We start from the raw sequence: 51,883 nt of genomic DNA, 5'->3' as shown, positions 1-51,883 counted from the left end.
AACATTGTTTCCATTAATATTGTCAGCCATGAGCCATAAAATTGACTTCTGACTATATTCACAGGCCTTTATAAAATTCTTTCTGAATCACTAGTTTTTCTCTAAATCATGTAAAACATTTTAGTAACAGAAGTGACAACCGACTTGGGTTCAGCTTTTCACCTTTGTTTCCTGAAGATTAATTTTTATGGTCACCTTGATGGGACTTAGAACCAGCTGGGAGACATCCCTGTGAGGGTGTCGGTGAAGGCGTTTTCAGAGAGGTGTGGAGTGGAAGGAAGGTTCACCCTGCACATGGGTGGCATCATTCCACGGACTGGGGTTCCCGGGTGAATAAGAAGGGGAGAGTGACCGAGCACCAGCACGCGTGTCTCCCCATTTCCTGAGCGCAGGTGAGACCAGCAGCCTCAAGCTGCAGCCCCCAGGCCCTCCCACCCACCGTGGTGGTCCCTCCCCCACCCCCACTCCTCACCCCCCCCCCCACCCCGGGCCTGCCAAGACAAGCCTTTCCTCCCCTAAGCTCAGCTGTCTTGTGTTTCAGCAGAGCAAAGAGAAAAGTAATGCAAACACCCTTCCGGAGTAGAATCGTGGTTGCTCAGAAGCGTGGGCATTCTTAGCCCTTGTCTCTTCTCACTCCCTCTCAGAGTGTTTACAAGAAATGAGTCTTGGGTCCTGGTAAAATTATTACTGCACACCACACTGGAGGTGTCTGCTTTTCAACCAAATTCTAATGATTGGAAATCATTCTTATTTTTTTCCCCTTTGGATTCCCTACAGAATTAGCCTAAACAAGGTGAATACCAAACTTTTCCTACCTCATTCCCATGGGTTTCCTGGGGCCTTTCCTTCTGAGGCTTCATGTTCCCTGTACGTCACTGCGCCTCCTCTGAACACTGCTTCGACCCAATCCCAGTTCCTGTTGGACTGTCCACTGAGACAGACATCCTCTCTTCTGGCTGCCATTTTTACATCTTATTTCTAATGCTCTCAGAAGACAGACAAGTTGTTTGCTGAAGTTCAGACACTGTTTTGCCACTAACTTTTGTCTAGAGAAGACAAACTACAAGAAAAGCAAACAAGATATAAGTCTTTGGTAGAACTGTGTTTTGGGTGGTCTGCCTGAAATTGAGATAGATGTTATGTCTGACAGCAGACATGCCCCACACACGGTGCTATAAAATAAAGATGTGTAAGTGGGACTCCCGGCCATTATTAACAGGGGACGTTAAGTGGGAATCTATAGAAATTCTGGAGCCCATGTGGCTTGTTAATTTTGAAAGCATGTGTGGAAATTACATTATTAAGTATTAGTGAATTAAAAGTGTCATTTTCATGAAATGTTAGTGTTTTCATTGTTGTTGCCAGTCAGGAGCCACATTGAGTATGTCTGAAATTCCTTCTTCAATTAAAAGAATAAAATTATTTGGAATTTGGGGTGTTGAGAGCGCTGTCTGCACAATCTTCAGGTCCTGAGTTTGAATCCTTAGAATCCACATAAAAGCCAGGCACGGTCACATGTGTGCTTGTAACCATGGAGACAAGAGGACTTCTGGGCTGAAAAACCCTGTCTCAAGGGAATAATGCAGAGGGGGAAAGAGCAGGGCACACCCAACATCTTCTTCAGGTCTCTGCGTGTGAATCCACACATATATGTGTGTACACACTGTGCACATTTCACACACACACACACACACCTTTTATAACACTCTTTGTCTAAAAACCCATGTGTCTTATGAAAGGAAGCAAGTGGCTCAAAGAGCCCAACCCTGGATTAGCAAGGCTGGAGTAAAGAGGTACTTACTGCCTTGTAGCATGAGCCTCGCCATATATGACTTCAACAGTGCAAAAGGTAACAAGGAAAAGGAAACAGGGACTCGGTGTTTCAAAAAAATATATTTTCCCTGATTGTGATCTCAGGAACAAGCCAATCCCAAATCGCCTTCTTGTGGAAAGGACACCAACTGTATTGCCACATTTGCGATCATGCACTGTATATAGTGAGGCTCTCACATGACATCAGGCACTGAAGAGCAAGCCAGGACCAGGTTAAATACAGTAGTGTGACAAGTGACAAGAACAGAGCCTAGGACGTGAGGAAGAGCTGGGCCAGAGCAAACACGAGTCCGTGATGCAAAGAAGGTAATTAAGTGGAGAGGGCAGTGTCCTCAGACATGTCAAAGGAATCAAACCGCAGCTACCGACTCCTCCTCGGGTCCCACTCCCGGAGCTCCTGGAGTAGATCCCAGGTGTCTTTCAGAGGTCTCGGCACTGCACGATTTCTAACCTTTTTTGATTTCTGCTCCCCATTTTTCAGCCTTTTTCATAGCAATATTTCAGGAGATGCTCTGGTTATTTTCTAACATCTGGATGCCTTATTCCAATAGCATCTGCCCAAGACAAACTATATATGAAAAAAAAGGAAGCGAGTTTCTCTGGCACTCTCCCTGCCTACAATTTGCAGGACCCTCCTCCTTTGTACTGGAAAAATGCTGACCCTTCTCCTCGCTTTGATCATCTACTCTTTTTCCATTTTCCATGCGCCATCAAAGACTATTACAAGATTTCATTGCCTTCACCCCCAGGTCCCGTTAGTGTCCTTGGATGTAACTGTGGGAGGATAATATTTTGAGATGCTATCTGAGACTCCTTCCCTGAATTTGTCTACTCTTTGTCCTCAATTCATTTAATCAGTCCATCCAAATGCCTTGGAGTGGAAAAGCGAAGAAAATGATTTTTTAAACATCTGAAGCATGTAACTTAGGACATTAAAAAAATATAACTTAGGCCTGGAGGGAAGTCAGGTCGTAAAAATTATAGGAGGAATAAATGGCTCTGAGTAGCATTGTCTGCTCCCTGTTAGCCGGTTGCATCCCCGCCTCCCTTCATCCTTCAACTCTGAGCATGAAAATTGACTCCCATGCTGGAGGGACATGCTCGAAGTCTGTCTGGAAATCCAAGCACAGACAAGGGCGTTGCTGAGAAAGGGTCAGGTCAAGGATTTCCTCGTGCCCAGAAAGAACATGTGTAGCAATGTGTAAGTCCAGCAGTCAGAGACATCCTCGCCCATCCCTGCAGAACCCCTTCCCCAGAACCCCACAGTAGCACAGAAGGGAGGGAGAGAAACCAGGCACACATGGAGGCCCTCGTACATCCCTGCATTCTTCCTCCTAGTCAACACTGTGGTACTTCATCCTTGGCCAATGCAGATAACCCCTGCCTGCTTGGAATGCAACTAAATTTTGTAATTGTCTCCCCATTTATGACCCTCCCAGGGCATGACCTTATTCTGCAACTGACTGCTGCAAGAATACAGTGGACATGCTTCTCACCTTCACACAAAACCACTCTGTGGAGACATGTCAGCTTAGGAACTCTAAAAGTGGCCGAATCCTCAGCCTGGTTGAAGAACTTCCTGCTCTCTCCCAGGCTGCCCTCTTCCAGGCCTTCCATGGATAGCTCTCAGGGATGACTGTGGAGAATGTCCTAGCTCTCACCTGTGACTGTGGATAATGTCCTAGCTCTCACCTGTATCTGTGGAGAATATCCTAGCTCTCACCTGTGTCTGTGGAGAATGTCCTAGCTCTCACCTGTGTCTGTGGAGAATGTCCTAGCTCTCAGCTGTGACTGTGGAGAATGTTCTAGCTCTCACCTGTGTCTGTGGAGAATGTCCTAGCTCTCACCTGTATCTGTGGAGTATGTCCTAGCTCTCAGCTGTGACTGTGGAGAATGTTCTAGCTCTCACCTGTGTCTGTGGAGAATGTTCTAGCTCTCACCTGTGTCTGTGGAGAATGTCCTAGCTCTCACCTGTGTCTGTGGAGAATGTCCTAGCTCTCACCTGTATCTGTGGAGAATGTTCTAGCTCTCACCTGTGACTGTGGAGAATGTCCTAGCTCTCACCTGTGACTGTGGAGAATGTTCTAGCTCTCACCTGTGTCTGTGGAGAATGTTCTAGCTCTCACCTGTGACTGTGGAGAATGTCCTAGCTCTCACCTGTGACTGTGGAGAATGTTCTAGCTCTCACCTGTGTCTGTGGAGAATGTTCTAGCTCTCACCTGTGTCTGTGGAGAATGTCCTAGCTCTCACCTGTGTCTGTGGAGAATGTCCTAGCTCTCACCTGTATCTGTGGAGAATGTTCTAGCTCTCACCTGTGACTGTGGAGAATGTCCTAGCTCTCACCTGTGACTGTGGAGAATGTTCTAGCTCTCACCTGTATCTGTGGAGAATGTCCTAGCTCTCACCTGTATCTGTGGAGAATGTCCTAGCTCTCATACCACCTCCAGTTTTACTCTTGTCTTCTCTGTTGAATGCTGATTACCAAAGAGGGCGCAATAAAAATGGAGTTGGGGGCCTTTCCGTGTTGCCCACTGGCATCCTTTATGCACTTGGCTATCTTCTTCCAAACAACTGAAGAGAATGCTGTCCTTCTTTCGTGGGTTTTTCAAAAGTCCCTTTTAATCTCAGGCTCTGGGTTTTCTTTCTCAGGCTTATGTTTCTCATGATGCTGGGTGATTCTGGGAGCCAATCAGGCTCACGAACACTGCCTAAGTGGTCAGACATTTCACTTAAGAAGGGCTGGGCACTTGGGAAGCACAGTAGTGGAGTTGTTCTTAGCATTTATGGAATCCTGGGTCCCATCCTGAGCCCCTATCCCCCAACACAGGGGCACTTGGCACCTTCTGAGTTGTGTCTCATTGCTGAGACAAAACACATGGCCCAGACAGCTTAAGGAAGGAGGATTTACTTGCAGTGGTTTGGGAAAAAATGGTCCCCACAGCCAGTGGCACTATTAGGAGGTGTGACCTTGTTGAAGGAAGTATGTCCTGTGGAGCAGGTTTTAAGGTCTCTTTTTCTCAACCTTTCCTCAGTGTAACAACCAGTCAACTTCCTGTTGTAAACGCTCTCAGCTCCAGCACCACATCAGCCTGCACGCTGTCTTGTTCCCTGTCATGATGATAATGGACTGAACCTCTGACACTGGAAACAAGCCACCCTCAATTAGATGTTTTCTTTATGAGACTTGCCCTGGTCATGGTGTCTCTTCACAGCAATAGGAACCTAACTTTGACACTTGCGCTCATGTTTTGATGGGACAGTCCCTCTTGAGGGGAAGGCTTGGCAGCAACAGCCTAAGGCAGCTGGTCACATGGCTCTACATCCAGTTAGCAGAGATGGATGAACACAGTACTCAGCTTCTTTTCTCCTTCTCATGAGCCCAGGCCTCAGTCCGTGCGGCTGCCCACATTCAGGGTAGCTCTTCTCATCTTGGTTAGCCTAGGCTAGACCCTCCCTCACAGACACGGTCAGGTGTATATCTTCTAGGTGATTCTAGATGGTTTCAAGTTGACCAACAGAATCAACCATCAGTGGGAAGACCTATGCTAAAAAGTACATAGAGAACAGCACTTAGTGTCCTGTTACACCAACAATAATCTATATAACTGCTTTTAAGTGAATGTATTAATTCAATGACCATAGTTGATACAATGACAAATCATGGGTCCTCTATCAGTGTATTATGGATTCTGACATAAAAATGTTACTGAAAGGAAAATAAGACGTTAAAGCATACTGATAGACAAACAGGCATTATGTTTTAAATATTATTTTGAGAAAGAGTCTTATTGTGTAGTTCTAGCTGGCCTGGAACTCTGTAGATCAGGCTGGCCTCAAACTCACCAAGATCTGCCTACCTCTGCACCCCGAGTGCTGGGATTAAAGCCTATGCTTTTATTTTTTAGAAGACATATGCTTGATAGATATATAGGTTGGTAGAAGGTAGTAGGCTAAGGGGGAGAATAATTTACTTCTCCTTAACACTCAAGAGCTATCTGAATTTTTAAATAACGGAAAAACATTGTTTTTACAAATGGGAAGGAAAGAAATGTAACTGTTACATAATCTATATGTTATTTTCATCTGTTTTTCTGCTTGCTTTAAAGTGTACGCTACATGAACACTAGCACAGGAGACAGAACGTGTGAGTGCCACCGATGTGCTCACTGCTAAGCAATGAATGCAAGTGTGGGCTAGACAAGTGCCTACACTGAGCTGTGCTCACAGCCCTCCACAAGGACGTGCTGCTTTTGAGACCATCTCAATAACGTAAATGTACTTACACACTCAAGAGAACACACACAAACACACAATCAGATTACACGGCATAATGAATGACCCTGATATGCAGCAACAGCCTTTGACCTTAGGAATAAACTTACATTTACTTTGTGCTTTTTCCTATCTGACCCTTGTAACCACTAACCTGAACCTTGCACTTATCATCCTTTTTAAAAATATTTGTTTGTCACTCGGGAGGCAGAGGCAGGAGGATCTCTGTGAGTTTGAGGCCATCCTGGTCTACAGAGGGAGTTCCAGGAGAGCCTCCAAAACAATACAGAGAAACCCTGTCTCAAAACACCAAAATATATATATATTTGTTTATTTGTTTTTGTTTTGTTTTGTCCAAGACAGGGTTTCTCTGTGTAGCTTTGGAGCTTGCCCTGGAATAGACCAAGCTGGCCTGGAACTCATAGAGATCCACCTGCCTCCACCTCCCGAGTGCTGGCACCACCAGCACCAGGTGTGTGTGTGTGTGTGTGTGTGTGTGTGTGTGTGTGTGTGTGTGTGTGTGTGTCCATGAGTATGGGTGCCAGATGAGGTCAGAAGACCCCCTGGAGCAGAACTTAAGACATGTGTGAGTCACTCAACATGGGTGCTGGGCACTGAACTTAGGTCCTCTAGAAGAGCACAAAGACTTCTTTTTTTGTGTGTGAATAAACTAACAGCTTTATTAATGAAGGCAAACATCAGATAATTGTATGAATATTATATATAAAAATGAAATTCATACCAATAGCATTGTATTTCAAAAGTACTGTACTTCTGTTTCTTTTAAAGAGACTTGTCATCTGTTGTAAAAACAAACAAAATGGGTACTCTTCTCCTAAAAAGCTCTGGAAAACAAAATAGTCACTTTCAATCAGATGAAATGAACGCACCTTTCTATAATGCAGACTCTTGCTAAGAAGCAAATGAAGTCAAGCATCAGAGAGATGCATGATAACTTCACAAAAGTCAGAGAAGGGATGTAGTAAGATTACTCAAAGATCATTCAAAACTGGTCTCTCATACAAGTATAAAAAAACTACAAAAAGAGGGAACTATGGAACCATGCCCATCTGAAATCCTTCATGATGCTTCTGGAATAGCTCTGATTCTCTTACAAAAAGGACAAAGTTAAGGTTTGGGAAGCAGGAGGGAATGAAGATGTTTCATTAAGTGTACAAGTAAGGCACAAGATCAAGCCACACCCAAGTCTCTCATGACGGACGTGGAAAGGACAAGAACCTATACAAGGTACAGTACAGCAAGCAACCATACTGACAGAAAAACACACACGACCTTAACAGGAGCAGCCCAGCAGCGTGCTCTCATGTGGGCTCAGACTAAAGAATCCAGTGTATCTGAAACCAGGAAGCAGAAGGTTCATTGTTACTTTTTTACTGTAGTAGTACTGGAGTCAGTTTATGGTTGCTTTTGGAACAATGGGTTTATCTGAGGAGAATTCACAATGCCTTCACTTGGGAAGGTTCTGGACTTCATGAGCTATCTGTATACCATGTATGAACACAGAAAACTTTTAGACAGCTCTCACTCTAATGGCTTCCACCCAAAATACATGCCACGATTTTAAAAAACAGAACATGTACAACTTCTGGGGTTTTTACGAACTTGTGAGAACTGTCTGTGATACACTAGGTATTAGGTACTTTAACAACAATGAAGGAAGCAGATCATTACTGGCATTAAAAAGTACAACCATTTCTAGACGGTTTTAAATGCCACAGAGTCCCCTGGTTAAAATGTAAAGCTGCACAGCTTGCCTATGTCATCTTAAACAGCAAGAGGATTTAACTTGCACTCTACATTTTACTGCCAGGTTTTTTATTTAGATCAAGTATCGCTGCAGCGTTCTGACCAGCCCAGGTTTAGCAGCAAATGGCAGGAATCATATAAAATGCAATTTTATAACAAAGTGCTTTTCTAAGATATACATACGTATATAAATAGGTACAAAATAAAGTGTCAACATTAAAAAGCTCAACTATTTAAAGGCTTTCAACTATTTAACTTAAGTAGTACATATAAAACACTGAAATGCACGGGTATGGAATCTACTAAACAGATTCAAAGTCTTTTGAAATGCAAGACCAAAAAATCAAATTCTGGTTTGCAGACAAGAAAAGAGTATCAAAAAACCAGAATTCCTAACAGGGCAGCTATAAAGGGGCAATTTTATAAACTTCACCAACTGAATCACTATCCTGAAGTGATATTCACTTGACTTCAAAACTGCCATATTCTGGAACTTTCAATTTATCAGATATACACTGTCAGAACCTCACATACTTCCATTTGTGAACCTATGCTTTGCTTTCTCCCATCTAAAAAGTAAAAACCTGAATTCTATTAACTATGAGATGTGAGCTCATTGTCTGTTAGGGTGAGTGCACTAACAGGTACATTTCCACCAAACATACAACAGCCTTGTCACAGCTAACAAGTCAAGACATTTCTTGGTTTCTTATGTTCCATGATGTCAAAGAGGCAAGTAAGACACATTTTTGGATTGTTACTGTGTTCTAGAATTGAACCTTCATGTGCTATAGTTTATAAATGGGGAGGAGGGAGAGACAGGAAAAGGAACTACTGTGAGGACCAAGGACAACCAGTTTAGTTCTATCACTAGGTAATGGAGAGACAGCAACTATGTCTGAAATTTCAGGGTTTTCTTCTAGAAAAACTTTTACGTTTTTAAGCCATACGTTTTCATAGTTTCAAACACAAGATTTGAGATAAAACCATCAAGAAAGACAGATGGCAGGACCTGCAGGAGGTTATAACGCTACCTTGACATAGGAGTTTCTCATCAAGAGGTAAAGCTTGAGCACAGTTAAACACTGACTAATACGGCCGCTTACGTGAGCAAAGAAGAGCACCTAAAAACTAAACGTGTTCATGTTTCTCAATTCTAGAAACTACAGAAGATAAGTCACATGTAAGTTTGAAGAAAATACCTGTACAAAAATATAAAAATTTTTAAATTTGTTTTAAGCTTGTGTTGATCTTTGAAAATATTACATGCACAATCATACATCAATTGGAAAAGTGGCAACTAAAGTATTAGATATTTTAGCTTTTTTCTTTATATATATATACATAATACAATAAAAATAATCTGTATTTTGGTTGTTTTGTGGAAGTATACTACAATAAGCTAAATAAACTTTAATTTTCAGAGTCAAAAAGTATTTTATCAATAGCTTACTAATATGAAATATATTAAAATTTACTATAATAAGTGCAGAAATAAAAGATACCTAAATGGCCACCAACTTATCTACTATGGAAGCAAACTAGAGGAACAGCAAAATAATATTTGTATGTATGGATGCTCCTTCTGTAGATAATTGGACCCAAACAGAAATAAAATTCACAGTTGAGTAAGATCCCTAACCCTGACCTTTAAATTTTTCTCTTTTTTTTATACATTCATACAGTATCATGTAAGCTGTGCAAAACTTTACTTAGACTGGCAGTCTGCCATACCAGTTGCATTTGTCTTTGGTAGAAAAAATAAAACAATCGCAATAATGTGCAAGTATTTTCTTCCGGTCAAGTACTGAAATAGAAGTTTTCTAGAGCCATCTTTTTTTGTTTTTTGTTTTGTTTTTTTTATACAATACACAGACTCTGTGGCATATATCTACATTTCAACATAGTCCTATATACATTCAAATTTTTTGAAAAAGAGTTGGAACAAAAAGACATTTAAACCCCATAATTTTCTCATCTATATGTATCTTGTTTTTCCTCATTAGGGTTTTCATCATACAAAATATTACCAGTTTTAGAATTTCCCCAAAATACAAGGCACAAAGAATATGCTTTTTTCTTACTTGCACAATTATATATATATATATTTATATATATCATATTGAGTTCTAAAAATAAACATCTAAACATGGTACACACATGAGTGCCAGGTGCGCCATGTACAAGTGAGATTAATGGCTGTGAAAAATTAGAACAAAAAAAGCAGTCATTCTAAAAACATTCTAAATGGACTCCGAAAAAAATGCTTCCTCGGTATTTCTGTGTGGTTCAGAGCATAAACCCACCTTAATACTTAGCATTATACTAATATATTCACTCCTCCAAAATGTTTTAACAGATGTTTACAATCTGTACCTCACATTTACTTAGCATGTGAGCTACCTTTCTAATGCCAGCAGCAGGATCACTGGTTTATGCTCTGAAAATGCAATAATCAAGTATTTTGGATCATGCTTCACTTATGCTACAAGTTCTTAAAACAATGTAACCTAATTATAAATGTTTACATAATGCTAATTGACATGCAAAACAGAATGAAAATTTACAATGAATAACGTGACAAAAACAGACATTTCTGACCAGTGGTCCAATGAGGCTGATTACACTTTTGATGCTGGTATCCTTAGTCCTACAAGGCCTCCAGTGGGGTTGCCTTCAGCAGTCTTCCCTAACACTTGGTTAACAAATTCTGAGGTTTGCCCAGCGACTGGGAGACCAAGTGTGTCGCACAAAGACTTCTTAACTGCTGAGCCATCTCTCGAGGCACAGACACCAACTGGAAGTAATATGTCAAAAAGTTCACAGCACAGGGTGTAAGGAGAAAGGCCCATCACAACCGGAAAGATGCAAATTACAAGGGAATGCTTATGGTGACTTGCACTCAACACCAGAAAACCACGGATTCCGTGCAGGGTCTACTAATTTGTTCAATGGATAATTTAGATTTAAGGACAATATTGCAAGCACAAACAGCAGGGTAATCATGCCTTCCAATGATAATGAGAATTTAAGAAAATACTTACCCACTTTATAAACCTAGTATCCAGGAATGCCTCCTCTTGCTTCTTTGGGTTGTCTGGGATCTAGGAACTTCTTAGAACATGGTGTTTATTTAATAGAGTGCATCTCTCTGCGCCTGAAGCAGTCCTACTGAAGTCACAGTTAGTCAGGTCCACTTCACTTCAATGCTCCCGAGATTAGCTCATTGAAAAGGTATAAAGCCTTTGCTTCTTTTCCTAACAAAACAATGGAACAGAGTCCCCAATAGTGGAATCTTTATTTAAGAAATGAAGCAACTTGGGATGCAGGACATGCAAACACGAGCTAGAGGGGAAGCTGCTCACATGCCCAGGAAACAACAAAAGGCTGGCAGCTTTATCAGGACAGAGGGAGAGACACAGACGTCATGAAGAAAGCACATTGGCACTCTTGGTGCTGAGGAGGCAGCAGGGTAACTGGAGAGCAGCAGCGATTCCTAAGGAAATCAGGTCTTAAGTCAGCAGTCGTCTGGCAGGGAAACTAGTCTTAAAGAACAAAGCATGCTTTCTCTGTATGGGCCCAGCAGAGTTCCTGCAACAGATGTAGCCTGGGAAATTTCTGTTTGTTTGTAATGATTTGTTTTTATGTGAGTGTGTGTGTGAATACACACTCCACATATGTGTCAGTTCCCAGAGTCCAGAAGACCGTATCTGATCTCTCGGAGCTGTTGTTACACGTGCTCGAGAGCCACCCCTCAAGGTGGTGTTAAGAACCAAACTTGGGTCCTTTCAAGAGCAGGAAGTAATCTTAACTGGCAACCCATCTCTCCAGCTCCACTTTTTTCTAGGTGCCTTGTATTGATGTCACTGCTTTAGGAGATGCAGGTGTTAAGATAACACAGACTCTGAAAGATAACATTTGAGTGTTCTTTATCATTTGAAGACCTAGCCTATGCTTATATGCATGCACATAGCTGGGTGTGAGTGTACGTGTAATCTATGAAACTAGAAAGGGAACCATTCTGGGATTAAAGTTGTGCTCCACCACCGGCAGGCAGCAGTTGTAAATTTATCTTTATCACTTTGTACTAGGATTCTCCCTGGCTCAGTACTAACTACCCTGCTGTTATTCTCTAATTTACTCAGATTTTTACCTTAGCCCACAAAACCTGTACACCATTCAGTACTTCATGGGTTAAAGCAGACTAACACTAAACACAGCTCCTTTTCCAAATATTGCTTCTTCCAGGATGTGAAATCAACTTGGGTACTCATCAGTTATGAACAGATAAAAGAAAATGTAGCATATACACAATGGAATAATCTTCAGCCACTAAAAACATTGAAATTCACAGGGGCTGGAGGGATGGCACTGTCTGCTCTTTCAAAGGACCTAGGTTTGATTCCCAGCACCTACCTGGTGGCTCACAATCATCTGTAACTCTAGATCCAGATGCTCTCTCCTGGTGGCTCACAATCATCCGTAACTCTAGATCCAGATGTTCTCTCCTGGTGGCTCACAATCATCTGTAACTCTAGATCCAGATGCTCTCACCTGGTGGCTCACAATCATCTGTAACTCTAGATCCAGATGCTCTCTCCTGGCCTCTAAAGATTCCACATGCACGTGGTGCACACACAATATAGGCAGGTAAAACATCCATACACATAAAAATATATCATAAAAATTACGAAACATGGAAATCTTACATTGCATGGTAATACCGTTGGGGCTGGGGACAGGGTGGGAGAGGAGCAGCTCATGCCCTCACTCACCTATAGATGCTCAGTCAGTTGATCTGAGAGCGCAGAACTGAGGTCATCAGAGGCAGGAGAGGGCAGAGAGAGGTTGGTGATGAGGTAAAACATATGGACAGAAGGCAAAAGCACTGGTGTGCTATGTATGTCACGACCAGTCAGCAATGTCATATTATAGACTTCAGAACAGGGTTTAGAATGTACCCCAAACAAAGAAACTATAGATGCTGGGGAAAGTAGCTATGCTGATTACTCTGATCTGCTCAGTGTGTGTGTGTGTGTGTGTGTGTGTGTGTGTGTGTGTGTGTGTGTGGTGTGTGTGTGTTGAAACAGTACCATAGCTCATAAATGCATGTAATTATTGTGGTCCAGATAAGGATAATTAAAAGTTCTTAAATATCACTGCATAAGATGCCATCCTAAACAAGAGTCAAGTTTCAGCATCCAGATGCCAGCTATCAGTCTCTGATCCCTGGTTGCTCTTCCTCCCCTGGTGCCCGCTGGGCCCTCTGGACCTCTACCTGTTTCACTAGGACCAGCTGTGCACTCCGACTTGGGCCAACCTCATTCTTACAGGCAGTTTGGGATTCCCCATGCACGACTGTTCTATCCCACTCCATTCCAGTAGTTAGCAACAGAGCTTGGCACAGGGCACAGCCTGTGGCTGTGGTGGCGGTCATGACACTAGAGTCTGTGTCCTGGGGTAACAGTGAGTCTTATTTTAGTTTGACACAGGTCCAGGAATGGCCAGCAACTGGAGGCATGCTGAAGCTATATTGCTCATCTGGCTCAAAATACGTGAGCAGTGGTGGTTTGGGAAAGAACCATGTTATTTACCCAATTCTCATTTTTCAAAAACTGGATTTTCCATTTTGGATGTTCAATTTGGGGAGCTTAAAATATAAGCAAGTTGACCCTAACTTCAGACCCTAACTTTAAAACACTCCTTTGAAGACAGGATGCCCAAGAAGTAGTTTAGGGCGACCACTTCTACGGGCTTACGTTTTTTGTGGTTTTACCCTTATGTTACCCTACTATAGAAAGAGCCTGTAGTACTGTTTTCAGGTCGAGATCATGCTAGAAAACTGGCATGGAAGAGAGAAAGAAAGAAAGAAAAGAAAGAAAGAAAGGAAGGAAGGAAGGAAGGAAGGAAGGAAGGAAGGAGGGAAGGAAGGACTCTATTCAATGGTTCAAGGTTTACTTTGGGAGTGGGAAATGGAGTCTGTTCTGGAAATAGACAGAAGTAGTTGTACTCCATTGTGGATGTACTGGATGCTACTAAATCAAACTTCAAAACACAGAAGTCATCCCTGTGGGCCAGCCAGAGGGCTACAGGTAAAGGCACTTGTCACCAAGCCTTAGAACTTGAGGTCAATCCTTGGAACCCACAGTGGAGACAGAACTGACTCCTGAATGTTGTCATCTGACATCCGCACATGCCATGGCATGTGTGCACGTGCACCCAAATAAATACCAAGTAAATAGAAATGATCCCTGAAAGTAGAGTCTTTGAATTACACATTGTTTGATTTGGATTACATTTTTAAGTAGTTAGTTTCACATTATAAAGAACGCATTTAGGGAAACAAAGGGAGGCAGTACACCATCATCACCAACATCTGAACTCCAGGGCCAACGCTCCTTCTGTATCAGGAACCCTAACGCCACAACCATGAGGCCCCCGAAGTCAGAATTTCTAAAAGCACAAGTTTCCTTGTGCTGCCTGGGCAGATGTTTCTAATTGGCCACAGTGAGGTTACTCTCTCTGCCCTAGAAGATGCCAAGCAGTCCCAGGAGAGCAAGACAGAGTTTTCTCAGACATCAAAGGCCCCTTGAAACATGTGAGCCTCCTCAGGATAAGTATCCAGTACCTCGGAGGAATTGGGAATACAGTAATGTGACTGCATGAGATTGTGTATGTAGTGTACGTGTGTATGTGTGTGTGTGTGCTCACCTGTGCATGCACATATAGATACCAGAAGTATCCTCCTCTGTCACGGAGGTTCTCAACCATTACAGTTCCTAACAGTAGCAAACTTAACAGTTATGAAGTAGCAATGAAATAATTTTAAGGTTGGGGGTCACAATATAAGGAACTGTATCAAAGGGTCACAGTATTAGGAGGGTTGAGAACCACTGCTCTAGAACCTCCATTTTGTTTCTTGAGATGGTCTCTCACTGAACCCAGAGCTCTCAATCAGCCAGACTGAGTCACAGCCCAGGGATCCTCGCACATCTCTCCCCTCAGCACTAAGACTCCGGGGTGCACTGTGACATGCAGCTTCTTTAAGGGTGGGTGCTGGGATCCAAACTCAGGTCCTCACACTTGCACAGATAAACTCTGCCCACCCACTCCCCGAGCTTCGGTTCTAAGGGAGAAATTTTCGCACCTTCCGCTGCCCAGAAAGTGTGGGAACAAGCTTGCATATTAACGCACCCAATTCCTGCCTCTGCTCAGTACACTCTAGCACCCCATGCCCAGCAGCAGGACAGTAGGCCTGTGTCGTCTAATTGGCTGGCTTCCTCCTCGGCGTCATATATCTAGTGGAATGCGACTGCCCCTCAGCTTGTCAAGTCTCAAGTACATGCTATTCCAGAAGTGACCCCAAAATGTCATCCTTGGTGTTACCAGCAAAACAGTATTTATACCTACATTTCCACTCAGAGAGTGCGTGATTCCTTTGTACTTAAGGACAGTGCTATTACACACATTATTCTATTAAAATCCACAATTAAAATTTGCTGAAGAAAAATGAAGACTACAGAAAAAAAAGTGGGCAGTAAAATGTTTAATTCTTTCCAAACACAAAAGTAGAACAAATAGTACAGTAGTTTACAAACGCCAGGACTAAGTAAAATAGGAATGCATTCATTTCTGACATGAAAAAATAACTTCACAAAGTATTAGTTGTATTATTTTTTGAGTGTCTTGGGTTTGACTGTGAGAAATTAATGGTATTGAGACCAGAAGTTGATCAGCTATAATGAGTAGTTCCTCCCGTAAAAACAACCAAGTTTAACCCTGGCCACCTATCCTTTGAAGCTTCACATTTCTTTGTAAAGCTAACGATATAAGTTTACTGAGCTACATCAGAGCCACACAACTCTTTCCCTTCCCTCTGTAACTGAAATGAACTTTATTGGTCTTAAAACAAACAAAAACCACAGGGACTATGTAGCCCTGGCTGGCCCAAAATGCCCTATGCTGACCAGGCTGGCTCAAATTCGCGAGATTCACTTACAGGTGTGCCACCATGCTGGCTGGACCTTACTATTTTAACAGTGAAAGATGTGATGCTCTTGTGCTATCAATGAAGAACAGGATACCATCTGCCTTGACCACAGAAGTTCAGACACTCCATCAGCATTAAGTAGAAGGTAGTGGTGGTTAAGCTAAGCCCCTTCCTACATTTCTACTGTGGAAAGTTATCCACAGCTTTTCAAAATTATACATCAGCTCTCCATCTACACAGTACATGTCAATCATTGGCAGTATATTAGATAATGAAAACCTAGGGTAACTCAAACCACACAAACTCTACTACCTGCTTCCCCAGTAGACTTTACACATTGGAAACCTGCCTCAAACACCTGTTAGAGACAGTTAAGAGAGTGCAAGACACCCAGCTACAACTGAAGTTTCCTTTTATGTTGTGTGGTATGTGTGGGGATCCCATCAGTGCCCATGTGGAGGTCCAAAAACAATTCAGGGGGTAACTGGTTCTTTCCCTCCACCATGTGTGTTCTGAGGAAAGAACGAGGTTGCCAGGCTTGATAGCCATTGCTTTTACCTGCTGGTACCTATTCATGATTCTTGAGCATTTATAGACTGTTGAGCGTTGATGGTGAAATAGGCTGTTCTTTAAAAGACATGAGTATATTTCTAAAATTTCTTAAGTGACTCAGATTTATTTGAAAAGAGCTGGTCCATGTTTCCAGCTTACTGTCACTGAGAAAACACCTTATACTATGGTAGAACTCTGCTTTAATATCTCCATGTAGAAACTTCACAGTGGAAGACACTGACTACTATTAAGTGTAAAGGCATCAAAACCAACCGCCATTTTAAACTGCAGCATGGAATATTCTTACAATGCACTGGCATACTCATTAACTGCCCAGGTTATGCAAACCAATTGCTATCCACCCCCTGACCATCAATCTATTTATATCTATACCATATAAGATAACTGCTAACAGACCAACCAGCTCACCTTGAGACTCTAAAAACCTTTCAGGTATCTTTAAAAGAAACTCTGAAAAAGCCACCCCCCACCCTGAACATTTTCACACCCAATTTTCCATCCATTACCATGATAACAAAGCAAAAGGTGTTACACCTTAACAAGAGACCTAAGTAAAATAATTTTACTTCTTGTCTGAAAACATTTCTTAGCTCTTAAATGGGGGAGGGGACATCCTAATTCCTTGGAGAAGGAAAATTATTTCACAAGTAAAAATAGTACATTTATTGACAGTTGTACAAAATATTTCATCATTGCAAGAAAATGTAATTTAAAGCTAATAATTGTAATACATGGAATAAATGTCACTCATGAACATGGTCTATTATTTCTTACAAAGTCCTCAATTAGGAACAGTGGGTATAAGGTGTGTCTTTTCCAACATTTGGTCATATTAGCTAAAAGCCCTGGGCTAACAGGACCTGAGTTTCAGGTCCCTCACCTCTCACATGAGGGTCCTGGACTGACCACCCTGGGCATCCTCAACCTGCAAGTTTCTATCATTTGGTACAAGAATTCTATTTTGTGTCATATTGCATGGTTTGGCTTTTGTATTAAATATGTATATATCTATGGGATGCAGTGGTAATTTGATAAATCTTGTTAAGAGTGAGATGCTTTAACTCATCACTTTCCAAACCAAACCCCCAGATCCCTCCAGGTAAGTGGCCAAGCACATTTTCAAGTATTTCTTCATCACTTAACAGATGTGGTAAGAATAACCCTGACAGATGACAGTGATCAGCAGGGATAGCTCAGGCTATGGCTCCAAGTTACTCGGAGTGAGAACCAAGGTTCCACAACTCTGTGTTTTGACACAAATAATGTCCTAATACCTCAAAGCATTTGCAAACTTTAAACTACCACACAGATACAAAGGGGTTTTGCAACCAATCTAAGCTGACTTTTCTCTGATTAAAAAAAAAAAGAAATCTGGGTTTTAAAAAAAATGCATGTTCCTTAGTTACCACTTAAAACCAAGGTGACTGAGGTCAGCCTCATCTCTCTGTTCCTGACTCTGCTTTCAATAGTAGCAGGCCTGAGATTTAGATTACATCCCCTAAAGTCTAGCAATCTGACCTGGAAACAGGAGAACCAAAGCCTACCAATCCAATCTGTCACTTTGTCAACAGCAGTGGTATCACTATTCACTCTGAAGAGTGATTAAACTCATTCCTGGCCTTCAGCCTCCGGTGCCTGGAGCAGGACCCAGAAAAATGAATTCTTTCAAAAGCGCCATCAGATAATCTTAACAGTCAGTAGGTTCAGTCCGTGCTTGACTCTAGTTCATTCTCTGCTGCTACTTGGCTTGTTTGGGCATAAACATTTCTCTTATGCACCAGACACACCTTTCTCCATTGCAGCACTCGGGATGCTAAGGATGGGCGTCGAGTTCAAGGCCAGCTAGGGCTAAAGAGAGACATCATTGTTCTTAAAGAAAATCCCTTGCGTTGATCCTATGATTGAGACTTAGCTCTGCAGGAAATCAGAAATATCAACCCTCTGCAATAAAGGGATGCCATGATAATTCATTTCAGTACACAATGCATGAAAGGTCCTACTGGTACCACTGTGTTCTGCTTTCGTGGAAGAAGAGAAAACCATCTAATTAGCTGTTACCACCAACAGGTGACAGAACTCCAAAAGCAAGCCACTAACCAGCTACTCCACATTCTTTATGTTTCTAGCCGACATAAATGAAAAGTTGAAAATCACTACTCAACTTCCTCCAGAAACCCAGAAACTTCACACTCAGTGGTCTACCACACAGAGGGAAGTTGATACTATGAGTGTTTAAAAATATGTCCAATTAACCAAACATATCAGAGTACAGTTGGTATAATTGATCCTTTAGGAGCTTTAGCAACATGAATTGTGAAAATCACAAATGACATATTTGGTACAATGTGGCTCCAAAAACACATTTCTTCCAAACTTAGCAAAACCACATTTGGATTTTCCAGGCGTCCCATGTGCATCTAAGAGCTTCGGAATGTGGTCATGTCTTTGGGCTCTCTGCTGGGGACACACCAGTCGTCAGCCTCATGGTTGGTTTTGTAATGCTTCCAGGCAGCTTTATTATACACAGGGAGTCTCTCAATGGATTCTGTTGACAGAGCCTGAGGTTGAAAAGAAGTCCTCTAAGTCAGACATTTTTGAGAATTCATTATCTGAGACAATATAGACATTGGTAAACAATGACTATAGGTAAACATCATTCCACCGGCACCTACCAATTAATTACTAGCCGCACACATCTTCAGGGCGGCCATCTTTGAAACATGCTATTTACTGTATCCGTGGCACCAATAACACAGTGATTGGATTTATTCTTATCACTTCCTAGCCAGCCAGTCCAGAAACGTCTACCAAGGTAGAATAGACACTCTTGCAAAGTGCACGCCCAGCTAGGAGCAAAAGCTGGCTAAGTGTAAGAGCATAAAAATCAGATATACCCTAATATATATATACAGATTTAATGAGAAGAAGCCCAGTTTTCTTCACTATGTAGCAGTGTATTATTAAAAATGCTATTACAGGGACGGAGATGGCTCAGTGGCTAAGAGCACTTGCTGTTGTAGAGGACCGGGGTTCAGTTCCCAGCACCCACACAGTAGCTCACTACCATCTCTGACTCAGTGCAAAACACCTGATGAGTTCTTCTGAGCGCCACATACATCAGGCAGACATACATGTAGGCAAAACATACACATAAAATAATCTTTTAAAAAAATTAAAAGCTGAACATACCAATATTGTCATCAATAAATATCAAGCTAAATCTAAGATGTCTTGGCTTTTACATGAACAGTGCTTTTATATGAACAGTGTTTTTCCCTCCCCATGCCCTGAACACAGGGTCTTCTTGTCTGTGAAGCAAGCACTCTGTCACAGAGCAACACCCCAGTCCAAATACTGGGTTTTCTCCTCCCAACATTAGAGCAGTTTTGGTCACTGAACATGTATTTCTGTTTCCTGTACACAATCATTCATCCATCACTCTATAACTTCCTGTAGACAACGGAAGCCAGGGACAACTATACTTCCTATTACTGTCTTCACAGTAGGAGTTTCCAGAATTTTGACAATAGGCCACTGGTATTCCCCAGAACCAGCAATTTCCTCCTGATGATGCTGAATAAGATCATTAATGTGACTGGGTGTGATGACTTCAGTAAAATGCTTGTATTCTAGCTTTTCCCAAATAGAAGAAATTTCTACTTCTGTGCTCTGAGTAGTCTAAACATATATCACAATGTTACATTAGTGTTGAAAATACTGCACTGATATTGTCATATTTAAGTTCCTCACAATGACATGTTGAAAATAAAAAATGGCTATAAAGAATTTAATCTTTCCAGGCCAACCTTTTCTTTCTCACAAAATTCTTGAGCATTGCCTATAAAATAGGTGCCATCTAGTGGCCGGAACAAGAAACTAGAGCACCAGCCATGTAACCAGTGTTTTTAAAATAGTATTATTATTGCATTTATTTATTTGTGTATTTGCGTGGCTCAAGCAGGTAAAGATGCTTGCTATCAAGCCTAAAGACCTGAACCCCACACATGCATGCCCACATAACACGCTCTAAATAAATAAATCCAAAGTTTTAAAAGAACTACTTTAGGTGGCTGGGGAGAAGGCTCAGCAGTTAAGAGCATTTGCTGCTCTTGTAGAAGTCCTGGGTTTTATTCCCAGCACCTACACGGTTGCTCACAATCATCTGTAACTCCCATTCCAGAGGATCTGATACTGTCTTCTCCACGAGCATCAGACACGTATGTGGTAAACATACATGCAGGCAAAACCCTCATACAAATAGTGTGTGTATATATATTTTTTATAAAAAGTAATCATTTACTGGCAGTTGGAAAGCAATAGCCTAACATGTGGAAGGCTACAAGTTCACACACACACACACACACACACACACACACACAAAGGCTAAGTGTTATTATTGCCTGTCAAAATGGTTTATGGTTGTCCCCAGGCCCGATGACCGTGGTCAATCTCCAGAACCCACATGGTGAAAGGGAAGGACTAATTCTGGAAAGTTGTTCTCTGACAACCATGCATGTGCACACCCATGAACACACACATAATAAACAAACAAATGTGGGCTTTTGTTTCTTTTTTAAAGAGCAGTGATGGGGGATGTCCTTCTACATATATGTTTCTCTTATTGGTTGATGAATAAAACACTGTTTGGCCAATGAGGCAGGGAGATGAGAATTCTGGGAAAGGTAGGCAGAGGAAGACTGCAAAACAGACACCATGTAGGACGCCAAAGGAGTAATAGGTTTGGGCATTCTCCGGTAAGCCAAGACCACATGGAAATACTAAGATTGATAGAAATGGGCTAATAATTAAGACAGAGCTAGCCAATAAGAAGCCCTAGTCATCGGCCAACAGTTTAATAATTAATATAGTGTCCATGTGTTTATTTGGGGCTGAGAAGGGTGGCGGGACCTGGTGGGACAAGAGAAAATTGCAGCAACAGAGTAGATTAATGACTGGTCACATGTTTCACATAAAAACTAAATCACTTTACCTATCTTCTTTCTTCCCCACTGCCCTCAACTATCAGAATGAGTGCATTCCCATGTAACCATCACTTCATTTATTAAATAGCATGAGGTTTAGTAAAATCCCATTATACTTTTTCATTGGTACCTTTTCTTACCATTAAAAAAAATTTGGGCAAGGGTTTGGAGACCTGGCCTAGTGGTTCAGAGCACTGGCTGCTCTTCCAGAGGACCCAGGTTCAGTTCCCAGCACCCACATGGTGGCTCACAACTGTCTGTAACAGTCTAGTTCCAGGGGATACCATGCCTACTTCTGGTCTATAAGGGTACCAGGCACATTCACTGTACAAAGACATACATGTAAGAATAAAAAAATAATAACACAGTTAAATCGGGAAGCTTCAGTTATTACCTTAATATAGATAACAGCATCAGTCCCGTAGCCCTCCAATGAGTACAGCTTTAGGTCCCCCTGGAAATACTGTGCATAGAGGCGTGATATGGGCAATCCATAACCAAAACCAGCCTGTGCAGTGAGAAAACAAAGCTCGGTTCAGAGACCCACATCCCAAAGCCCTTTTCTAACTAAAAATTCCACGGAATGCTGTAGAGCCATCCGCCTACGCACCCGAGAGAGCTTGTGAAACACAATCACACAGAAGGATTAAGCTGGAGTTAGGCTGACCCCATTAGTGCACCAATTCTGGACCTAAAGCCCTTTACCCTACCTATAAAATAACTGTGGTAGTCTGGAGAAGGCATCTTGTTTTTCTTTGCTGTCATGCCCCAGGGTTCGCCAATACAGCTCAGCAATTTCATACAAGGCACACTGTTTTGTTTAGGAGCAAGACTAGAAAATGCCTTGCTGCAGCTTTACTAGCAATAGATAGGAATCTCAGGACTTGACACCACGGATGCCCAGCCTTTGCTCGGAACCTGGAGATAATCTGTAACAGTCCACCCTCTTAGTTCTCACTGACAGATCATCTCCCTGCTCCAAAGTCCTCAAAGCACCCCACTGCCCCACCACCCACTCCCTGCCCTAGAGACAAAAGCCAAGCTTCTTGAACACTTCCGAGACAAGAGCAGGTCTCTGCCTCCTGCTCACTGTGCTATCTAGCAGAACCAACCTCCTTCCTTGAGTTCCTTAAACACAGGATTTCTGGGGCTTTGTTCAACCATTTCCAGTACCTGGACCTTCTTTACCTGGATAACTCCACAAACTCTAGGCTCAAGGTAAATACGGCTCCCATCTCCAAAGCATGCCTTTGGTGGCGATCCTCACAGAATGTTATTCAGTATTTGTGTGAACAGAAGCATCCCGCACTAATAACATGCAGAGGCGCGCCCACTGATTACTTTCGATATTACTGTTATTTGTGTGTTTACGGTGCAGGCATGCACACATAGTGTTGTATAGTGGAGTTGAGGACAGCTTCCAGGAGTTGGTTCTTTCCTGCCACATGGGATCTGGGAATCAAATGATGGCATCAGGGTGGTAAGACAAGCCATGTTTCCCACCGAGCCATTCCACCAGTACTGATTATTTTATATTCTAAACTGTTTCTGTGTGTCCCTCCAAGTCAACTACCAATTTTCAACTTTCTCCGCCCCAGTGGCTGAGCAGCATTTGTGTTTTCAGTTCAGGGGAACCAGCAGGATGGAAGGGAAAATCAAGGCAGTTACTCCTTGCTTCTTCCCTGTTAGGGTGCTCTGTTCAGGGGGTGCCTCTGAGAGTAAGCAGCACCTAAACAACTATAACTTGAGGTTCAGACAGGTGAACTTAAAAGATCAAAACCACCGGGCAGTGGTGGTGCACGCCTTTAATCCCAGCACTCGGGAGGCAGAGGCAGGCGGATCTCTGTGAGTTCGAGGCCAGGCTGGACCGACAGCCTCGAAAACAATACAGAGAAACCCTGTCTCGAAAAAACCAAAAAAAAAAAAAAAAAAAAAACAAAACACCAAAAAAAAAAAAACCAAAACAAAACAAAAAAAAAGATCAAAACCTGGAGGCTGGGGAGATGGCTCAGCAGTTAAGGGTGATCCAGGTTCGGTTCCCAGCACCCACACGGTGACTAACAACCATGTATAACTTCAGTCCCAGGGCATTCATCACCCTTTCTGGCCTCTGTGCGTACTGCACATGTAGTGCACTTACATACATGCAACCAAAAACTCACATACAAACAATCAGAAAAATAAATTTTTTAAAAATGCAAAAAGCTGGGTGGGCTTGGTGGTATGTGCCTTTAATCCCAGAACACTGGAGGCAAAGCCAGGTGGATGGCTGTGAACTGAAGGCCAGCCTTTGTTTCATAGTGAGACCATGTCTCAAACAAATTACACAGAGATCAGAATCTCACTTGAGTCTACACAATGAGGTCTTTTAAAATACAAATACTTGGGGGGAAAACATCAATATTAAAGATTAAGTCAATGGTGACCAGTTATTACTACAATCCCTAGGTTAATCTTCCTACTGAAATAGACTGTCACATATGATTTACCACAGAGAAAACTGCTGTGAGGTTACTACCAAGAGTAGCAGGAAAAAAAATTCGTAAACTATAATCTGTCTTGTGCCTATTTCAATTAAAAATTAATCCCAGGGCTGCTTAAATTTAGACAGAAGTGTTTGTCTCTAAAGTTTCAAAGCATTTTCCTTTCTGGTGAGTGCCTGTGAAGTTGGTTTAACTGGTTTTGGGGACACCACAGCCTGATGATGGTTGACGGATACATGGCCTTTCTGTATCACATACCAGAGGCACTGCACGGGATGTCTCAACACGAGGCCGGGGTGCAGTTGAGTACATGTAGTTGAAGAGTCTGTCAATCTTCCTCAGTGGAACACCGCCTCCCCGGTCACTCATCTAAGAGGAGAAAGACCATACTGTGACCAAGTGCCACACATTACAGTATCACAACTTAACCGCTTCAGAGAGAACGCTGCTTTTGGAAGTTGCAGTCCAGGCTACAAACACAAACACTGCCCTCAATGGTCCAGCTAACACAGAGTGAATCCTTCCTGGTGGCCAATGTAATAACCAGGATAAAAAAGGCAAGGGCATACTGCACAGCAACGCCACCTCCTAAGGTTTATTCTAAGAACCTAAGCATGCAAAGTGCACATGAGAGTATCCATAACAGTTTTTAAAAAATCAGAGTAGCTCACATAGGGGACTACACAAAGTACATTTTAAACAAAATACTATGTAGTTGTTTAAATATGTAGAACTCTATGTATTAGCAAGAGAGATCTCTTAAAAAATAGGCAGCAAAGAACAAGTTAGAAATGCTCACAATTCTAATTCTGTAAATATATTATAAAACAGAAGTTTGAAACGGGCTGGAGAGATGATTTCACAGTTAAGAGGAGTGACTGCTCTCCCAGAGGACTTGGTTAGTTCCCAGCTCCTACATGGTGGTTCTAACCATCAAGACTCCACTTCCGGAGAATCCAGCACCTACTTCTGGTCTCCACGGGCACTGCACTCATGGTGCACATAACCTACATAAAAACCAAATGTTTTTTTTTAAGGAATCATGCTACATGCCTGCAATCTCAGCATGTAGGGGACTGAGGCAGAGGACTGTCACAATTAGAGATCAGCTTGTGTTCTAATGTAATACCCTATCTCAAAACAACAAAAAGAAGCCAGTGAGATGGCTCAGTGGGTGAAGACACTTGCCATCAAGCTTGATGGCCTGAGTTCAATGCTTGGATGCACACGGTGGAATGAGAATCACCTCCTCTGACCTCCGCGCCTGTGCTCAGCATGCACAGACACAAATAAATAAATGCAACTTTGTAACACAGAATCCCAGACAGCATTGTGAGTTAAAGGACACAGATCTTGGTACCATCCTATTATTTTTTTCAAGTAACCATACTGTAAATTGAATTAGTAATTAACGTACACATTATTTTTACTGTTTTCCTTTATAATTAATACAGACTATTTTCCTAGCCTATATTCTAATTTACTATAAACATTCTCAAAAAACAAAAACAAAAAAGCTCTGCAATGAGTATTATCTTCAGAGGCTAATTCAGTGTTTAGCTGTCCTTCACTGGTAAGTGTGGGTGGGCTGAAAACCCCGAGTGAGTGGTACCCCACAAGAGACATTAAGATGGGGAGGTGCTGCAGAGATGGCTCTGAGGCTGAGAGCACCTTCTGCTCTTACAGAGGACCCCAGTTTGGCTCCTAGAACCCACATGGTGGCTCACAACCATCCGTACTCAAATTTCAGGGGATCCAGTACCCTCTTCTGATATCCTGGGGCACCGCGCATGCAAGTAGTACATAGATATACATTCAGGCAAAACACCTATAAAATCAATCTAAAAATATAATAATAATAATAATAATAAAGACTAACGGGGAACTGCAGAGATGTCTCAGTGGTAAAGCACTCGGTGTACCAAGCATGAGGGCCTCAGGGTAAGTCCCCAGAACCTGCATAAAGCCCGGTACAGTGGCACATGCACGTAATCCCCACACTTCTGCAGGGAGGTGGGGAGCAGAGCCAGGACGAGTCTGGCTCACACAGGAGCAAAAACAGAGATCCTGTCTCATACAACGGATAAGGTGAAGACAGACACCCAAAGCCGTCCTCTGTCCATCAAATGAGCACACCTGCGCTCAGCTTACACACCACCCACCCATACACACATGCATACACAGACAGACAGACAGACACAGACACAGACACAGACACAGACACACACACACACACACACACACACACACACACACACACACACACACACACACACATTGAACAAATGTTTCCTGGTTTTCTTTTCTCCTAACAAAGACTAACTTTACAGCAAAGAGACCACACTCCGTGGCACGGCTTGTACAAAACAAGAAGTGATTCCGGCCATCTGAGGAAAGCATGTGTGTGAGCTGAGCAGAAAGGACTGCGGGGCTGTGAGAGCGGCACACTACAACCACTACTAGAGGCTGACAGGCAATCTAAGCCAGGGGGTGTGGTGAGGCCTAAACAACCTTTGCTTTACAGCCAATGTGGCAAACATCTGGCGGATTATATAAGGTACTGCAAACAGTTTGAAAGATTACCGAAAGATCGGAGTCCTTCAAGGGAAGGGAGAGGGGGTGATGGGGAGGTGGGTCTTGGTGTGTATACTCAGGCAAGAGGAGTAACATTCTGGAAGCAGCTACACTGAGAACTATGTGAAAACAGAACAAGACGACACTGTGACACAAACATGAATCTGAGCCTGCATCATAGAGAAACAGATGAGGGGTGTTGAGAGGAGGCTGGGTGCCAGCCTACCCTCGGTGAAACCACTTCTCAGAGCATCTAGTCTTGAGCTGCCATCCCACCCCACCCCTCCCCACCACAGCCACCACCCCATCCCTGCCTGCCTTCCTGTCCTCCAACACTGACTCTCTGAGCTAACTCACGTGAATACAGGCCCAGAGAAAAGGAAACCTGACTTCAGGTTTGTTTATTCTAAAAATGAAGCTGGAGATGGCTTCACAGTTACGAGCACTGGCTGCTCTTGTAGAAGACCTAGGTTTGGTTCCCAGCACCCACACTGTGGTTCACAACTACCTACAATTCTAGTTCCAGGGGATGCAGCACCCTCTTCTGAACCTTGAGGGTACCAGGCACATAACACAGTACAGAAACATACATGCAAGCAAAACATTCATGCATATAAAATAAAATATACAACCTGAAAGCGATTTTAGTCTACACATTCACACAACTCTTAAAGCAAATACATCAAATTGTTATATATTCATGAATAAATAGTCAATAAACACAAACAAAAACCCCAAAGGAGACAGTATATGAAGCAGAGAAAAAAATAGGTAAATTGTAATTTTAAATAAACAATGGTAATTACTACCTTTGGGGTAACAAAAAAAACCAAACAGAACACTGTGATAAGGACTAAGTTAAATAAATAAATAAATAACAGGCGCTCTTTAAAAATCTCAGAGATACTGGAAATAAAAACTGATAGAAGGGCAGGGAGTCTGTAGTAGGAGAGGGGCTGGTGAGAGAGCTCACAGGATAAAGGCACTGCTATCAAGCTTGCGGACCTGATTTCAATCTAGAGCCAGCACTTCCAGGAGGAGAGAACAGATTCCCAAGGAAACAGAGGGATGGTGTCTAATATTGACTATCAACCGAATGGGATCTAGACTCACCTATAAGACAGTCTCTGGGCATGCCTGTGGGGGTATCTACACTAGGTCCTCCTAGTCATGCTGTGGGGGTATCTACACTAGGTCCTCCTAGTCATGCTGTGAGGGGAGGTACCTAAATTAGATACTACTAGTCACGCTCTGGGAGATTATCTAAATTAGATTATTTCTGGCAATGCCTATGAGGGATTATCTTAATTAAGATAACTGAGATATAAAAACCCATCCTAAACGTGGCTGGCACCACTCCCTGGCTTGGGTTAGCCTCCAAAAGAAAAGACTAGCTGAGTACCAGCATCATAGCTATTACCTGACTATGGACGTGATGTGGCCCATTACCTGTAGCTCCTCTGTCACTCCTTCCCCAACATGATGGACTGTACCCTTTGACTCTGAGTCAAAACAAACCTTTCTCTTTCAAGCTGCTTTTCCCAGGGAAAGAAAATAAGACAAATGAGTTCAGAGGTCCCAAAGAAAACAAAGGTCCACACTGACTCCAATCACAGAGAATTCCAGAACACAATCCAGAAAAAGATCTAGGAGCTTTAGTTAAAACAAAACCAGATGCCTAAAAGCAACATACAAAGTAAGAGGAACCACAGCAAACCTGAACCTCAGGTTGTTCTCAGAAGGAATAACCTGGATGTCATCTGCAAAAACAGCAAAGGACAGACCCCAAAGTCACTCTTCCAACATAGCACCAAGAAAAAAGAAAAAGAGTCCTTCTGTCAGGATCAGGAGTCTGAAGATAACCAATGGAGAGGCACCTGTTCAAGAAAACAGGGCAGGAGCTCTGTGTAGTCTGGGCTTAGTATCATCTAGCCCTGCTTCCGGCCCCCATGCCACTGACAGGCCAGCAGTATGAAACTAGCCACTGAGTCCCCAGCCCCCTGCCACTATTAAGTCTTAGGTCCCATTGGAAACAGTTGTCAGAAACAATTAGAAGTAATGGAATACTCCGAAGGCTTTGAGGACGTGGGCATGCTAGCACAAATAACAGGCTACCAAAGAGTTTAGAAGGACATCGAGGGAATAAGATGGTCATGGGGTTTTGAAAAGCTGAACCCTGGGAATCTAGAAGGTCAGACTCTGAGGGCTATGCTCCCATCCAGGAAAGCCTCCAGAAGGCCTAAGCTCTCAACCCTACCTAACTGCTATCAGCTTGCACCCCGCACTAAGTTACTCCATGCTGGGAAAAGAGTGGTTTTCCAGGCTGAGCCTTGCCCTGAGAGACTCCACTTTAAGGATGGAGGCGAAGGGCACCAGGGTGGTGTATGAATGAGAACTCTGAAGACAGTTGTTTTCCCAGGGTTGGTTTCACACATGGAATTGCAGGTTGCAGGTAACTACTGCCAGAGTCCTGTAGGTGATCCTGCCAACTGGCACCTGAGGCTGAATAGGGAAGGCACAAGTGTTCCACTGCGGCATTCAAGAGAGCTAAGGGCTCTCTACCAACCGTCACAGAAAGCCAGCGAGTGCTATTTACAGGGTAGAATTCTCAGAATTAGCAATGCCAGAGCACCCCTCAGAAAAGCAGGAAGCACAGAACTGCTAAGCCAAGCTGTGAGCAGCACGCATGAATAGCCAGAAAGGGCATCTGACTTTCATACTGTCTGTTACCTGTTGACTTACAAAGAAGCACAGTTGATCTAAGCAAACTATGCTATCAGAGCAGGGAGGCAGGAAAGCCAAGCAGGGGCCAGAGGGCGGGATCTCGGACCTGTAGCTTTTCCGCCCCGTGTGGCCCTAACTCATCTCTGACCCTTAAGCTTCCACAGCTGTAAAGCAAGCTAAAATCACACGTGCTTCTGGGAAGCTGTGATGAAATAGAACAAAGCAGACAGAAGCGCTGCTTAAAACTGAAGTAAGATTAACTTTCCCCATCAGCGGAAAGCGCCCAAGCATTGAGATTGTCTCCAATTCAAACTGTCTCTGGGTGTTCCTTCAGCCTGAATCACCTGGATTAAGGACCAGAATAGAAACAGACTCAGAAGATAATTCGATAATTTGCCAGATAAACAAAGCAAAGTACTTATTATCTAGTTGACTGAAATTCTTTCCCTTGAAAATAAATTATGTATTATAGAAATTAGACTTCTTATATTATCTTAGCATGCCTCCATATCCATTAGAAAAGATTACCTTCACCGTCAAATCCTCCTCTCCCAGTGTGACATGAACTTGAATCGGGGGATAGACACCTTTGTCAGCATGGTGCTCCATGGTTGCCCTCATTGCATTCTGAAATACATCAGGGTTACGTTAAAATACAGCTCTCTAAAAAGCAACCAACTACTTGCAATTTTAAACATTATGTGCATTATTTGAATTTTAAGTTTTCTTTGTCATTGGTTTGAAACTAAGGGAATTTACACCATAAAATGTTCTGGCCAGTTTTTAAAAGATGCTGAGGCGCACAAGGCCAGCACTGTCTAAGCATGGAATAGTAACAGGACACATGGCACCGGGAAAAACCACAAGGGCCAGAGGAAGCTTCAACGGAACGTGGAGTTGAGAGTGAGGGCCCTGACCGCTGAGGACTGAGCAGACCTGAGGAGAGGAGACTGCACTTTTCCGCCAATCAGTTTACTACTAGGTTCCAGACAAAAGCCACCCTCACGGCCATTATATAAATCCGTCACAGGAAAAATAAATAAATAAATAAATAAATAGATAGATAGATACGTCACAGCTTATATAAAGTTTTATTAAGTATCATAGGGCAGAATCTATACACAACTGAAATTTCAAGGGAAAAACGTGTTGAGGGCCAACTGTCTTAGCCACTGATGGATTCTGTACGTGTTAGTGTTAGTGCTAATGGATTCTCTAGGTGTTAGTGCACTCTTCCACCCTCGCTTTCTGAGCTCTCTGTGTTTCAGTACGCTGTTCTGTCTTACTTTCTTTTCCTTTCGGATTTTCAGCCCGGGTCTTGCTATGCAGCTCGGGTTGGCCTGCTGCCCTTCCTGCCTCCACTTCAAAACACGCTGGGATTACGGAGTTGCAGGTGTGTGCCACTACCCGGGCAGTCTGCTGTTGTTTTGCATTATGCAACAGATAGCTGAATCTCTCTGCTCTTCTGGCCTGTTGCTGGCCGGAGAGCGGACAGCTAAGTAGGAGGCAGTACAGGCCTGATCTAGCATAGTCATCTCAGCTGCGGGAACAAGCACAATTATCAACCACTTTCTTTCTACTAACAAGGTGGAGGGGTGGGGCGTGACTGTTGACTAGCATGCTTTTATGAGTTTTCTGAATCTGTTATAAACAGTTCTCTAAGTCCAATATAAACAACTTTCCAGGGAAAAAAACAGAAAATACCCATATTAGTGGAGCAGGCTCAAGGGCAGAAAGTTGGGAATTACTATTCTAAATATTTTGGTCTATGAAAATATGAACATAATTTTACTAAGCACCTATCCCATGCTATGCTATTATTGCCACTCAGTACATCTTTCCCAATCTTTACAAGCGTCCCTGGGGAATATCACCCTAGTTTCAAAGAGGACACCAAGGTTCAGAGAGACTGAGTCATCTGCCCAATGTCACATGGAGTCTGACTCCAGTGTGCTCTACTGTACGGAGGCACCCATCTGTACAGACACAAAGCCACTTCCAGCTAAGTGGCACAATACTGACAGGAAATGCATATCTGAACAAAACAGGAAGTCCAAAGGAATATGGTTCTTAGAACAGATTCCTGGGCTCAAGAAAGGACTGGTAAGAGTTATGTAATACTATGTTACAAACCTTGAACAGTTCAAACACCATGTGATAGAGATGGGATGGTACATAAACCACTTGTATTGTCTGTCCTGGTGAAATCGCTACAGAGCAGAAGAGAAAAATATGAAAGTACAGAGAGATGCGTTTAGAGCATTCTTAAGAATAAACTAGAGTGTTGTGGAGAAAACATTAGCTATGGAGGACACGAGGGAGGGGGCTTCACAATATTGCTTCACTGTCTCGGAGTTTTATGTGGAGAAAACATTAGCTATGGAAGACGGTACTGGGGGGGGGGGGCTTCACAACATTGCTTCACTGTCTTAAAAGTCTGAGTCCTGTACTCACACTCATAGGTGATGAGGACAAGAGTCCTGCTGCTTTTCCTCAATCTGATGGAAGAGGTTGGCCACCCGTCCTCCTATGCTTTTCTATGACAGCAAATGTTAGAAGAATTCAATCTTCAGGTAGGATTGTACTTCCTAAGATGTATATCTTAGGGAAAAAAATGTTTCACCTGGGTAGAACACTGTATATTCAAGTTCAGATATTTCTGTGGATACAGCACTGGGTTAAAAAAATTTTTTTTAAAGCTAGCATCATTTCTCAAGGGGTATGTGTATGTAACAGAGATCTCTGGGAGGACTGGGGGTAACACACGATACTTTTACAGTACTTTGACCAATAAGTAACTGGACAAGAAACCAAACTCTCTTGTGAAAACCTCCCGCTTGGAGACGTGAATGGGCTTTCTTGAAACCGCCCACATAGCTCAAACTCTCACCTGTGCCATGCGATTCTTCCTTACTGGGTGGCACCCATCAGAAAACCAGCATGGCAGGAAACCACAAGCGATTCTACCTCAACTGGGTAGCTACGCCACTGCTCCCCTCTCAGAGGTCCAGAATGCAGCTTAGTTAAAGCCTATTAAAACATATTTCCTCCTGTCACCTTCCCAAGGAGAGATTTTCCTTGTTAAACTACCATCATCAGTCTCCTTCCAAAACTCTGAACCCTTTATCCAAAGCCAGGGCTCCAGAGGGACCGTCAGAGAAAAATGGACTCTCACAGATGAGCGGCTTCATCTTTCACGCGCCCAGTCCTCTGACTTCAACATAAAAACAACTTACAATTCAGGAAGAGAAAAAGGATCAGCTTTGCTATGAGGTATACACAAAAATTAAACATAATTTTGTTGGTATTATTTTTCCCACTGTCTCTGAAAAAAATAGCAAGAAATCAAATTTATCATTTTAAAATAGAGCAAAAACAAAACACCAAAACATCTGTCCTAAGAACCACACTAAACTGTGTAGTAAGTGGAGATGCACTGCACACGTGTCTTCTGCATTCACACCTAGTGAAGAAGCTGATGGGAATCCATCACTGCTCAAGCCAACCTCAACTTGCTTCTTGGTTGTCAGAACACCCATTACTGAGGACAGACGCCACCAGGCAGGCTTACCATTTAGTTCTTCAAGTTCTAGTTCAGGAGAGTTAACATAATACAAATCACAAAGCCGCCTAGCATTTTCATAGCCATCTAGTGTGAATCAAACAAAACAAAGAAGCATTAAATAAATGTACTTCCGTCTTATGCAACAAGAGGCCAACAGCAATGACAAATGAAAACTTAAAATTCTCGGCAGAAGAAAATATACTTTAACAATCTTAGTGAGGGGAAAGTCTTTTATGTGACAAAGCCCTCTGAGCTCTGAGAAAATAATGACAGAAAGGGCCACAAAAACTTTAAAATGTCAGCATAGAAAAGCATACCATAAACAAAGCAAAAGAAAAGCAGCAGGCTAAAGAGATTATTTATACGTTAAATATATATATTTACATTAGACATTTGTTTTTGAGACATCCCAAAAACAGTTGGTAAGGGTTTAAGAGGTCGACACCTTTATTATCTAATAACCTTTTGGGGGAAGCACTGAAAATGTAAATGTTTTAAATTCTAGAATTTGTTATTATTGTTGTTTGTTGCTGTTGTTGAGGTAATGGTTTCACTGTGTAACCACACCTAGTCTGATCTCAAATTCCCTGGCTGGCCCTGAACTCACAGAGATCCACGTGCCTCTTCTTCCTTCTTGAATGCTGGGATCAAGAGTGTGCAACACCATGCCTGACAAGTCTGAGATTCTTGCTGTATACTAGCAAATCACTATATATTTAGGGATGCTCACTAAGACACTGTGAGTAACAGAAAGGAAAAAATAAAACAACCTAAGTATATATTACAAGAGCAATAGGTTTAGCACTGTGTTACATTTTACAGAGCCATTCAAATGTGGGCTATGTCCATATGGCTGTGAGTTTGTAGCAAAATGTGTGAAGCACTCCATCTTCTAAAAGCAACAAACACTGTGGTTGGAGAGATGACTCAACTGTTAAGAACACAGGCTGCTAGCCAGGTGTGGTGGTGCACACCTTTAAAACCAGCATTCGGGAGGCAGAAGCAGTCCATCTCTGAGTTCCAGGTCAGCCTGGTCTACAGACCGAGTTTCAGGACAGTTGGAGATACACAGAGAAACCCTGTCTCAAGGGGAAAAAAAAAGAGAGAGAGCACAGGCTTATTTTGCAGAGGACCTTGGTTCAATTCCCAGTATCCACATGGGAGCTCACAGCCATTTTTCTTTCTACTTCCAGGAGATCACATGCCTTCTAGCCTCCCAGAGCATAAGGCATGCACATGACATACAGACACAACCGGAGGCAAAACACCCATACACTTAAAACTGTTTTTGAAAACTTAAAAAAGTCATAAACAAATTATACATAGGTATGCACGTGGTGTCAATAAAAAATGCTTGATAAGATGCAAATCAAACTGCTATGAACTTTCACTCCCAGCACTGGGAACTAGACGGGCCAGAGTCAGAACCTGAATATCGTATTACATTGATCTTCTGGGTATGTGTGTGCATCTGTGGGCGTGTGCATGCCAAGGGTGCGGATGGAGGTCAGAGGGGCAACTTTTGGGAGTTAGTTCTCTCCTTAAAACCAACGAGTTCTTGGGATCAAATTCAGGCTTTGAGGCTTGGCAGCAAGTGTCTTTACACACTGAGGCGTCTCAGTGGCCCTGTTTTAAGAGAGGATGGGGGATAGATTTGAATTTTCTGAAGCAAAGCAGATAAATACACTTACTAAAACCACTAAACTTTACTCTATCAGGAGGGCATTACCTTACATATTGTATAATTCATGTCATGAAGTGATTTCCAAACCTAACGTTTGTTCCTAACATTTTTTTTCTCATGACACACACAGCAGTTATATAGGAAGGAAGAATACTCAGCACTTTGGTGATTTTCGCGTCCTTCTAGAAAGGACAAACACACTTACCTTTAATGACTTCAACTACGTCGCAGTTTGGATTTATGCTTCCTATGTGTTTTCGATAAGATGGGCTTCCTTTTCCACCAAATAATAAAGCTATCAAAAGTGAAAAGTCAAACAAAGTAAGCACATTTACCTAATACCCCTTTCCAGATCTAAACGATGTTTCTCTCTAAATGGTACCAAACAGTAAAACAAATATTTTCCGTAAGCGTAAAGCTGATATTTTTAAAGTCAATAAAATGCCTTCTTTGTACAGCAGTAATGGTCACTTTAAAGGTACGTTTTCTAAATAAATTTAAGAGAGCTACACACACTAACTAGCTACTTCTTTCAGTTTGGGGACACTTACAGTGCTGGTTGAGTAACATTCTAATTGAAATGCGACTCATGTAGAATCGATCCAAAAAGTACTGGACATTTTGACTGGTGACAGGATCCACCCCGAAGCTCTCCTTATATTCGGTCACACCCTGGGCCATGGTCGGAATGACATCATTATGCCGGTTTCTGATCCTTATCACTGTGTCTGTGAATCTAAACAAACGTCTTTGTCAAAACATCCAAATATTTTGACAAGTGACTTTAAGATATAAGCTGCAGCTACAAGAAGCACTAGCTCAGAGAAAGGAGCGCCAGTGGTCAAGGAAGGCTTCCTACACTTGTTTAAACACACTTCAGGTCATAAAACACACTGACTCTACTGGTGCAAGGATCTCCAAATAGAAGACTTCCACAATTCTAGGATTCCGATAGGGCTGCCACAATACTGTGAACAGTGTAAGGTTTTCCCTTGTCCACTGTTATCTAAGCATCCGAGGAGCACTAATAAGGACAGCATTCCAGAGACATGCTGCCAATGAAACCGCCCTCGCTTCCAGGGAAAAGCTCCACAGAGTCAAGATGTGTAATGGGTTGTGGATCTCCTCCCTAGAGTTCAAAGAGAGAAGAAACCACTAAAAACAGAAAAGCAAAAAACAAAAAACAACAACAACAACAAAAACCCTGATTTCATCCACCCTGAACTTACAAAGTGAGTTAGAAAAAAGAAAAGTGTTGGATTAAAAGAGATTTTCAAATCATATGGTCTTATGTCTGTCAATTTAAGGAATAAGATAAAAGACAGAAGTCTTAATTGAGATGTAACAAAACCAATCTCCTAACCTAGCCATTACTAAATTCACACTTCCAAATGAGCACTTTCCCAAGACATCAGCTTAACTAAGTACTGCTTAACTTAGTCCAATGGTTTTCTCACTGCTTAAAACACTTTTGGAATTCTTAGTTGGTAATAAATTTCAAAGGCAAGTTATTAAGACAAATTAAAAATTTTAAAAACTCCTCAAAAACAACCATCAACTGGAAATTACAATCTCCTTATTTGTTTCTCTCTTTAAAACAAAAACTGCTGAGCAGGATAGAGTAATTCACCTGCAATTCCAGACAGAGGCTGAAGCAGGTAAATCACTGTGGACTAGAAGCCAGGCTGGGCTACTCAGTGATTTCCAAGAAAACCTGGGCCACATATAAGACCCTGTCTCAGAATACAAAAATTGGTCTGGGGACACAGCACAGTTAGTAAGGTGCTTGTTGCACAACCATAAACACCTCAGTTCAATCCACACAAACTCATGTAAAAAACGCCAAGCACGGTGGCATACATTTATAATCCCAGTCCTGGAGAAGAAGATAAGATTCCTGCCTGGAGTTCACTGACCAACCAATCCAGTCTAACTGACTTTCTAGGCCAAGAGACCTCATTTCAAAGTAGGCAGATGGCAAAAGCATTGTAGATGCCAACACCGGAGGTTGTCCTCTGGCTTCCATACACGTGCACAGCAACCTGCATATGAATGAACATGCACAGGCAACTATAATCTTTAAAAGAACACAGACCAGGAGGCAATGGCACTCTACTTTAATCCCAGAACTCAGGAGGCAGAGGCAGGCGGATCTCTGTAAATCCAAGGCCAGTCTGCTCTACAAAGTGAGTTCAAGGACAGTCAGAGTTGTAACACAGAGAAACCCTGTCTTGAAACCTGCCCCCCCCTGGAATACAGATGATAGATGTTTTCAAAAGGTTCTACAGAAGTAGCAACATTTACTTTTTGCTTTGTTCCTAGTCCCTCCATTTACCAGCTACAAGACCCCAAGCTGCAACCTTCTTTATGCATAAATCCACTATCTCAGTAGACTTGTTGTAAATACATCACTCACCTAGAGAGTGATCTTCTGATGAATATTACTTTCAAACCAAAAACATGTTTGAAAAATGCAGTAGTGGCATTCCTTTTAAAAGACTGTCTAAAACAAAAAGTATACAGATTCTGAGGACAATTTATACTCTAATAACACTCATTACAAGCTAAGTAACCAGCTGGGCTTACCAACACCGGCATCTAGGCTATGAAATAACATAGGGTTTACAGTGTCTTATAAATCACAGACCACAGAAACCCAGAGCTTGTGAGCTTGCTCTTTCTCTCTTTCTTTCTTTCTTTCTTTCTTTCTTTCTTTCTTTCTTTCTTTCTTTCTTCTTTTCTTTCTTTACTTCCTTCCTTCCTTCTTTAAGATTTTTGAGACAGGGTTTCACTGTGTTGTTTTGGAGGCTGTCCTGGAACTCAGTCTGTAGACCAGGCCGGCCTCAAACTCACAGAAGTCCACCTGCCTCTGCCTCCTGTGCTGGGATTCACACCATTGCCCCAGAGCTATTTCTAGATAACAAAAGCATAAGCAGTAGTCATGTTTCAAAATTAGAGAAAAATATAGACCTGTAAGCTTGTCTTTAAAAAAGAAAATTTCCAGTTATCTGAGTGGCATCTGCACGTATCAATAAGCAGTGGGAGCAGAAGGTGCTGTCCCTTTGGGACTGTCATGCCCTTCCCAGGATAAGAGGTCTGGTGACATGCAGGCCTCTTCTATACTTTCATGGATCATCACATTTGAACTGCCTCTTCTTACAGCAAAGGGGGGCGTGGAACGCGTTTTACATCCAGGCCAGCTCCACGGTTTACACTGTCTCGCTGTCGTCAGTACCTGTGTGGGCTGCTATAAATGAATACGGTAATTATTCTGTAAGGAAAAGAAGCCTCAATGTTAATCAGTTGCCTTAAAGTGGGCCAGTGGCAAATTAAGCTAGCCACATCTACACTTTAATATGGTGTCTAAACAATATAAAATCTGGGCAGAGGCAGGTGCATCTCTGTGAATTCTCTGTAAGTTCAAGGCCAGCCTGGTCTACAAAATGAGTTCCAGGACAGCCAGGGCTACACAGGGAAACCCTGTCTCCAAAAAAAATTATATATAAAATCTGTATTTAGAATAGGATCACACAAGTATACTTACTCATAAATAGTTTTAGTATCTTCAGCACTTTTGTCCTTAAAATCAAGCAGCTCCTGAAGACTCTGGATATACCTAAAACACAAATCAGAGAGCTGAGTTTATTCATATGTGAAATTAGCACAAAGAGTATTTTTAATATTTTATAATTTTAAATTTAGAATACTCCTATAAATTATGTTTGAAGTAGGATTGTTGTTGGTTTTTTTTCTTTCTTTCTTTTTTTTGGTTTTTGTTTTTTGAGACAGGGTAAAATGCAGGCCAGGCATATACCACCAAGCCCTGCTTCAAGTGGTACCGGAATCAACTCTGGAATTTGTCCACTCAGAGCAAGTGCTCTATTAGCTGAGCTACATACTAGTCCAAAAATAGAATTTTTACACCCATTAGCATTTGAGAGATGGCTCAGTGGTTAAGAGTACTTTCTGCTCTTTCAGACAACCCAAGTTCAGTTCCCAGCACCCACAGAAGACAGATTATAACCATCAGTGCCTCCAGCTCCAGGTGACCCAACACCCTCTTCTGGTCTCCATGGGCATCCACACACACAGCACACAATCATGTAGACAAAGACAGACAGACACAAACACATATATTTTCCACCATTGAAATCACAGATAAAGGCCAGGAATGGTAGAGCATGCCTTTTGCCCCAGCATTTGGGAAGCAAATAGATCTCCGTGAATTCAAAGCCAGACTGGTCCACATATCAAGTTCCAGGACAGCCAGAGCTAAACAGTGAGACCCTGTCTCAAAAACAAAAACCAAAGAAAAAAAACCAAACAGATGTTGTGAAATATTTGTTTACACTGTAAAGATGTGTCTCTGCCTAAGGCACCTTCTAATTGGTTTAATAAAGAGCTACATGGCCAATAGCTAAGCAGGAGAGAACAGGCGGGAACTTCCAGGCAGACAGGAAAACTGGGAGGGGGAATCTAGGTGCACAGAGTCAGCAGAAGACACAGGGAGAACAGGACGTACAGTATAACGCATGTGGCAGAATGTAGACCAATATAAACAGGTTAATTTAAGTTTTAAGAGCAGGTTGAAAACAAGCCTAAACCAAAGCTGAGCTTTCATAATTAATAAGTCTCTGTGTCTTTATCTGTGAGCTGGTGGCACAAAGAGAAATCCAGCTACCACCGATAAGGAGTGGAGAGTCCTTTGGTGGCAAAGTATTTGCCCCTCATCACATGTAAAAACAAAGGTCAGTAGGTCAAATTTGAATTAAGAGTTAAAGATTTACATTCTAAACCCTACAAGTTTTTTAATCTTTTACATCACACTGCATCCTGAGAACTGAACTGTCACTACTAACAATGATCATGGGTAAAATTGCTTGTCTTAGTCACAGCAAAATAAGGGGTATACCTTGCTCTAAGAATCTAACTTAAGTGGGCTGGAGAGATGGCACAGAGGTTATAAGCTCTGGCTGCTCTTCAAGAGGTCTTGAATTCAATTCCCAGCAACCACATGGTGGCTCACAGCCATCTATGATGAGATCTGGTGTGCAGGCAGACACACAGGCAGAACGCTGTGTACATAATAAATAAATAAATCTTAAAAAAAAAGAGGCTAACTTAAATGTAAGTGTTTGTGTTTTAAGACCTTAATTATACCATGAGTGCAAAGTCAGCCTGGTCTACAAAGTGAATTCCAGGACATGCTCCAAAGCTACGGAGAAAGCACATCTCGAAAAAAACCAAAACAAAAACACCTTAAATGTTTAGGTCCAGTCAGCAAGTACTTAATGAAAGCCTACAATCTATCATATAGAAAACACACAAGCGACAGTGGATCTGGATCCCACACAGACGGGATTCAGCCCACCTAGAGACTGCCAGCTTCCAAGTCCATTCTTCACCTACAGGACAGGTGAGGTAAGTGTAGGTCTGTCTCCAGCCTGCTTTCCGGTGGCCTGGGTGGCCTGAGCAGAACCAGCAGGGACCTGAGGACTGCGCACAGCAGATCCAGATCCCAGCCCGACGGGATTCAGCCCGCCCAGAGACTGCCAGCTTCCAAGTCCCATTCTCCACCAATGGGACAGGCGAGGAGAGGGTCCAGCTTACCCAGAGTTTGCTAAGGTCCCGATACTAGGACGGCCTCCATCCACGCAAGAGGAAAGCCACCAGGATATTGGACCTGCTCCCACCCACTGGAAAGGGGTCACATACCCATCAGGGGAGGAAGAGACTCCTTCTGCATCCACAGGAAGAAATGATGGGAAGGAGACAATACAAAAACACACCCACCAACAGAAAAACCAATATGACACCACCAGAAACTGGAGAATCTACACCCGCAAGACCTGAACAGTCCATTGCAGAAGAAGCAGATGAGAAAGACCTTAAAAACAACTTCATGAAAATGATAGAGGCCCTCAGAAGATATGAGAAAATCCCTTAAAAACATGGAAGAAAAAAACAAACCAAAAAATACAAGAAATGGAGGAAAAAACAATCCAAAAAATGCAAGAATTGGAAGAAAAGACAAACCAAAAACTTCCAATAAATGCAAGAAAGAGAGGAAAAGACAAAGCAAAAATTACAAGAAACAATTCAAAAAGTACAAGGGTTGAAAGCTGAAATAGAGACAATTAAAAAAAATACCGTCTGAAGGAATGCTGGAAATAGAAAAGCTGGGCAAACAGTCAGGTACTACAGATACAAGCATAACCAACAGAATACAAGAGATGGAAGAAAGAATCTCAGGTGTTGAAGATACACTAGGGGAAATAGATTCATCAACCAAAGAAAATCTTTTTTTTTTAAAGATTTATTTATTTATTATGAATACAACATCCTGCCTCCATGTACGTCTGCAGGCCAGAAGAGGGCACCAGATCTCATTACAGATGGTTGTGAGCCACCATGTGGTTGCTGGGAATTGAACTCAGGACCTCTGGAAGAGCAGCCACTGCTCTTTAACCTCTGAGCTATCTCTCCAGCCCAACCAAAGAAAATCTTAAGTCCAACAAATCCCTAACACAAAATATCCAGGAAATATGGGACACCATGAAAAGACCAAACCTAAGAATAATAGGTATAAGAAGAAGGTGAAGAAATCTACCTCAAAGGGGCAGAAAACATATTCAACAAAATCATAGAAGAAAACTTTCCCAACTTAAAGAAAGACATGCCAATGAAAGTACAAGAAGCCTACAGAGCACCAAATAGAGTGGACCACAAAAGGAAATCCCCCTCGCCACATAATAGTAAAAACCACCGAACATACAGAACAAAGAAAGAATATTAAGAGCAGGAAAAGGAAAAAGGCCAAGTAACATACAAAGGCAAACCTATCAGAATCGCACCTGACTTCTCCATGGAAACTCTGAAAGCCAGAAGGTCCTGGATAGATATTCTACCAACACTAAGAGACCACAGATGCCAACCCAGACTGCTATACCAAGCAAAGCTTTCAATCACTATAGATGGAGAAAACAAGATATTCCATGACCAAACCAGATTTAAACAATACGTATCCACTAATCAAACCCTACAAAAAGTTCTGGAAGGAAAACCCCAACCCAAGGGAGTTAATTACAGCCAGAAAAACATAGACAATATATAATCCCACCTTACTAACAGCCAAAAGAAAAAAGGTGGAAATCCACATATAATTCCACCACCATCAACTATTTCAAAACAAACAAGAATGAGCAATCAATATTAATGGTCTTAACTTGCCCATAACGAGACACAGGCTAACAGAATGGATTCGAAGACAGAACCCATCCTTCTGATGCATACAAGAAACACACCTCAGCCTCAAAAACAGACATTACCTCAGAGTTAAGGTTTGGGAAAAGATTTTCCAATCAAATGGACCCAAGAAACAAGCGGGGGTAGCAATCCTAATATCTAACAATTTGTATTTCAAAATAAAATCAATCAAAAAAGATGAAGGAGGGCACTTCATACTCATCACAGGAGAAATCCACCAAGATGAAGTTTCAATTTTGAACATCTATGTCCCAAATATAAAGGCACCCACGTTCAAAAAAGAAACATTACTAAAACTCAAATCACATATGAAGTCCCATACACTTATAGTGGGAGACTTCAACCTCTAGACAGGACTACCAGACAGAAACTTAACAAAGAAGCAAAGGAACTAATAGAAGTTATGACCCAATTGGGATTAACAGACATCTATAAAACATTTCACCCAAATAAAAAAGAATATACCTTCTTCTCAGCGCCACATGGAACCTTCTAAAAAATCGACCACATACTTGGCAACATATCAAACCTCAATAGGTACAAAAAAATTGGAATAACTCCATGCACCTTATCAGACCACCATGCGTTAAAATTAGAATTCAACAACAACACAAATTGCAGACACCCTACAAAATCATGGAAGTTGAATAATGCACAATTGCACCATTCCTGGGTCAATGAAGAAATAAAAAAAGAAATTAAAGACTTCCTAGAATTCAATGAGAATGACGGCACAATATACCCAAACTTATGGGACACTTTGAAAGCAGTGCTACAAGGGAAGTTCATAGCACTAAGTGCCCACATGAAGAAACTAGAGGATAGTTACACTAGAGAATTAGCAGCACAACTGAAAGCTCTAGAACACAAACAAGCAAATTCACCCAGAAGGAGTAGATGCCAGGAAATAATCAAATTGAGGGCTGAAATCAATAAATCAGAGGCTAGGAAAACAATACAAAAAAAAAATCAATGTAAGGAAGAGTTGGTTCTTTGAGAAAATCAACAAGATAGATAAACCTTTATCCAAACTTACCAAATGACAGAGTGTAAACATGCAAATTAACAAAATCACAAATGAAAAGGGGGACATAACAACGGACACTGAGGAAATCCAGAGAATCATCAGGTTATACTTTGAAAACCTGTATTCCACACAATTTGAAAATCTAAAGGAAATGGACAATTTTCTGGATAGATATCACTTTCCAAAATTAAATCAAGAACAGATAAGCAATTTAAATAGACCTATAACCTCTAAGGAAATAGAAGCAGTCAATCAAAAGTCTCCCAACTAAAAAAAGCCCAGGGCCAGATGGCCTCAGTGCAGAATTCTACCAGAAATTCAAAGAACAGCTTATACCAATTCTTCTCAAAGTGTTCCACACAATAGAAGCAGAAGGGTCTTTGCGAAACTCTTTCTATGAGGCTTCAATAACCTTGACACCCAAGCCACACAAAGACACAACTAAGAAAGAGAACTTCAGACCAATATCCTTCATGAACATGATGCAGAAATACTCAATAAAATACTGGCACATCAGATCCAAGAACACATCAGAAAACTCATCCACCATGATCAAGAAGGCTTCATCCCAGGCATGCAGGGTTGGTTCAACATACGAAAATCCATCAATGTAATCCACCATATAAACAAGCTGAGAAACAAAAATCACATGATCATCTCACTGGATGCTGAAAAAGCCTTTGACAAAATTTAACACCCCTTCATGATAAAGGTCTTGGAGAGATCTGAGATGACAGGAACTTACCTCAACATAATAAAAGCTATATACAGCAAACCAACAGGCAACATCAAACTAAATGGACAGAAACTCAACACAATTCCTCTAAGATCAGGAACAAGACAAGGCTGTCCACTCTCTCCATACCTCTTCAATATTGTACTTGAAGATCAAGCTAGCCAATATGACAACAAAAGGAGATCAAGGGGATACAAATTGGAAAGGAAGAGGTCAAACTTTGACTATTTGCAGATGATATGATAGTTTACATAAGTGACCCAAAAAGTCCACCAGGGAACTCCTGCAGCTGATAAATACTTTCAACAAAGGGACAGGATACAAGATCAACTCAAGAAAATCAGTAGCCCTACTATATACAGACAATAAAAGGGCTGAAACATCACCCTTTACAATAGCCACAAACAACATAAAATACCTTGGGGTAATGCTAACCAAACAAGTGAAAGACCTATATCACAAGAACTTTGAGTCTTTAAAGAAAGAAATTAAAGAAGACACCAGAAGGTGGAAAGATCTCCCATGCTCTTGGATAGGTAGGATCAACATAGTAAAAATGGCAATCTTACCAAAAGCAATATACAGATTTAACGCAATCCCCATTAAAATCCAGAACAATTCTTCACAGACCTTGAAAGAACAATAATCAACTTTGTATGGAAAAACAAAAGACCCAGGATAGCCAAAACAACCTTATTCAACAAAGCAATATCTGGAGACATCGCCATCCCTGACTTCAAGCTCTATTATAGAGCTGTAGTCCTGAAAACAGCTTGGTATTGGCACAAAAATAGACAGGCAGACTAATGGAATCAAACTGAATACCCTGATATTAACCCATACATGTATGAACATCTGATTTTTGACAAAGAAGCTAAAAATATACAATGGAAAAAAGAAAGCATCTTCAACAAATGGTGCTGGCATAACTGGATGTTGGCATGTATAAGAATGCAGATAGATCCATGTCTATCTCCATGCACAAAACTTAAGTCCAAATGGATCAAAGACCTCAACATATCCAGCCACACTGAACCTCTTAGAAGAGAAAATGGGAGGTACCCTTGAACAAATTGGTACAGGAGACTGCTTCCTGAACATAACTCCAGTAGTACAGACACTAAGATCGACAATTAATAAATGGGACCTCCTGAAACTGAGAAGCTTCTGTAAGACAAAGGACATAGTCAACAAGACAAAAAGGCACCCCACAGAATGGGAAAAGATATTCACTAACCCCGACATCTGACAGAGGGCTGATCTCCAAAATTTACAAAGAACTCAAGAAGCAAGTCTCCAAAACACCAAAGGATCCAATCAAAAAATGGGGTACAGAACTAAATAGAGAATTCTCAAAAGAGGAGACTAAAATAGCTGAGAGACGCTTGAAAAAGTGCTCAACATCCCTAGCCATCCGGAAAATGAAAATCAAAACAACTCTGAGATACCATCTCACTCCTGTCAGAATAGCTAAAATCAAAAACTCCAATGACGGTTTATGTTGGAGAGGATGCGGAGAAAGGAGAACACTCCTCCACTGCTGGTGGGAGTGCCGACTTGTACAGCCACTTTGGAAATCAGTATGGAGATTCCTCAGGAAAATGGGAATCAGTCTACCACAAGACCCAGCAATTCCACTCTTAGGCATATACTCAAAAGATACACATTCATATACAACAAGGATGTCTGTTCTACTACGTTCATAGATAGCAGCATTATTTATAATAGCCAGAACCTGGAAGCAACCTAGATGCCCCTCAACTGAAGAGTGGATAGAGAACATGTGGTACATATACACAATGGAGTACTATTCAACGGAAAAAAAAAAAACAATGGGCTGGGCGTTGGTGGCGCACGCCTTTAATCCCAGCACTTGGGAGGCAGAGGCAGGCGGATCTCTGTGAGTTCGAAGCCAGTCTGGTCTATAAGAGCTAGTTCCAGGACAGCCTCCAAAGCCACAGAGAAACTCTGTCTCGAAAAAAAAAAACCAAAAAAAAAAAAAATGGAATCTTGAAATTTGCAGGCAAATGGATGGCACTAGAAGAAACCATCCTGAGTGAGGTAATCCAGTCGCAAAAAGAGAAACATGGTATGTACTTACTCGTTTATGGATTTTAGACATGAATCAGGGGAGTGCCAGCATACAATCCCACTGCCAGAGAGTCTAGGACACAGAACCTTCATCCAGCGACTGATAGAAGCAGAGGCATACACCCACAGACAAACACTGAACTGAACTCCTGGAATCCAGTGACAGAAAGAGAGAACTGATGGGCAAAGGGGTTAAGACTGGGCTGGTTTAACCCACAGAAACAGCTGACCTGAACAAGGGGGAGCTCTTGGACTCCAGACTGATGGCTGTGTGGAAAGCATGGGACTGAACCAGACCTCCTGAATGTGGGTGTCAGTGAGGAGGCTTAGATAATCTTTGGGGCCTTGGGTAGTATTTATCCCTGGCATACAAACAGACTTTGAGTGCCCATGCCACAATATGGGAGGCTCTCTCAGTCAGGACTCTTGGGGGAGGGCCTAGGCCCTGCCCTGAATGAAATGACAGTTACTGGAGATCCACCATGGAGGGCCTCACCCTCCTTGGGGATCGGAGTAGAGATTGGGTGGGGGACTGGGGGGCCTGGTGGGGACGGTGGAGGAGGAGGGGAGGAGGGGAGGGAGAGAGAGCTGGGATTGACATGTGAAACAAGATTGTTTCTAACCTAAATTAAAAAAATAATTAAAAAAAAAGAAAACACACAAGCAATTAAAATGTAAGTTTTTAATTTACCCAACAATTCAAGGTAGGTGAGCATTTTAAGACAAAACAAGAAAGGCCAAATGACTTTCTCAACATCACAGAGCTAAACATAAGGGTACCACAGTGCAGGGGCTGAAAACACCTCCACAATCATTAGGCCATCCTTACAGTATAAACCCTGCATGATGTGCCTGGAAGCACTTCACACAGCCCTGGTTTTGCAGGGATAGAGCAAGGAAAGGGCCTTTAATGTCCAACAGTGTCTGTCCTAGCCTGCATTGGACCTTGCTGCATTCAAAAGCCCAGCGAGTCGCATAGCTGCTTTGGCAAGAAAAAGTCTTTTAGACCAAGAAAATGGTCTCTAGGAGATATTTAAATCTCTTCCCCTTATGAGGCAAAATCAGATTTGAAATAGCAGGATAATCTAGTTTTCATGAACTATAAAGAATGGGAAAGGCTTCCTTAGAAGATTAAATTTTCTCTTGTGTATCCCATGATACTCTCTGAACCACTTTCTCACTTAACTACATGAACTAACTAACCTCTGGGGACCAACACAGCAGTCATTCTTCTTTTGCTTATTTCTTATTTACTCGTGTGTGTGTGTGTGTGTGTGTGTGTGTGTGTGTGTGTGTGTGTGTAAAACTTCAGGTCAGAAGAGCTTGACACACCCCCTGGAGCTACAGTTAAGGGCAGTTATGAGTGGCCTGACCTTGGTCCTCTGGAAGAGCAATAAACACTTTTAAACACTGAGCCAAATTTCCAGGCTCTTGTTTATCTTCTTGTGATAATGACTTATTTTTAATTATGTGTACATACATGTTGGGGGAATATGTACACATGTAAGTACAGGGGTCCTCAGAGTCCAGAAGAAGGTGTTGGATCCTTTGAATCTGGAGTTATAGGTGATTGGGAAACTCCCAATGTGAGTACTGGGAGTAGAATTATAGTTCCTATAAATAGAAAATTAGCCTTTCCATTAATCATAATTGGGTAATGTTTTGCAGTGACTCCCCCCACACACACACTTAATGCTTGACTCTGAACATATATATAAACAAAAATTTCGCTTAATATTTGTCCCCCTAGCATGGTAGCTCATGATTTTAACTCCAGTATTGGGAAGGCAGAGGCAGGAGGATCTCTGTGAGTTCAAGGTCAGCCTGGTCTATATAGTGAGTTCCAGGCTAGCCAGGAATACACAGAGACCCCATCTCATAATAAAAAAAAAATCAGCTTGTAGCTGGACATGACAGCATACACCTGTAATTCCAGTTCCAAGAAGGAAGAGGCAAGAGTATCTCTGCATGTTCAATGTCAGCCTGGTATGCACCATGAGCTCCAGGCTGCCCAGGACAGTCTCCCAAAATAACAAGGACCAAGAACCAGAAAGATGGCTCCGTGAGTAAAGGTACCAGCCCTCAAGCCTGGCTAACAAAAAATGTGATACCTGGACCCCACATGGTGGAAGGAGAGAACTGATTCTTGCAAGTTGTTCTCTAATCTCCACAGGAATTTGAGCACATTGGCCTGTTCTCTCTCTTCTCTGTCTCTCTCTCTCAAACAAACGCATGCACACACGCACACAATGTTTAAAATATATCTAAAAACAAAGTTAACAGCACTTTAAAATTAACAAGTAGGCTGTGGTGACACATGCTTATAATCCTAGCACCAGGGAGGTGAAGACAGGAAGACTGTCTTAAAATAAATAAATAAATAAATAAATAAATAAATAAATAAATACTAAAAGTAAAGGATTGGGACAGGCGGCCACATAAAAAATGTGTACCCTTAAAACTTCTATTATCAGACTAGAGAAATGGCCTCAATGGTCAAGAAAACTTCCTGCTCTTCCAAAGGACCTGGGTTCAGTTTTCAGCACCCGCATCGCAGCTCACAACCATCTGTAACTCCAGGTCCAGGGGATCCGATGCCCACTTCTGGCTCACAGACACCAGACACACCTTTGGTGCACAGATGTATATCTAGGCAAAAACACTCACACACATTAAAAAGAAAAACAAAACAAAAAAAACTTTAAAATTTAAAAAACCTTTTATTTTCATTTTGGGGATACTGAGAGGGAGAAAGTGGTCAATGCACTCACTACACCATCACAATGAGCTCATTAATACAGACGTTAATAACAAGCAGAGTAAGAGTTCTAACTTTTGTGGTTTTTATTGTTTGAAAGAGAATCTCACTTAGATGAGTCTGGCCTAGAATCTGCTGCATAACCAAGCTCGACCTTGAACTTCTGATCTTTCTGCCTCCACTTCCCAAGAGTGCTGCCATTACAGGTGCTTACCACTTCCTCCGGGGTGCTGAGGTTGAGACCAGGACTTAGTGCATGCCAGCAATCACTCCATCAGCTACACTACATCCATCCCTTAGCCTTTGTAATTTATAAAAAGATGTACTTCACCAAAATAAACTGGTTTTATAATAAAATACAAGCAGCCCTGAATACATGTCATCATTTTGAAGGCACTATGGCATAGCAGCAGCAGCAGCAAAGAAATCTGGGCTTGAAACCCAGGACACCACTCTGTCCCTATACCCAAAGGACTGCATAGTGTCTTAGCTTCCTCGCCATTAAAAGGAGTGGATCACACCTACCAGGCATGGTTAAAAGACTAAGAAATGTGTATACATATACAGCCACCAGCAAAGGGTGGGTATTTTTCTCATTAGAATATAACATTCCTGCAGAGACAGTAACGTAAATCTTAACTTAGTATTTCTGTACAGGCCTGATTGGTTTTCTCAAAACCAAGGAACTGTAATCAAGTACGGCGTTGAGAAGACAAAACACAGAGAGAGCAGAGTATTGCCTTGATTGCCTTAGAGTCTACTGAAGAGCACGTGCAGGGCAAGAAGTGACCCAACAGTTAGGAGCACTTGCTGCTCTAGGGGAGGACTCAGACTGGGTTCCCACCACCCACATAAGGTCCACCACCCACCCAGTTTACATCTGCCATAACTCTAGTTCCTGGGGATGTTGTGCCCTCTTCTGGCTTCCACAAGCACCTGCACATATGTGGCACACACACACACACACATACACACACACACACACACACACACAATAAAGGCAGGGCATGGTGGTACAAACCCTTAATCCCAGCACTTGGGAGGAAAAATCAAGCAGATCTTTTTGAATTTGAGACCAGCATGGTCTACATATTGGGACCCTATCTCAAATAAATAAGTTAATCTACAACACTGGAAGACAGAGACAAGTGGACCTCTCTGAATTTGAGGCCATCCTAATCTACATAGAGCCGTATGAGACCCTGTCTCAAAAAAATAAATAAATAAAGTAATAAGAAAAAGTATTTTAACCTTGAACAAAGTCCACAAGTCCACCGAAACTGTAAACACAGGATGGGACTCTTACCAACTTTGCACCAACTGTACTGATGGCGTCCTGAGAAGATTGTCTGGAAGAAGGCTTATTTCTTTCATTATATTTGCCAATCTAACAGGCAACTCTTGTCGCAGAAACATAAATGAGGTCTTTTCACAAGCATTTACCGATCCTGAAACCAAGCACAGTGGAAAAGTGGTAAGTACAAGGCACACGCTCTCAGGAGCCAGGAAGTGAGAGGAAAGGGGAGTCACTTGGCAAGGGCATGATGGTAGAATTACCAAAGTGAAGCAAAGGGATATCCAGGCAAGGCTGAGCTAACTGGCCTACAAAGAAACTCTGACGCCAGTATGACGCTCCATTTCCTGTATTCCAACCATTCAGTAGGTACTTTGTTAAACTTTACACTTACTATCCATTTCAGGATTACGATAAATTGAATGCTTTAAGGCGTGGGGCCTATGAGTAGAGGTGAGAAAAGCCCATTCTATGTGCCCACTGCTGTTACCCTTTAGAAATTCTGATCCCTGACTCTGGGTAAATTTTGACCAGGTATGTCAAGATTGACTAGACAAATACCAATCACCAGAATAGAATCAATACAAACAAGGTTTTCAGGCAACGGGGGCAAAGACCACCAGCAGTCAGCAGCCATCAAGTAGAACCTACTCCAGTGTCTGACTCCTGGGAAATTCACCTGCCCTTCTCCACTCTTGAATCCAGATGTTTGGCAGCTTCACTTACACTAAAGTCATATTGCAGCAATCCGTTTGAAACTAATTCAATCTTGCAGACGAAACCCTAGCAGAAACTATCTTGTCAACAGTAGAAGTATTATTAAGGAAAACATCTTGCAAAAGTTTAATCCACGAACAAGGTGAACAAGGTACCGCACCACAGTACAGGCATTTAAAAACAACAGCAAAACAAAACAAAACACACTCACACACACAAAAAAACGGGACCTTGTGTACTCACTTGAAAAACAAATACAAGAAAACCACCTGTCACTGCAAACCACAATTTTAAGATAAAGCATCCTGCCAGCCATGCCTCTTATCTCCCATGCCTGCCAAACATGTTATAACGTGACAACACGACACAGAGACAACTTGTTTTACTCCAGAACTTTTGAATTTCGATGTAAGAATTTGTATTAAGCATCTGCGTCCCTGCCCCTGCCCCTGCCCCTGCCCCTGCCCCGTTACTCATGATGAGACGTCAAAGGCCTAATTCTGCAGTTCCTTCTGCAATTCTGTATCACACAGACAAGACATGCACTTTACTCCTGCTTGAAGCTGACTGCTGATGAAACGAACTTGTTCTCGGTGGAAACAGTGGCGAGGAAAGAACTGGGCCAGTAGTAACTTGTTTTCCTGCCATCACGCCACTCTAGGCGATCATCGATGTGCTGGCACTCATCTTGCCTCTGCAGAACGCCACCCTCGAAGCAGTGTGCGCTCTGGCCTTGAACCTGAGCAAGACTGCCCGGAAGACACCGAGTCCCGAGCTCGTACCTGCGCACGTGCGCGCAAGGTTGCAGCCCGCGGGGGCCCCCAGCTTTGTTTTTCTCGCACACTACGGTCTCAAACCCCGGTTACGTGCCCGGCCTGCCAGCTCCCGCACCCTCCGGGGAGGAAGGAAGCACCTAAGACACAAGGGGAGGCGACAAGAGGGAGGAGGGGTGCGCTTGGGAGGACGGGGCCCGCACACGAAAGCCCGGCCGCCCTCACCGAAGTCCAGGAACTGCTTCATGGAGAGCGGCGACGGCGAGAAGCGCGCGTAGAAGTCCACCTGGCCCGGAACGCCGCGCTCCGACTCCGGCCCGGGGCCCGAGGCCGAGCCGGAGGCCAGACTGCGGCTGGCACTGGGGACCTCGCGGGGCAGTCTGACGCCCCGGCCGCCACGAAGCAGCCTCACCAGCCTCATACCGAGCCCTGCCGACGGAGCCGAGCGCCCGGCGCCAGCCTGCAGCTCTGAGCTGCAACCGGGGCGCTACGTGCGGGACGTGGCGGGCCGCGGAGGCGGGGAGCTGCTGTCAGCGCCACGGCCACCGCCCCCTCGCAAGAGCCACGCCCTCGTGGGCGGAGCCCCGAAAGGATGGAGGGGGGAGGAAAAACAGGGTGCGCTAACCAAAACGCCTCCATGCAATGTGGGAGTGTCCTCGAGAAGACGAAGTCCGGAGAAGAAAACAGGGAGCGCTAGCCACAGCCCCTCAGTGAAGCCACACCCCTTCTGAGCTGATCCCCGGGAGGACGGAGGCGGAGTAAGGGAAAAAGGGA

At 42.5% G+C, this 51,883-nt stretch overlaps 1 protein-coding gene across 2 annotated transcripts; it reads right to left on the bottom strand.

Annotated features, from left to right (window-relative positions):
• Positions 1–15,403: 15,403 nt before the first annotated feature.
• Pdk1 (pyruvate dehydrogenase kinase 1) lies at positions 15,404–51,640 on the bottom strand. Of its 2 annotated transcripts, XM_040745569.1 has the most exons (11): positions 51,335–51,639; positions 49,632–49,773; positions 37,992–38,063; positions 34,999–35,183; positions 34,653–34,742; positions 32,770–32,847; positions 31,332–31,408; positions 29,727–29,825; positions 24,159–24,269; positions 21,812–21,925; positions 15,404–18,993 (listed from the first exon to the last, which is right to left on the bottom strand). In XM_040745569.1, the coding sequence occupies exons 1-11, from the start codon at positions 51,528–51,530 to the stop codon at positions 18,853–18,855; spliced, it is 1,305 nt and encodes a 434-aa protein (XP_040601503.1). In that variant the 5' UTR covers positions 51,531–51,639; the 3' UTR covers positions 15,404–18,852. The 2 variants fall into 2 exon arrangements, with proteins under 2 accessions (XP_040601503.1, XP_040601504.1); XM_040745570.1 differs by lacking the exon at positions 32,770–32,847 and having other exon boundaries at positions 51,335–51,640.
• Between the last annotated feature and the right edge of the window lie 243 nt (positions 51,641–51,883).

The sequence above is a fragment of the Mesocricetus auratus genome, unplaced genomic scaffold, assembly GCF_017639785.1.
Source record: "Mesocricetus auratus isolate SY011 unplaced genomic scaffold, BCM_Maur_2.0 Super-Scaffold_100004, whole genome shotgun sequence".
Classification (NCBI taxonomy): domain Eukaryota; kingdom Metazoa; phylum Chordata; class Mammalia; order Rodentia; family Cricetidae; genus Mesocricetus; species Mesocricetus auratus.
Note: the sequence above shows the minus strand (reverse complement) of the source record. Positions and strands in the feature narration are given on the sequence as shown.

What these genes read in the sequence shown, in the direction of transcription:
- Pdk1 (XM_040745569.1), bottom strand. Translation starts at nt 51,530, where the DNA reads ATGAGGCTGGTGAGGCTGCTTCGTGGCGGCCGGGGCGTCAGACTGCCC. An exon ending in CGTAGTTGAAGTCATTAAAG is followed by an intron (nt 32,848 to 34,652) that starts GTAAGTGTGTTT and finishes GATTCACACTAG; the next exon opens with ATGGCTATGAAAATGCTAGG. An exon ending in CATCCCGTGCAGTGCCTCTG is followed by an intron (nt 21,926 to 24,158) that starts GTATGTGATACA and finishes CTCACTGCACAG; the next exon opens with GCTGGTTTTGGTTATGGATT.